This window comes from Zosterops lateralis, assembly GCF_965231275.1.
Source record: "Zosterops lateralis genome assembly, chromosome: 5".
NCBI lineage: Eukaryota > Metazoa > Chordata > Aves > Passeriformes > Zosteropidae > Zosterops > Zosterops lateralis.
The window spans coordinates 12172552-12243585 of record NC_139766.1 but is presented as its reverse complement, the minus strand read 5'-3'; the positions used below and the strand labels follow the sequence as shown (position 1 = coordinate 12243585).

Sequence of the window (71034 nt, the reverse complement as noted above, 5' to 3'; positions counted from 1 at the left end):
AGTTTTGAGTTTGTTATTCTCTGCAAATTACAACCAGAGAAACACAGACTGTCTCATCAATCAAACCAAAACTGAAGAGACATGTTTCCAGTAGATTTTAACTGCTCATAAGTGCTGATAATTTTATCCTGTTGGACTCCTACTGCCCTACATCGGTGCTGTGAAGGACAGTCAAGCAAACTAGAGAAAACTGGGGAAACAAAGTGGATACCACTGTTCCCTTAATCTGTACAGATCATCTACCCTCCCCACCAAAGCATCTGAAACACCTCTCTCTAGTGTGTTTCTAGATCCTTTGTCATGTCAGGTGATGTTTGCTCTCTTATTCTCTCCCCTGGGTAAGCAATGTTTCAGGAGAAAATTGTTTTTAACACTTAGGCAGTTGTCTGTGACTATACGTATTCTTTATGTAAGGAAAAACAAGCAAAAATATTTTAAGAATAAAAGGTACTTTTATTGTGTTTAGAGGGAATAATAACAATAACAATAATTTTTCCTCTTTTTTTTAAGCGAGAAATCATAAAACATTTTCATGCTACAGAAAACATGAGATTACCTAAAATTATCTTTTTAACTCCTCATGGTTGCCAAGATATCACATGTATAAGAACTTATGTACAATATACTTACTTGTCTCTGTTATCACCTAAACTGAACCCTGGAAAAGGCCTCATCCCTTCCCCCAAAATAGTCCTGCAACAGTTATTTCACATGATCCTGAACAGAATGGTGAGCACCACAGCTGACAACACTGTTCCTTTAGCTTGACAGTTACTTTCTAAAATTAACCTTTCATACTTAGTTACTTAGTCTTCCTACAGTCCAATTATGAAAGCATTTCTTATTGAGCACAGTATTAACCTATAAATATTAATAAAATCATAAGCCTTTTCTATTGAGCATGGTATTGATCTATGGTTCTTCTGATAATCATTTAAATCCATATAAAGAAAATATAAACTCTCAATTAAACAGTCAAAATCATGCAAAAACTCCTGCACCTCTTTTAGAAACCAGGGAACATAGCACGAGAGAATAAGTAATACAGAATTATATTGGGAAAAATTTCTTCACCAAAAGAGTTGTTGACTGGAGCAGGCTGGTTGAGTCACCATCTCTGGAAGTATTTAAAAGATGAGAAGATGTGGTGCTTGGGACATGGTTTAGTGGTGGACTTGGCAGTGTTAATATTCAGACTCTATGATCTTAAGGCTCTTTTCTATCCTAGATGATTATATAATATTTTTTAATTCACCTTCAAGGCAAAATATATATCTGCTATAGCTCAGAATGAAATTCTATAAAGCAGCTATTTTGGAGATGGAACTTATTTTTCCACTTGGATTTAGAGTTTTATTTAATATTTCTTGCTACTTTGTATTTCTTTCAGTTACTAAGCTGGATAAAGTTCTTAACACTGTAATAGTAATTGCTATATTTTTAGTTTCTTAAAGAAATATACATATTTAGAATATCACATTGGACTAAATAAATAAAAGCAAGCAAACATACATAGTTATATCTGTGAATAAATCAAATAAACACAGACAACAGTGAAAACATCTGTTGCCAAATAGCCAAAATGATTGGTATCCAAATAAAGATGAGATTTCTGTTTCTATGAACATTATACAAACTCTAAGGCAGCTGTGAAAAATAGTCCTACAGAAACCTACATTCAAACTGGCTAAAAATATACCTTTTTCCCTTCAGATTAAAAAGAATAAATCAACCCTTCATGACCCACAACCCAAGTCTTGGTTGTAAAACCTTGTGCTCTGTGAATCCCAGCATTGACCAGGCAGACAGACCATTAAGGTCCCAGCTTCCTCTGAACTTTACCATGTAACACTGTGAACACAGCAGTACAGCAAACACTGCAAACTGCCAAGGCACACTGTGGAGTAATGAAAATCACATCCTACAATACCAAGAACAGTAACATCTGATGATTTAGTAGTCAAAGGGATACCGCTGTTAATGTGGAATTCTTTTTACTTTTTTGAACTTTGGTGTCAAAAAGACAGAGATGGATCTTTCAAGGGCTTAAAAAAAAATTACATCTCATTACATTCTAATTTCCCATGAAATTGCAAAAGTGCAAAAATCGCTGCAGATACAGCTTTTAAGAATGCCTGCAGCAAAATATAGTTATGACCAAAGCATAGATATAAATCAGAGGCAAAGCGAGAATAGAGGAGTCTCGTCCTCTTTTCCTAATCCAGCTCCCCAGTACGGCCACACAGCACTAGAGCACCTGAGTAAAAGCCACAAGGACTGATTCACATGACAGAGGGCTGAGCTGATGCAAAAACCTTCTTATGTGGTACCTCATTTCAGAGCCTCTATGTGGAAGAAGGCTTCATAACCCCAGAGATCAAATCAGGGACCAACTCAAACAAAAGAAGAGAAACAACTAACAGCGTATTTTCAACAGGCTTTGTTTTTCTCATCCATTGAATTATCTTTAATTAGTTTTGATGCTTAAAAGCCATGAGGCTCTCCGTACAGTGGCTCAAAGTGAACAGCCAAGAAGCAGCCAAGAGCTCCATGGTCACTGAAGGGCACAGAAACAGTCACCACTCCAAAGACTGGAAGCAGAACTACGCAAAGCTATGCAAGATTAACAGGATTTTTTCCACAATTAATTAGAAAACATCTAGGACTTCCAGCAACATGAATGTCTTTCCTTAATAAATACTTAGAGAAGACTTAGGATATGAGGGGACTTTGTGGTGTGCACAGTCTGAGACAGAAGGGCAAAGGGAAGATCATAGTGAGATCATTCCCCTCACTGACAGCACAGCTGATAGTGCCAGCTTCCCCCAGTACCCTGGAATGGAAGGAGCACAGCATTTGTAGCCAACAAAACTATTTTATGGTGTTACACTGCAAGAGTCACAGACAGAACCTGATCAGCACAGTTCTTCCTCTGGCTATCAGTTCATGAGCCCAGCACAGAAATATCTTCTAAAGACATTCAGAGTGCAGTACCAACCCTCTAAAATCAACTACATCTCCTCCTTCTGCTGATAAGGTGATACACAGTCACTCACTACCTAGTTGGGCATAAAGGGTCCTTACATAGGGCATCACTCACCAATGAATTCTCTCGCTACCTGTTTAAATATTAGAAGCCACAGGAAATGTCAGGGCCTTTTCCCTCCTTCCTAGTTCTAAATCCTCGTCTTTACAAAACATTCATGACAGTATTTCATTTTGATTAAACAGAGAGTTCCTGCAGAATGAAGAATTACTGATTATATTTAAATGACATACAATTGAACAGAGGAATACCAAATAAACACATTAAAAAAAAACATTTCTACTTCAGCAAAATATTTGCTACCAAATTAGATTTTATTTACAGCTACCAGACTTTCTTTGATTATTAATAGAATTATAACCATAATGCCACCAGCTGCCAAACTGAAACAGAAATCATAGTGTCCCTCTATGTCATGCCACTTCATGACTGTGATAGTGGATTGCTTTATTCTTTTGACTTGATAAAAAAAATTTAGTTTCCCATAATTGTTTCAAAACCTATTCTTTTATGTTCAAACACACAGGGGCATTTTATCTTACCATGAAGAATTACTGATAGTTCCTTTAAAACCTTAAATGTATTTCCAAAAAACAGCAGTATCTATGAGAGGACAGACATAGCTAGAAAGTGATTTTTCATATGTAATTTAAAACAACTTTCACTTGTGATAAATGCAGTATATCAACCAAAATATTAATGACCATATTTTTATATAAATCATCTAAATGAAACAGTAAATTTACTTACCATATGTGGCACACAGAGATTTCATTTTCCTTCATAAATAGCTCACAATCTAAATCCTGAAATAAGAAAAAAAGCCTAGCCAAAACACCAAAATCTTTACTTTTTATGTGAAAGAAATGACCAATACAAACATTTCCTAATGCGAAACAACAAGTGCTCTATATATCTAAATTTGTTCATGATCTAATGGAGAATAACTGAGACTTTCCTTAATACCTATTAGTTCAATTCTTTAACAACTAAAGATTCAACTCAGATAACAAAGGTCTTGAGAATTCAGTGAAGCCACACCCTTAGATGGGAGACCTTAATATTTTTATTTAATACTTGTTCTGAGAGAATAACTCACAGCTTCAACTTGACAACTTAACTAGGCATTGCAGAACATTTTAAGACATATGCTTTCTCCAAAGGGATCATGGTACAAGTTAATTTTAAACTAGTTTAAAAGCTAAATTAGGGCTTCAGAAAAAGCAGAGGTTTGATGTATTGTATCAATACACTTATCACAAGTCTAAATCTCATGCTGTATTTAAAAAGACATCATTTGGACACTTAGCTAAATGGAAAGAACTCGAATTATGAGATACAGCTATAAAAATAACACCTGCTCTACTCATTCTTCCTTGAGGATCTGGTTAGATTAACACATATGTAATACTTATGATTTATTCATTGCTTTCTGAGTAGAAACGTAAAGTAGCTAGACTGAACTATAAAAAACAGGTTAGTATAATTTCTCCTTTTATCACACTTGAGGAATAGCAATATGAGCCCTGTCAAATTGTACATGGCTTTTTTTTTCCCTTGTTTTAGAACAGCTAATTTAAGCACATGATTCAGTTATCACAGCACTGATACATTAGGCCGGGAAAATACAGCCAACACTACTTTACGAAATCTTGATTCACAGATTCCAAAATTCAAATACAAACTCTAAATACAACCTAACAAACAGTTATAGAAACAACAGGAAACTTGGTCTTCTCTAAGCACACATCCTTTAAACATTTAATTAAAAAACAACATTTAGGAGTCTGATGAATAACACCTAATGCACTGAAGCAGTTACTATGAGGAAAACAGCACAGTTCTCTCTTAATATACCCTACTGGCCCACTGTAGCTTTAATATCAGCTAGACCAACTTTGATAAATCCTGACAGATGTTTCATTCATATGGTATTTCTAAAATTTTTATACTATAATGCATGGAATTGGAACCTTAAGTGAAAGGCTTCTGCAATAGAAATGAGACTGGTAAAGGCATTTTCCATGAAATAAGAATCACCCCATACCTCAGTAAGTTGCTTTAAGGCAAGGGCAGAGGGCTTCAGTGCGCAGCAATTAAATATCTCATTGATTTAATGATCATTTGGCAAGGAAAAAAAAGGAGTAAATCAGTACTCATTTGTGGAAGCACTCAGGTTGTGGGCAAAAGCCTCCAAGGACTTTTATGACCTTCCTTGCCAAAACATTATGGTTTCAGCTGATAATCAGAGACACCTAGCAGAAGCACCAGGGTTGTTTGAGCTTTTTTTTGGAAGATGATAATTCATAGTTCCATGCTCTCTTGACTGAGATCTGACAGATTTTCCAAATAAACATGTATGATCTATAGCCTAGGTTATTTTACAAATTGGCCTCAAACATATTCAAAAATCACATGGAATTTTCCCAGTCTTCAACATGAACCTATTTTGTATATGTGTTCCAGATTTCAACTCAATCCCCATGGAACTAAAAAAACATTTATATTAGGTTTTACTAGAATAACATTTCAAATAAACTTCATGATCACGATACAGTTGTTTGAATTACATTTTTAACTTATCAAGCACATAAGAGCAGAGCAATGGGATGAAGAAGAGTAGGCAATCATAATGCAGCCAGGCTGTGTCCACAAGGATGTGGTGTGCAATAAATAGAAACTGAGTGTGGCATATGGGGACTGTCCATCACTGTTTACACACTGTACCAGTTGGCATTACAGCAGAAGAAATTTTTAAGAACGGATTTTAAATTCTGTGGTATTCCTAAATTATGAAGCAGAGAACTGAATTTCTCCTTTTACGGATGAAAACCGTTAATTCAAGTAAAACATCACTGAATGTTAACAACAGGTGTTGAATCAGGCTCAGCCATCCAGGATGTGCAATTATACCGAACAGATGTGCATGAAATAAAAAGAAAAGATAAAAGCATCTTAATACATAAAAAATCATGTCTTTACATCAAGGTATTGAAAATAAATGAGCCAAATCCTTTAAAATTTGACTCAAGCAGTTTACCAGTATAGCTAACAACAGTTTGCTCATCAAGGTCCTTAGTTACAGGAAGACTACTGTACCCCACAGAGGTCCCCATCATAAAATTAAGATCCCTATTTCTTACTGAAAGTAGAAAGAATAAAGGAGTTGGAGGCTTAAAAGCTATCTTCACAAAGAGATAATTATTCCCCAGTTCTGTCAAAAATTATTCGTTTAATGCTGCAATCACTGTGAGGAAATCCACAGTTTAAGTTATGAAGCAGGCCTGACTAAACTGTTAAAATCACATCCTTTTCTTGATCACCAGTGTCAGAGTGCTTGATCCTGTGACATCAAAGCAACAAGTGACATTTGCCAATACAAGCTTTCATAAAAGAAATAATGAAACAAAATGAATAAACATTTCAAATATTAGCTGTTTTTAAACTATCTTAGCATAGTCTTAATGTTAGAGATCAAATAGATCAATTGCACACCACCTTTCATCAAAATCAGCTATAGTCTCTAATTTATCAAAATTACTCACTGCATATACTCTAAAAATCTCAGCAAGACTTTATATAGAAGAATCAGAGTAACTGGTATTTCCTAAATATGTGTTTTCCGTAGAACAAAATGGCAACAACAGTCTGTGGGGTTTTTTTAATTTTTCTGAAAGTTAGCAAATATCTCAGTGGAACAGTGAGTTACTATCATTTCATGCTGTTTTTTCAACTTGTCTAACAAAAAATATTAACTTTCAAGCAGTGACAATTTTCAGTTACTCTCAGTATAATATTTCCAACACTTTAATTTTATATGCATCTCCCCTAGGTAGACTAACAATTATTTTCCTAAATTATATATATGAAACCTAAATTAGACAAAACGAAAATTGTAAAATATGTTTCTCTTCTTCTCATACTCTACATTTGATCTACAGTTATAGCATATTTTCTAAATTTTCCCCATGAATATCCCTATGGAAAAACTGTAATCAATGCAGTAAAATACTTCATGTCTAGTCAAGCTACAAGAGACAGAACTAAGAGAAAAAAGTAGAAGACAGTACAATTAAATATATATTCAGAAGATTACTATGCTGTATAAAAGGAATGATAAAAAGCAACAAAAAAGCATTTCACAAATGAGTGTAAGATTGGGTAATGTCTACAGACAGAGTATATTGCTATAGTTATACTGTTAGCCCTGAGAGAGGAAGTGCTTTGTTTTTTACATGGGGAAAAATGTATATATCCACAAAGGGCTGGGGTTTTGTCAACATCTTCATCTGCCTGATCTCTGATGATTCTGTCAGACATTTCAGTACCAAGGCAAGGCACGGTGAGCACAATAAATAAGCAGACCTAAAAGACTCTTCAAGCTAGACATAGCTAGAGTTTTCCCTAAAGAATAAAGGGTTCACCTTCTTCTTCTTACCAGCATAAAAGGCAAACCCTTTTATTCTGTGTAAAACCAAGGAAAGCTGAAGGCAAATGCCACTTCTTTAAACAAACAAAAACACTGTACAGTTGCAGAGGTGTACAGTATACATAAAAAAGCTGTAGAATAAGGGCTGTGTTATTTCTTTTTAAAATCAGTTCCTGTTTTGAATCTACTCAAGGTTACTCCTGATATTTAAAACACCATGATAGTGAATGCAGAGAATTGCCCTTAAAATCCAGTGTACTCAGAAATGCTGTGAGACTTAAGCCCTGAGTTTTTGTATAAAATCTAATGTATTTACGTACTGTATTTATATGTCTATATGCACTACTATATTTACACAGTATCATGTTGAAAGGAAAATTTTAAATAATGTCAGAAGAGTGCTCATTAAAGTTACAATTAGGCTAGACTTTGCTGCACATGGTTCCATCAGGAATTCGAATCACCCTGAACAGCTGGAGGTGATTGGTGGTGGGTTAGCACAACTGCTTCACATCTTTGCAGGTCCATGTGCACAAAGCCCACCTCACCTGGCCACAGCTATCACTGACTGACAAGAACTAAACTCTGCCTCTGACTAGATCCGAAGACTGACAGGACTTCACAGAGCTGGATGAATTTTTGTGGGTGCTACCTGCATTTATTAAATATGTTTTTAATCACCCTATCTTCTTGCCAAGAAGTCCTGTCTTCAAGAAAAGTTTAAATATTATTATCGTGAGTTAAAATATATAGTAATTGCAGCCTTAGGTCAGCAGTTTCCATCTTCTGTAAGACCTGTAGCACTGAAAATGTACTTCCATAGCTCTTGGAATAAAGAAAAGAAACCATGTTGATTGTTTAGCAGAATCAGGCACTCAAGAAAATATAACATACTCTACATAACAAGATGGAAAAAAGAAGCGGCTATAGGCACAGTTCTAACCATCTTAAATAAATAATTAAGAAGATGGAGAAATCAAAAAAAAAAAAAAGAGGTAAGATTCTAGAAAAATATTTACATAATTCAGAAGAGAAATGCCTTGAGGAATGCTAAAATGTAACATATGTGAACAAAAAACCAAATGCTGTATCAAAAGGTATTTGTAGAAGATCAAATTTTTTGCTGATGAAGACATTGTAAAAATGACATTTTAGTTATCTGTTTATATCTACAGGACTGGAATAATAACCAGTTCAAATCCTGCACATCTCTTGCTGTATTTTCTCAGTATTTCAAGGACATGGACTTTAACCTTACCCCATACTGGCCACCTACTTAGATTTTCCTTCTATACATGACATATTGTTACTTTGCTAAAAGCCAAATTACTGGACCTCATCTAAGAAAAACAATCCCACACAAGCCGAGCAACTGCATCAGAATGGGGAGGCAAAGGGGGCCAGCAAAACAACAACATAGTTTGTCCAAGCAAGCATGGCCTGCACTGCAGAACTGCTGGTGCCACATCACACTCCAGCCATCCCAGCCCTTTTCCCATCAGCACATCTCACAATTAAACACATGATATGCCTGTCACGTTAGAAATCACCAGAGCTGCAGCAGTCAGAATTCCCGTTCGAGTAACGTAAATCATCATAATGCAGCCTAAGCCCCTCTCTGCAATCAGCAGCACAAACAGCCCCTCTGCAGTGTTCATACACTGACCTCTGAGACTTCAGCTGGTGCTGACGGTCCACTGACAGCTCTGCAAATATGATATGACAGACTCAACCATAAAAATACAACAAATAACCCTTCTGATTTTATTACTTGTCATCTACTTCATGTATTAAAAAAAAAAAAAAATCCTGAGCAAATCTCCTCTGGGAGGATTTGAAAAGCTGTGATTTAACAGGCATTTCAGGATTTTCAGAAAAGAGAGGTATCTATGTTCTATATCCCCAAATCCCATCTGAAAGAGGGGAACAAAGCCAGCAGCTACAACTTCATGGTTTCAAGCAATACTTTACAACTGCTCCCTGTAGAAAAACAGCTATCACCGCGTCAGCAAAAATTGATATGAAGTCAGGTTTCTGCTCCTCCTGAAGTCAATGACAGTTTTCCTGTAGTGTTCAGTAGGTTCTAAATTGAGTCCCATTAGGATAGAATTCATTTTTTAATGATTTTCTCCCTTTTTTAAAAAGAGCAAAGTAACTGCATTTTAAAATATTAATTGTTGTCACCTGCAGACAATTACAGTAGAACCTTGTGACTTTGTAACAATGACAGAGATACTTCATGAGATTTTCTGAATTTTGCAAATTAACCAGCTGAAAAACACAACAGGAAAGCAACACAAATTTACTAAGTTTAGTTAAAATTGTTTATACCACTTCATAATGTATTAGTCAATCTGATACATTGCATCTTAGTTTTCAGATCCTTCACTTGCATTCCAGGATGTATTAAGCATCATTACTGCAAAATGATAGTTAATGCTAGGAATGCAAAGGAAGTATGACAACCTCCTGAACCTGGTAATAAGTTTTTATTTCTCATCTAAATCCACAGATTCATTGCTCACATAATTTTAATTTTGCAGTCAGCTAGAACTCCAAAGCCACAAGACTGTCGCAGTAGCTAAACTTTCGCAAATTTGATTTTTTAAACTTAGAGTATTACACATAATTATTTTATATAGATATATTTATTATCAAATATAGTTTACTAGTGAAATATGGTTTCTGAATTTGACTTTATTTTCCACAACTTTATTTTCCTTACTACTATAAGGCTAATATCCTATAAAATTATGATATAACATAATTATATTTAAAATCTGTGAAAATTATATCCCTTTCATTTACTTTTGTCTTTTTACAGTAACTTGTAAGTATTTATCCAAAACCTCCAGTCATTTTCATTTTCTATGTTCACACAGTTGTTTTTCTTCATTTGTACATACCCTTGAAGTAACTAAAGGCAATTGAAATAAAAGTTAAGATGCTAAAACAGTATTTTTTTTAATTAGCAAGAGACTTTGTGAGAAGATAACTGTAATTACTTCAACTTATTTCCTTAACGTACTCTTTTTCATGCTAAATATTTCTGTAAAGTAAGCCATTTTCATCCAAAATTATTTTTATTTCTGTAGTTATGTGAAGTCTCTCCTTCTCCCTCATACACACAATTCTTAAAAAGTTATTTGCCAGCAGTGAAATCCAAACAACCAGAAACTAAAAACTGCAGTGTATTGATGATGCAGTATGATGACTGCTACATGCTGAGCTCATCAAAATTTTAACCTTAGTTTATGCAAGACACAAAAAGGATATAACTCAGTTAATGTCATACCTGTAGCTGCCTTGTTTTCTCCATACTACTCATTATGTGGCCCAATCCTCTATATTTTCTATAGTTTATACCTTTCTATACGCGATTTCCACTGACTGAGTGTAAGAATGCCAACTCAGCAATTCAGCCTCCCAACCTAGATACCTAAAAACGAAAACCACATGATTAGGGACAACACATTTTAAAATGCACTGCTTCCCACCTTGCACAGACAGCTCACTACAGGGAAAGAGATTCCAGCTCTCCAGAATGTTAACAACATGTCTTCCAATTCTTGCAATAGATCAGGCATGGTTTATAGAAGAGTATTCTGCATTTCACTACCCTGATTCATCTGCTCAACTGGGTGAAAATTAAACCAGCTTCATAATATAATTATTATACCACAATGCATACATGTCAGGCATTTAAATTAGGCTGTATGGGCAATTGCACACTTGATATGGCAATTCTGAAGTGTTTCTGAGAGGGTTTTCAAGGGTAAAAGAATTTCCATGTTCTTAAAAAAAGGAAACATATTTCATTAGATGACAGGAAACCTTCAGAGATCTTCTGTAACTTTGCAGTCATAAGGTCTACTGGAAAATTACCTATTTCTTGAACCAAGCAGGTCACTGTTCACTATAGAAACTTATCAGTCTGTGCTTCTAATAAAGAGCTGGTCCAAAAGTACATACCAAGAACTCACTTGGTGGAGTACAGCTTCACTCCCAGTGCAGCAAAGATGCCATGCAGACTTCTAGCACCAGAAGTGAAGCAGTTTTCAAGTAAGCTGTGTTCCTCTCTAGGCCCTGCAGGAGACTCATCTCCACATCTCTCCTCCCCTCCTCACAATGCCTCTTCCCATGTTTTCACCTCATTCCCAGTCTCTGTTCAGGCAGCCTCATCATGTAACTGTGATGACCAAGTACTACCAGTGTCCTCCACACACCTAGAGTTCTAATTTATTTTACAACTGAGCTCCACAGTGCCAGTCCATTCCTTCAACCCCAGTATCCTTTTCCAAGGTACTCTTGATGGCCAGAACCTGCTCTGTGTCAAATCAAACACTGATTCTTCCTCTACTCAGCCCCTTTCCAACAGAGAGAATGCAATCCAAAGAAGAGAACAAAAAGTCGTAAAACTTCAATACCGAAAAACATCTGATACCAATCAGACCAGAACTGCAGTTACAGAAAGGTCAATTCAGCTCTGCATCAGGGAACATACCCTGTATGCTGAGCTGACAGAAAAGTGGGGGGCGAATTCAATTTACCTACTTCTACCAACACTTACATGAGATTTAAACAATAATTTTTAAGGGGTTTATAAACTGGTCAAAGAAAAGTGGTTATTCACAGGGACAGTCAAAGACACTCATAGTCAAATTGATTATATCCACCTTGTTAATTTGAAGTTCCTTGTTCAAAGCATGCAAGTACTAGATCTTTTTCAAGGAGAGATTGATGGAATTTGTTCTTTTTTTTAATGGGTAAAAGTATACCAGGAATTTTCTTGCGAGGCTTAGGGTAAAAGCTAAGTTGGCAATCTTAACTAGATTTTTCTGATAAAAATCAGCCTGTAGCCAATCCAGGGGAAAAAAATATCATTAGCCTTAATGCTTAGGAGCTGGTCAAAGTTGAAAACTGGAAATACAATCCTGCAAAAGGAACTGTATTACCTTCAATAACAGAGAATAGTCAACTTCTATCAGAGTTAACAAATTTAATTCAAACATCTTTTTGGTAAGTTTGACAGGATGTCAAAAGAAACATTTGCAGATAAATGTAAAATACTGAAAATTCTTTAAAAATTAAACTGAATTTTTTTTTAAATTATCTCTTTTCAGCTCATTTTAATTGACAAAAATACCTATTTTCAAATGAAGAGATAGGACAAAAATGTTTAACATATGAGGCTGTATATTCTACATACCAAATCTCCATCTACTAAGAGTGACTAGCATACTTAACATCAACTCCTATCTCATACCTAAAAGCCTATGATACATGCAGATGGTTTTAATCCCACCAAGGAAATTTTCTCCTCCATTGAGAACTGTGAGGTGACATGGCTATCCACTTTCATCAAAGTCCTGTGTTCCATTAGGAAATCCATGTCTCTGGGGACACATGCACACAGAGGAAGTTACATACTGGAGGAAAAACACATAAGTCTGCATAAGCAGACTTACACCAACTTTCTCCTCTGATGGCAGTAAGTGTTGAAACTATGACCTTGTTCCCAACACCAGGCACTTTTGCCACTACAAAGAAAGCAGTTTCCCATGTAGGCATTTTCATCCCACAGGACCCCCATCACCTAAAAACAAAATAAGCTTGTCATGATTAACAGCAATCCCTAGCAGTATTGACCGTACATTTCTCTTCCTTGGGCCTGTGCACACAATGATTAATTGTATAAAATAACTACATCAATTCAGCCAGCAACAGTTATTGATCAACTTGTAATGAACACAAATGTAAGCTTAGCGTTTTCTAGATGCTGTCTATTTATGTATTTCTATTTACGACAAACAGATCAATTTCAAGTGGAATATTTTGCTGTTTTCCAGTTATCGCAAATCATCCCTTTGCAGTTCTTAGTTTCCACTGAAGTTTGCCATTATTTATTTCACTTCAAATACTAAAACACAACTACTACATGTAAGAGGACAGGAAGAAGAAAACAAAACCATCCCTGTAACTATTCATTCTTCAGGGAAGGCCCAAAACATTAGCTATATACACTGGAAAAAGAAGTGTTGAAAGGGTGTTGATGGAAGCTAATGACCACAACACAGTTCTTACTCAAAACCTACATCCAAAATATTTGCACCTTGTTTCAGCAGGACATAGAGCCTTAATAACCAAGTTTTACCCAGGACTCCACTCAAACATCAGGACACTACCTGCCCCTTGAAGAATTGCCATGATTCACAATTCCCAGTCCCCTTTCTCATTTCACAGAATTCAGACACAGTGAAGTCACTGTGGAAAGACTAGATCAGCTCTTGATTAGATAGCAGCCAGAATTTAATTAATCTTCATGTGTTTACCTAGTAAGAAACTGTTGAGCCAATGTGAATCTTTTAACTTTCAGATGGAGTTCAAATTTCAGGTTATAAATTCTTATACAAGGAAACATGCACTTTATATACACTAACAACTTTATTTTAGACATATGTACAGTAATATGTGTGCAGTTCCTAACCAGCTTTTGAACACAATGAAATGGAACAATAAAGCTTTGGGGAGGCAGTGGGCTGCAGAGTGAATTCCTCTAACCCTGACTTTGAGGTAGGCAGTGATGGTCCCTACAGGACTCTGTCGAGCAGAGATAACAGGCACTGTCAAAACAGGTTTCCTAGAGCAGATTGCCTAACAATCTGGGAAGGGCAGGATCCAAAGATTTCCCAAGGAGAACATTTTCACATCCAATCAGTCTTTCAGCTCTGCCCAGCCTGTCCATAAAAAGGCTCATATAGCAGGCTAAGATGTGATGGAGGGATGAGAAAAATCAGTCTGGTAGAAACTAGATGAAGTCTAAATTAATTTTTTTGTAGTTTACTGAAGAGAAACTCCTATCGTGAACCTTCCTTATCTTTCATTTCCCTTTTTTTTCTTTTATTTTAAACGACTGTTTTAAATTTTAAATACAGTTATGCTGTGATTTTTTTTCCAAATAAATTATGAGGTATTAGCATATGCCACAGTCAAAGGGAATTTTTTTTTTAAATAATCATGAATACTCAATCCAGCCTACAGATATAATAATCACCCATGGGAATGAGACTTAATATACCAATCTTCAAACATCATGGTCTCTCTCTCCACTGAGGCCATATCTGAAAGGCTAAGAAAGTTCATATAGATATTTCAGCCAACCAACTTCTGGAAATCCTGTAGATATTTACAAACATTTGCTGTGCTCATTAAGCACTATAATTGAAATGTTTATATTTTTCTAAATAAAAATATAAATTCAAAACAAGGACACTTCCACCTCTTCACTAACCATGATTAACATGTTTAAGATGACCAAATCAGCAGACACAGCTGGCAAACAAAAAAACCAAAAGTACCCTATGAGGCATTGAAAAGAAATATATTCAATATGCTTTGGGATATTTTATAATGGAACCTTAAATGACCGAGGAAGTAGAATAACAAGAAGCATGGCTACATGCAGATAAATATCTGATTTATTTATCCTCGGTAGGCAAACAAGTAGACCCCATTAACTGCAGGTTTAGTAATAGGGGTAAACAAAGAGAAAAAATAGAGTTAGATAAGGAAATAGATCAGAATATATTTCATATTCAATATTATTCCCTTAAAAATAAAAGTCAACAGAAAGACAGAGATAGTAATACAATCAATTGTACATTACAAGAAAGCAAAAAGATACACTAATCTAAATGGCCTCTTTTCCATTTTTTCATTCCTGCACTGATTCTAATACTAAGAGATATAAAATGTGAATGTAAATACCTCTAGAAATTTAAATTTATGGCTGTCCTAGCAACTGTGTCTCATAAACTTGCATGCATGCAGTATTCTGCATGGTATTTGGTGCGAGCTTTTGTGCTTTCACAGCAACAAGGTTGAATTATGGTTGCTGTGGGAACTATATCTTTGAATTTTTTTGACTTGTGCTCTCATACCAACTCAAATGTTACATTTACATAGGTAAGCATTTGCTGGTTTTTTTCCACGGAAAGGAGCCTAGGTGGATGGTTATATACTTAAGTATTCTTACCAAAGAAACAACACAGCTCCATGTCTGGGGAAGTACAGAGCTCCAATCACTGTCAGATTGCATACACAAGAAATAAAACAGAGACACGTAAAACCTGGGAGTCAAATGTGGCAGAGTACCTACAGAAACAGTAATATGGGATCATGTCGCTGAGAGTTGGGGTTTGCAATTCTCCTTTATTAGTTCAGCTTTTTAACCTTGGGGTTTGAATACATGCTTTCTTTCCACCATTTGATTACATAGAGAGAAGAGAAAGAGAAAGAGAAAGAGAAAGAGAAAGAGAAAGAGAAAGAGAAAGAGAGAAAGAGAAAGAGAGAAAGAGAAAGAGAAAGAGAAAGAGAAAGAGAAAGAGAAAGAGAAAGAGAAAGAGAAAGAGAAAGAGAGATACTCACACAGCTGTCAGATGCTTTGGAGCCTCTTTGTGAGCAAGTGACCTTATCACGTGTGAGGGGGTCAGAATTGCCCAGGTCAGCATTGCCCAGCCCCAGTCAGCACAGGCATTGCTCTGGGTACTTTCTGAACTTGCAGCAAAAGCAGGCAGTGACTACACAGGGCACACTTGACATGTAATATAGGTCACAAGCTGCTCTAGAGACTCACCTCAGCATAGGGGGGGGGGGGCGGGGAGAGAGGGAGAGACAGATCTTCTTACTGCTTCTAGAGATGTTCTCTAGCAGAGATGATTTGTCTCATAGTAGAATCAAGAAGCCTAAGCTTTGAGATCCGTTTTCTTGATGCAAAATATTCTATTTACTATTTTCCCATGGATACATTTTATGATTTGACATCATCAAGAAAAGGGGAGTCAAGTCCTTCAACAAAACTCTGTGTATTTTGGGAATTATCACTGAACAAATATGCCTCTAAAACCATCAGACTAGGAATCAGAAATACCAATTTAATATTACAATATTCTTAAATTAAAATAAATTTCAATGCACACTTGTACTTCCAGAAGTCAACACAGGTATCATGATTTAAGGAAGATTTTTGATTAATACACAGGAGCATGAGGAGAGGGAGAAATCAAAAAGCAACATAAAGTCACAGATCCTGAGGCACAATGGCACCTTTATGAAAGAAAACACAGCTACACTCTCAATGCACTCAGCAGACTCTCAAGGTCTCTTCTAGCTTTCACTTGGGAAAGGTGGATGTTCCACTAGGGGAACTATCCTTGGGGAGAAAAAACTCAACACAGAAAAAGCAATCCAAGTGAAACATGGCTGTGACGCCCTGGTTTAGAATAGAGGAATCAGCACACACTGAAAGTAACAGCCTGCCAAGATCAAAGAAAAAAAAAGAAAAAAAAAAAAAAAAAAAAAAAGGCAAACAAAAACTACATGAAAAAATCCTCAAGGGAAAAAAAAATCCACAATTTTAAGATGTAGTGCATGAAAAGTAAGAATTCTTCTTACTTTAAATTTATTATATCTACTTTGTATATCATTACAAAGGACACCAAGTAAGTGCTTCTTGCAAATAAATGAAATTTGAAGCATGGGTTATTTCCACAACAAACAATCCCTTTCAAAGCAGAGTTTACAATGTTACCACAAGAACTTATTAGAGAAACTTCAAAAATAAGAGTTATCTGACAAACAAAACCACATACTGAGGAAAACTAGTCTGCATTAAAAATTTCAAACATCACGAAGATTACCCAGTAAGTCAGATTTAACAAGAAACTATCAAGTCTTGCACGGATAACAATTCTACTTTGCATCTTTGAGTCTAGTCACAACACAGAAGTTTATTTTGGATATAAAGAGAAGGACTAATAATATAACTTGTATCTCCCAAAGAAATTGTGGGTTGTTTTAATTTCAGGATCTCAAGATCACTAAATATGGTAATTAGTTATAGTAGTTGTATGAAAAGGCACATCATTAACAATGCAACCATGCTGAATAGTTTATAACTCACTTTTGAATGACACATGGCCTCTCTATGAATAGAATGTCAAATCAACAGCCTCTGTTAGTGTCTAGACATAATTGTCTCAGAATTGAACACATCAGTGTTAACTGCAATACCAAAATGGTCCCAACTAAAATAATGGAACTGTCTCTTGCACCGTACTTCTGCATATTTTGTAAAAATTACACAATACAATAGGTGGAGAAAGATTTATGAGGTTAACATTTTGCATATTCCTGCAATCAGCCCAACTGTCAACTCTATTCACTGTGACATGAGCCACTATAAAATGTGCTTGCAAATAAACGTAACCAGAACATCTGAGGAATGGATGCATTCTGAGAAGAAACTGTATTTGATGGAAAACTTAAAAACTCACAAATAGGCCATCAGTTTTTAAAACATGCAAATATTTTTAAATATTGTATATTTCAATTGGTATAGCCATGTGCAAAATACTAGGTATAAAGAAACCCAGTATTTATTTTTGTACTTATTCTGAAGCCTCTTGGAGGAAAAGTCAAACACATCTACACTGATCTCATATAATTTTCTTTTGATTTTTATTTGAACCTTGCATAGACATAAGAAAAAAGTGTGTGTGTGTACATTTGTAAGCATGTAAAAAAAATAGAAATTTCAAAACTAATTCACAAAATAACTAAAAATAAGCCACGGAGTTCTTCATATTGGCACATGCAGATATTAGAATGTGCACAACTTCACAATGTAATGTCTAAATTGTTTAACAGAGCAACTTTCATACATAATCTGAAGGCCACATGATGTTACCATGTAGAGGTATGAACAGAATCCAGTGGTACCTTCTACAAAAGCAGTCGTATTTATAGATTTACTAATTGAAAATATGAAGTAAATCAACAGCAGGATCCTACCATGTGCAGGAATATTCAAGGTCAATAACAAATTAAATGCTCCATTCTCACCCTTCACTGGAACCACAAGGTCTTTTACTATCCTATACTTATCTCCAGAAAGAGAATCACAGGATCATTTAGGTAGGAAGACACCCATGGGCCTGAGAGATTTTAGCCTGCTAGCAGCTGCTAACTTTTTCCCAAGGAAAAATTTCTCAAGAAAGTTTTTTCTCAAAACAATCTTGGTAAACAACTACCTTTTCTCAAAATAATCTTTGTCCAGCTGGTGTTTGCTGTTTCTCTAGTTTAACCAATGAGGTGTCATTCCCATTCACCAATCACGTTATGTCTGTATCGGAACACCTTATAAAAGGTAGTAAGAATTTAGACAATAAAGCCTCCTTTCCCATGCTCTTTGCCTTCTGAAATATTTGGAGTCTATTGTTTAGCCAATGAGGTGTCATTCCCATTCACCAATCACGTTATGTCTGTATCGGAACACCTTATAAAAGGTAGTAAGAATTTAGACAATAAAGCCTCCTTTCCCATGCTCTTTGCCTTCTGAAATATTTGGAGTCTATTGTATCCTACAGTGACAGACACCCTTAAGATCATCCATTCCCACTACTAACACTGCACTGCCAATTCCCCCACTAAACCACATCCTGATGTGGCACATCAAGATACCTTTCAGACATCTTCAGAGATGGTGACTCCATCACTTCTCCTACAGCCTGTCCCAATGCCTGAACACCCTTTCAGTGAAGAAATTTTTCCTAATATCCAATCTAAACCTCCTCTGGTGCAACTTGAGGCTATTTTACTTGTCCCATTACTTGGCAGAAGAGACCAACCCCTGCCTCTCTACAACCTCCTATCAGATGGTTGTAGAGAGCAATAAGGTCCACCCTGATCCTCCTTTTCTCCAGGCTAAACAACCCCTGTTCCCTCAGCCACCCTCCATAAGACTTGTGCTCCAGACCCTTCATTAGCTTCATTGACCTTCTCTGGACATGTTCCAGCACCTCAAAATTTGCAAAAAATATGTAAGGTGATCACTCACAAACATATAATCAACACAGTGTGCTGCATTCACTCTTCTTCATGAGAAACAAATATAAGCTTTTTAATACTGAGTAACCTCTTAAGCTTTTAATGACAAAAAGACACAAGGAATATATTAGGCAGCTGAAAAAAAGTCTCATGTTCTTCTCAGTACTCGTTACCTCATGAAACAAGGTCACATCACTGTATCAGTTTTTAACACAAAATGACTAACAATGAATCTGAAGGTATGATAGCTCTGATAAGATCTATCATTACAGCAAGTAGCAATCTAGGGTTCTAGAACCAATATCAGAGCCTAGGTTAAATCATGCACTTAAATATGCTCAGGATGCTCAGGAAGTCTGGTCTCCTTCCTGACTATAAGTACAAGCTTTAACAAGTATGTGTTTTAATGACTTCTCCCAGTACCTCATTGTTCTTTAGTTTTTTAGCCCACAAATTATAGATGGACTCACTATAAATTGCTCTGCAGTGCTAAAGAAAAAAGGAATGAGAAAGCACATTAGAAGCACATTGTAGCATAATGTGCATACATAAAATAGCACTGGTTTTGCTGTTTTACATATATATTGCTATTTTCAAAACAGCAGCTGTATGTTCTTACATACAGTGATGGAAGAGCCACTCCTTACACAGAAAAAAATACTAAAATGACTCAGAAGCCATCTCTGTCGCACATGAAGTTGCACTGAGGAAGGCCAGCCACCAGAATGTTCTTCCTGCAGGCTACAGAAAACATCTATTAAAAATCCATGGTGAGCTAGTCAAAAACATCTACATTTAAAAAGACTCTGCAGATTCAGCAAAAGCGATTGCATTCATCATGTCAACCAAAGGTTTTAGCATGGAATTTAGGCAGACTATTCAAAAACACACACTGAACTGATAGCAAAAACTGAAGGTAATTAAAGCTCTAAGTCTCTAATGCTGTCCTTAGAAATTAGCAAACTATGAACTGAGTGACCAAAAAAGCATCACAGAAACCCCTGGAGTCAGTCTTAAAATTTAAAAAAAAAAAAAAAAAAAAAAAAAAAAAAATCGATTGTGTGGAGTTAAAAGAGACTTTGCTAAGTTCAAAACTGCTAGAAATTTATGTGGCAGCTCCCTCTTCTGGATCACCAAACCCTGACAATTCAGCTGAGATGGCAAGATGTAGAATCTGACTAGTAAATAAAACCTTTTCACTGTTGTTGGGCTTGTCATGTACCATTAGGCAATCATACAGAGACTTGTGAGCTATTGCCCATTATTTTGAATGAGTTTATATTCAAGTAGCATACTTATGAAGGAAAGGAAGTTGAAAATACCTGAATAGTTTGAAATATTTTTGGAATTTTCTCATCAGACACTAAAAACATGAAAGAAAAAAACTATATTGACTTCTGCTTTCAAGCTCTCAGCATTTTACTAAAAAAAAAAATGCATTTTACAGAAAAGAACTGATCAACTAGAATATTACAATTAAACCTGTGTGGCGTGCAATATGATTTCTGAATCCATATTTCCACAAGTAAAACTTCTGGGTTGAAACAGAAGAATCTGATTTTGAATTTTCTTTCAGCTGTGACAGGTTCATACATAAAAATCCTTACACAGTAGGAAAAAACTTCTCTGTGCATCAGTTCTCCAGACACTCTGCAAGACACTTGGGCAATCTCTACACACATTTCTACACTGGAATTGGAAAAATCAGAAAATTGGTACTCTCTGTCCCTATAAAAAATTCATCTCCATAAAGGAACCCTGTCTTTCTGACTTGACCTATAATTGAAGAGAAGGCTTTGTGAAGACCTGGTGATTTTTCTGTATCTCAGCTGGAACCACAGGCAAATCTATACTCTCTAAATTGTCCATCGCTATCCAAGCTGAATGACAATGTTTGGCTTAAATATAAAAATTACTCTAAAATGGCAAATTTATTTACTTTAAATGGCAAAACATTGTTTACTTCATCAGTGCAAATATTGATAACAAAATCATTACCTGAATTAAATTACTGAGTTTTTTATGAGGAAGAGGGTGCATAAAAGATGCCCCTGTTAAATTCTGAACCAGGTAACTCAAAAGCACAATGTTTGACTTGCTAATAATTGCATAATCAGGCCCACAACAGTGTGATTTGATCCTTCATAGCATACATATACTGAGCTTCATAAAGTATACAGCAAACTGAAATACAAAGGAAATTTTGATCATTCAAGCTTGGATAGAACTAAAATTGCCAGGAGTTATTTGGATGGAACTGAAAGGATCATATAAAATGGAAAGCCTTATGGGCCTGGAGAGAGTGAGAGAGAGTGAAAAGAGCTAAGATTTGCTATACAGGCACCTGCTGCAAACGGCAGGCTTTCAATGACACAGAGGAGAGACATCTTTGTCAAACTGTACAACAGTCAGTGGACTGAGGCCACCCACAATACTCTCTGTGGAGGGAAGAGTTACAGAAAACAAAGGAAAAGTAAAACCAACAGAAACTAGAAAATCCAACCAAGTATGTAAAGGGGCAGACTAGAAAGCAGAGCTGCTGTTTACAAGCAGAGAAGGTTGGTGAGAGATTTGGTGGTCAGAGGCCATCTTGGGTACAGTGACCATGAAATGATAAAAAATTTTTTGATTCTTGGTGAAATAAGGAAGATGATCACCAAACCTCTGGCCAGCAGGACCAGAGCAGTGACTGACTCCCTGTACTCAGGCTGTACCCCTGTACTGGTGAGGTCAGACCTCAAGTTCTGTCTCCCATTCTGGGCCCTCACTGCAAGAAAGACATTGAGGTGCTGAAGTGAGTCCAGAGAAGAGCAACAGAGCTGGTAAAGCATCTGGAGAATAAATCTTAGGAGGAGTGGCTGGGGGAGCTGAGTGTGTTTAGTCTGGAGAAAAGGAAGCTCAGAAGAGACCTCACCACCCTCTAAAACTACCTGAAAGGAGGTTGCAGCCAGGTGGGGTCAGTTTCTTCCCCTGGGTAACAAGTGACAGGACAAGAGGAAATGGCCTCAAGACACACCAGGGGAGGTGCAGGCTGGACATTAAAAAGAATTTCTTCACTGAAAGAGTGATTAAGCGTTGATATGGGTTGCTCAGAGAAGTGGTGGCATCACCATCACTGCCAGTACTCAAGAAAGGACTGGATGTGGAATTTAGTGATATGGTTTAGCTAACATGGTTATGTTTGGTCAAAGGTTGGACTCCATGACCACAGAGGTCATTTTTAACCTAAATGAGTCTGCAACTCTGTGAATCGAAAGCAAAAAAGAAAATGGCTGAAGACCACATTCTGGAAACTGAGATGATGAAGGCTGCAATTTACGGCATTTAGGATCCAGAGAATTAAAGAAATACAGAATGTTAGAGCAGCATGTGAAGTCCTTGAAAAAGGAAAATCTGAAAACCTGGCAAAAAAGAAAAGCTTAGTCTGTTTTTCAAGCTTAATTCAAACAGCAATACCACTTTTCAGGTTACTGAAAAGGAGCTAATGTCTTCAGTCATACATTTGCAAAATAAAATAATTAGCAAGTATTTATTTTATGGTCAAGTGACATTTAATTACTCTTACGAGAAAACACACTCTAGCACTCATATTAAGTTCCAATGGAAACACTATGTAGACAAGGATTTTATGTATCATTGTAATGAAATCATCTTAATGTACCTTAAAAATTAATTTATTTCATAAATTCAAACCAGATCTTAATCCAAACACCAAAATAGGAAACAACAAATAAAAAATGCAAATAAGTCACTCACCTGTTCCTCTTCATAACAAGTACATGTACTTTCCAGTATTTTATTGTCAGGTTTTTTATAATAATCTACAGAAATATCTGAATTAATGATTTTTATAAAACCCATGCCATGTATAAACCATATATAAAAATATCACAAATGGACTAGGTATCACTAGAAGAATCACTAGAAGTAAAGCTATCATAAATACAATTTCAATATATCCTAACCCTTCCTCTTTGCCTATCATGTTGAACTTTTCATGTTGAAATTTAATGTCAGATTGTGCAGCAACAACTAGAAGTAGAATCAAATACCCACATTTTCTTGGAATGAGTCATCTACTGGGTCTGGTTTTACACAAGCACATTCAATGTTATAATGGGAGTAAATTATGATGACACCACTTCAAAAAGAAGCCCTTTCCCTGTACTGCAGCAGCTCTCCAACATCAGTGATAGTTAACCAACTAAATACCAATATAAGTCAGTGCAAAATAAAGGATGGATGAAATACAGGGATTTGCAGAATGTATAAACAGGGATGTGTGAGGTTGGACTGGAAAAACTGTATTATTCACATACATGGCATCAGAGGGGCTTTCAGGGTACACACAAAGCCCTGTGACACACCTTACAGGACTGTATGCAAGCTGGCAGCATCCCAAGCTGTTTAAGACTGCACGTGGCACTTTGTGCCATGTTCTGCTTGACATGGGGATGTTTAGTTCATAGGTTGGACTCAATTTCAGAGGTCTTTTCCAACCTAATCGAGACTGTGATTCTGTAAATGTGCACTGGGGTGAGGAAAGGGGAGTATCAACCCCTTCCAAGCATTTTTATTTCCTTTAGATAAAACCAGAATTGTGATCTGCAGAAAAATCACAGTTCAGCTCACTATATCTCACAGTGATCAGTCACAGCCAGCATGGCTTCATGAGAGGAAAGTCCTGCTTAGCAAACCTGATTTCCTTTTATGATAAAGTAATCCACTTAGCTGACCAAGGGAAGGCAGTTGATGTCTTCTTTTTGGATTTCAGTAAAGCTTTCAATACTGTCTCTCACAGGGTCCTTCTGCACAAAACCTCCAGCACACAGCTGGATAAACACATCATGGGAGGCTGAGCAACCGGCTCATGGGTGGGGCATGATGGGGGGACACCAGACTGGGGACCTGCCACTAGTGGGGCTCCACAGGGCTCCTGTGCTCTTCAACATCTTCATAAATGACTTGGACATGGGACTGGAAGCAATACTGAGCAAGTTTGCAGACGATACAAAACTGGGAAGAGCTGCTGACTCTGTTGAAGGCAGGGAGGCCCTGTGGAGACACCTCAACAAATGAGAGGGCTGGGAAATCACCAACCATGTGAAGGGAACATGGGAAAGTTGTGAATTCTGCACAATCCAGGGGCAATCCTGAATGTATGGACAGATTGAGATGCTGGCGAGCAGCGCCATGGAAAGGGACCTGGGGGTCCTGGTCAAGAGAATGCTGGATATGAATCAACCCTGCCCTGGCAGCCAGGAGGGCCAGCCCTGTCCTGGGGGCATCAGGCACAGCATGGCCAGGCCAGGGAGGGGATTGTCCCCTCTGCTCTGCTCTGGGGAGGCCTCACCTCCAGTGCTGGGGGCAGTGTGGGGCACTGCAATGTAAGAAAGATACAAAGCTATTAGAAAGTATCCAAAGTAGGGCAATGAAGATGGTGAAGGGCCATGAGGGGAAGCCATGTGAGGAACAGCTGAGGTCACTCAGTCTGTTCGGCCTGGGGAAAAGCAGACTGAGGGGAGACCTCATTGTAGTTACAACTTCTTTGTGAAGGGAGGAGGAGGGGCAGACAGTGATGTCTTCTCTGTGGTGACAGTGATGGGAGCCAAGGCAACGGCCTGAAGTTGTGTCAGAAGAGGTTTAAGCTGGATATTAGAAAAAGGTTCTTCATCCAGGTGGTGTTTGGGCACTCGAACAGGCTCTCCAGGGCAGTGCTCCAAGCCTGACAGAGCTCAAGAAGAGTTTCGCCAATGCTTTCAAGCACAAGGTGTGATTCTTGGGGATGTTGCTGTGCAGGGCCAGGAGTTCAACTCAGTGATCCTTGCGAGTCCCTTCCTTCCAACCTGGCATATTCTGTGATTCTGTGGTCTCCAAACTGGACAACTGGAAGGCCAGTTCTGTAAAGTACATCATCCAACTAAGATGAAATACAACATCCATTCACAGTGACGATCCTTTGAAAGAAAACTTGGCAAACAGTGAAGTGCTAAGAAAAGGACTGCTACCATGCCTTTTTGTAAAAGACTAAGGAAAAATCACTTATTTGGTTCTGCCACAAAAGGACTGGGGTGTGAAAGCATCTACAGATGAGACTTCCTATTTAATTAGACCTTGCTAATGAACACAACTCACAAGAACATTACTTTAGTTGTAAGCTTGTGTAATCACATTGCTTTGTATGGAATTGGTGAAATAATGGAAAAGACAGTATTGAACCAAATCCAGACTTACTGTCTTTGATTGAAAACTACAGTAAACAAAAAGCTATTGGAGCTAAACCTGACAGTGATTAAACTCATTATCAATCAGTTCACAAGTCTTCTAGTTCCTTCAAATGGTACACTGTTGAATTGTACTTTCACAACAAAAGAGTAGATTACCCATCTTCTCAATAAATCTCACTTCAAATTACTCATGAATGAAAGAGAATGTTACAGCAGCATAAGGTAAGTAATAGGAAGGTTCACATTGCAATTCACAAGGCTGACGGATGCTAATACTGCTTTCAACCACTCAAGAGCATAAAGTTACAAAATAGATGAAAATCTACACTGTAAACCAATCTCAAGTCTTTGATGAGGTAACTTTGAGAGTGAAACCTAAAAATACAATTTTTGACTGAAACTTTTCATCAAAGATATATAATCATTCATATCTAGAATAACATAATGCCAGCTTAGATTCACAGCCTAAAATATTTCAAACACGCTTTAACTTACACAGTTTGCAAGAAGTTAATGTGATTTAGAATGTAAAGCAAAGGTTCTAGATTAAGCAATCCTATAAACAGTCCAATAGATCATTGGACCCAGAGCAAATGATTTAACTTTTCAGAAGTCCCATGTGGCTATCGGCTTAATAGTTGATATTCACCTTCTAAAAAGTCACATCCTTAACTTCTATATTTCATTCTTGAAGCCTGTAAATGGATACACTAATATTGTTCTTCATACAGCTTTTGTGAGGCTGCATTTACTGTACGCAAAGTGCTTTGAGATCTTTAGCATGAATAAAATATATTTTGCACTTAGACGTTAATTATAGAAGTAGCAATATTTGAAATAGGATTTTGTTTCAAGGCAGCAAGACTAAATCAAACATGATTATCTTGGCTTTGATTGTGATAGTTCACTTACTATGCTCTATTTTCCTCGCATTTGAAATATGCAATTTTGCTTTTCTGTTATGTAAATGAATGTTTTTCATCTAAAATATCTATTTTTGGAAAAAGAATAATTTCTTCCTAGGTTAAGACAGAAATGTTGCAGAACACATTTCTGAAGTCTAACTGACAGAGTACTGCAAGGTCAACGCAAGCATTCAATAGCAAAAGTAGCAAGAGGTGCCCAGAAGACTAACCAAACTTATACAATAATATGCAAATGTTTATACACACAGATATCTATCTAGATATATAAACCACACTATAATATTTACTATAGATAAAGTAGTCCTTTTGTCCATCAGTTAGGTGATCCTAATCAATACAGCTGCAATTAAAAGTCATGGCCTTTCTGAAAAGTAAAAAGAACTGGGGTAAAAAGAGAAAAGAAAGTCTGTGATGTAAGTCATAGGAAGAATCCATTTTAAACTAAAGATTCTGTCTAGCTCTGTGTAATTTATTTTAGAGGCATACTTCAGCAAAGGAAAAGGTTTGGACTTTATCCAAAAACACTGTCAAGGAAAAGAGGCCAAATCACCATGGACTGCCACCATGGACTTTTCTTTGAACTATTTTTTTCACTTCTGCAAAGTGTGCTGAATATATTGCTGTGTGTGTTCCTAGATATAAGTGGCATTAATAGCCAGCATGTACTCTGGAAAATGCGTATCATATTCATATATACAATACTATTAACATAAACAGGGTTTACGACCTGCAAATGACTGATTCTACAGTTTGTGTGATCAAATTACATTGCTTCAGCTTGTTTCCTGGTCTCTGAATTTCACATATTTCAATGCTGAGTAAAGAGAAAACATATAGGATTCCTATTTAAGTTGTGGAATAAAATTGGCAGCATTAAAGAGAACTGAAGTCAGGGGTTAGCAAGGTAATTTAAAAGAACATGCCCTGTAAAAAGAGATGACCCAATAAATCAAAGGAGTAAAACACCTGTTGACAAAAAAAACATTATCATCTCAAAGCAGTGCTGAAACACTGGTATTTACCCAGACAAATGAGGTTAAGAAGCATATTCTACTCATTCAAATCTTTAAATGAAAGTAAATGCCAACCTAAAGCTCATTTTCAGCATTCTGTGATGCCTAAGGAATGCTGTCAGTCACTCATTACACTCCCTCACACGGATATAATTTCCACCCCCATCTATCGTCATCACATCTGGTTTGGTATGCAGTTTCACCAAAAAAAATCACGTAGGCAAAAAAATCAAAACATCTTTTGATAAATGCTTTAGTATGAAATTGTCTGCAATTACACACGCTATTATGTACACCTTGAAATATAAACCACCATAGAATAACTGGAAAGAAAAACTTAGTCCAAGACCTTGATGAAGCTATAGCTTATTATTAGTACACTGGGTTTAAATGATTTCTCCAAACAGCAAAAAACAAGACATAACACAAAACTTCAAATCCCAAAGGATTGTGGATAATAGCTGAAGAGACACCAAACAGGTAATCTTTCTGCCTGCCCCAAGGCAAGATCTGCAGCTTTATCTCTTCAATGTATATTTGTGAAACAAACACTAAATATCTCAAATGAGTGAGTTTTCATTATCTACATTATTCCTATATTCCAGTGCTCCCCTGTTGAAAACCTTTCCTTAAAGTCGAATCTGAAGCCCACCTATTTAGTGTGCCACCTTCTTCAGTCTTGGAAAGTTTTTCAGTCTAACTCAACTTCTGATGCATTTTAAACCTTTACAAGAGTAAATACACTCTTCTTAGAAATACAAAACCCCAGCAGACCGAAAACATCGAGAGTCTTAATTCCACTTAACTCACTGACAACAGATACTGGAAGATGCTCGTGGGCACTGCACACTACACATCTGGTATCCTGGAAAACACAGGTCCACACCTAAGTTTGAATACTCTGCATGTTCAAAACCATACAGCGTTTGGATACAGTGGAGAGACTTTCCTGCCCTGACACACGAAGACTGTTCTTCTTCTGATCACAGAACATTAATAAATAAAACTTTCCAGGTGACTTCCTTCTTCAAAGTTACGGAGTGAGAAAAGGCCAGAAAACTTTCCAGCCCACCTGGCACCAGCACCCACCGACCCACAGGCCAAAAGGACTCATGCCGTCTAAGCTGCTACAGGCAAAACAAACTTTTCCTAAAAAAAAAAAAAAGTCAAAACAAAAGCAGCCAAGACACTTTCACAAGGCCTGGAACATGCAAACCACCGGTAGATACCCCTTTGCCAGCCCACTCCACACCTGCCCCTGAGCACACGCTGGGGCGGCTGCCGCGGTCTCTCTGCCACCAGCGAGCCCCGTTAACCCACACGCTCCCGGCCGGGACAGCGGGCGAGGGGACGCGCCCCCTCAGCATCCCTTACTCACCTTCAGAGACCTCGAACTCGGCCGCTCCATTGAGCTGGTAGAGGCACCAGTCAGCCGCGCTCTCGCCCGGGGGGCCGCCGGCTGGGCAGGAGAAAGGCACAGTCAGGCGGGCAGGGGCCAGCGGGGGCACAGGGCTGGGGAAGGGACAAGGGAAAGTGGGGAGAGACAGAGAGTGGGGAGGAAAGATGGAGGGGGCTGAGAAGGGAACGGAGGGATGACAGGAAACGGCGAGCGCCGCGGGAAGGAGCGCGTTTCCAGATACCCTGTTTTTGGGACATGGGTGTTGCCCTCCGGAACGCGCCCGCTGCTCTGAACCGGTCTTTGCTTTGCTCCCAGCGCCCGTGGCTCGGGGCGCCTCCTCCTTCTCCCGGCGGAGCGGGCGCCGGCAGCCGCCGCTGCCTGGGGGTGCTCGGGGAGACGGGGGAGGGAGGACGGGGAGGAGGGAAGGCTCCGCCCGGAGCTCCCGGCGGAGGCGGCGCAGCCTCGGCAGGACCCGCCGCGCCCGCAGCGCCGGCCCCGCCGGGTGCGAGGGAGCCTGGGCACCCCAGCGGCTTTGGCGGGATGCTGTGCCCCGTCCTGGCCGTGCCCCGGCCAGGAGAGGCCTCCTGCTGCCCGTGCCGTGTCCGTGTGAGCTCCCCGTCAGTGCCGCTGTGCCTGCGGTGCGGGCTCCCATCCCGGCTGCCCCTGAAGCCTGGACGCGCATCCCTGGGGGGCACCGCACAGAAGGCACCCCCTGCCAGCGGCACCCCCTGCCTCACCACGGCTGCATTTGCCCCATAGCATTCACCTCAGTTCTCTTACCGCCCCTAGGCCACTCGGGCTATCTTACTGATTGAGGCTATAAATGCCACATAAACTGTCGGGATATATATGCAATGCAAGGCTGGAGGGTGGTTTTCATCTGGTCCACAACTCCCTATGGATACACAAACCGTCTTTACAGCATCACAGAGAGGTTAGTGAGAAAGCAAACCTGTTACCAAGTCTAAAGGGCTCTGTGGAGTAACCTTTGCCTTCAGTTGGAAATGGTTAGGGAAATGGCAAATTGTAAAGCACTGAAACAGTCAGCTAGAGCAAATATATGTTAATAAGTGCCTTTATTCTTAGAGACTTCCACTCAAAAAAACATGTCAGGAGAGAAATGTAAAGGTACATTAATTGTTCTGTTCACCAGGTGACTTTCTTGAAACCTAAATTAAGACAATTGTGACTGCTTAGTTTGGGGTTGGCAGCATCCTGCCTACGGCTTCTGTCTTATCAAGGTAACAGTGTCAGAGGCCCACGTATGGCACAGTTTGTGTCAAAAAGAGCAGCCACACTTTGTATAGGCAAATGAGAAAAGATTAAGAAAGAACAGAAGAAGACTATAATCAAATCATACTATGAGATTAAGAGCCAACAAGAGGATAAAGTATTGACATAGGCAGCTGTCATGGCACAATTACACCAGGTCCTCCATCTATCTTTTTGCTAATTGTGAAACGGTATGTAAATGGCAAGGAAGAATGGGTTTTGGCATAAATTCCCCCTGACATACCTACATTTACCTGTTCTTTCAACAAGTAGAGACCCTCCTGATACCCTCAGGTGTGTAAACAGTGGGCAGTTTGATTAACTTTTTTCCTAATAAAACTATTCTGTTTAAATATTTACATTCTTCATTGCATCCAAGACAGTGGTGCATTGTGGCATTTGTGAAAGAATAAGAACAATTACAGTTTCTGAAGGAAATAGGTTTAAAATGGGAGTAACATTCAGCAAATGTTCCCAGTTACTTTTAGAAACAAAGCAAAACACCGATACTTGAGCTTTCCTGGGAACTTCACCTAAATTAAAGATAATAATGCCTTCTGAGGTAAAAACACCAGTTTGTTTAGACAGTGTGTATATATATATCCCCAAGCCATATGTTTGCTGAATGTATACTAGCATTCTTGGAACTGAAAAGGTTTATGCTGATGATTTGAGAGAGAGAAAAAAGCTATTATAGAGCTGTATTAAAGTAAAGCTTCATCCAGCTGCTTACAGTGGTACTAACTTCCCATAAAAATTATCTATAGACCTTGATTGCTCTTCATGACAATGTATTATCAAAAATAAAACTAATCTTAGCATTCCAGGGTTAGCCTCTTCTTTTGCAGAAAACTAAACCATATGAGTTAGCAAACAAAGGCCCTGTTCTGGGAGAATCTATTCATATTAGATTTAAATTTTATGGAATGTGGCCATGTTATTATGTTCAACTCATTATTGTTGATTTACATATAGTACTTCTTCATTCTGGACTTCCATCATTTACAAACTTCATATGTTAAAAAAATCACCAGTTTTGGTATATAAAGCAGCACTTTTTTTTCTTTCTAAAATGAGAAGATCAATACAAACTGTGTTTATGGTGTGTGGTCCTTTTTTACAGGTGTCTTGAATATTGAGATGGGTTAATTTGCACCCAAGAGCCAGCTAGTCCAGAATGAATTAATCTTTCATGAAAATCTGCAGACAGACACTACTGAGCTATTTGTGATTGTTTCCTTCAATCACAGAGTGTGACTGGTTTAACTAGGTTTGGGATCTAGTAATGCTAAATCCACACCAAACTTGAAGGTGGGAGCAGTTACCCTCCTTCATGTTCTTTACTTTTGCACTGTTGGAAATGAGAGAGGACTTTGATACGATGTTTTGTGTCATTTCGGAATTATAATGTTGTTAAAAGCATGTGATTTAGTCAAACGAAAACCTAAGGAAAGTACTTGATTTATACTATAATGTATGTATTTTAAAGAATCAAAGTTTTTTAAAATAGTTTCATCTGCTTTGGCTTTCAATATCACAATGATTTAATAGGCAGAAACTGGTGCAACTTCTGCAAGTTTTTGGAGACTGGACTATATTATACGACAATGTTTTTTCGTTTGGGGTTCGATTTTTTCCATTTTCATTTGGACTTTATTCAGACAGAAGTGTTTACCTTTTCAGTTCTCAGCACAGAGAACTGTGCCCAGCAGCGCTAAAACAAGTGACAAAACCAATTCCAATGGGATCAGAATGTCCCCATTAAATTTTATGTCGACCACATAAAATTTAATCCTTCAATTCCAAAACTTCGGGGACGCAGACAATAATCCGTAATGAACTAGTACACAAGTATACCAGAAAATAAACTACTCGAGCTCAATTCAAAGGAATTTTCTAAAACCAAAAACGATTTATAGGTGTCCAAGAGGCAGAACTCAGCCTCTCCCTGAGCAGCCCGGTGTTATCGGGAAAGCAGCTCCGGGAGCCACTCAGGGCCGCGGTTCCCGTCCCCCCGCCCGCTGTGGCGATCCCCCGCCCCGCTGTGGCGATCCCGGCCCCGCTGTGGCGATCCCCCGCCCCGCTGTGGCGATCCCCGGCCCCGCTGTGGCGATCCCCGGCCCCGCTGTGGTGATCCCGGCCCCGCTGTGGCGATCCCCCGCCCCGCTGTGGCGATCCCGCCCCCGCTGTGGCGATCCCCGGCCCCGCTGTGGCGATCCCCCGCCCCGCTGTGGCGATCCCGGCCCCGCTGTGGCGATCCCGGCCCCGCTGTGGCGATCCCCGGCCCCGCCGTGGCGATCCCCCGCCCCGCTGTGGCGATCCCCGGCCCCGCTGTGGCGATCCCCGGCCCCGCTGTGGCGATCCCGCCCCCGCTGTGGCGATCCCCGGCCCCGCTGTGGCGATCCCCGCCCCGCTGTGGCGATCCCGGCCCCGCTGTGGCGACCCCGGCCCCGCTGTGGCGACCCCGGCCCCGCTGTGGCGATCCCGGCCCCGCAGCGCCGCCCGGGGCTGGGGCGGAGTCACCCCCGGGCCCGGAGCCCTCCCGCCTGAAGGGAACCTCCTTCGCCTGTGCCATTCGTTGTTTGGCTCCGCGCGGGGAGGCGGCGCCGCGGGACGGGAAGTGCGGCGGGAGCGCCGGGCCCGCCATGGCTCCGCCGGGCACCGTGTTCCTGCTGCTGCTCGCCCTCCTCCCGCGGGCCGGCGGCGAGCTGCGGGCTTTCGTGGTGGCCCACAGCCACATGGACGTCGGCTGGGTGTACACGGTGCAGGTCGGCGGGGGCGCCGCGCGGGCGGGGGGGGTTCGGAGCGGCCGGGCTGAGCCGCAGGCAGCGCTGCCCGGAGCCGCGGGACGGGCCGGGCACTGCGGGGCTGTGGCGCCTCTCGGCCCAACTCCCTGCGGAGAAACGCGCAGATCCTTGGCCGGTGCAACTCCTGACCCTAGTCCGGCCTGGTGTGTCTCCCATGCCCCGCTGTGTCGGGATGCTCCTTTGGAGGAGGCAGGGTCAGCCCAGGAGCCGTGCCCTTGAGCTGTGCGCCTCTGTTCTGCAGGATGCTCCTGATGGACGCTCCTGATGGATTTTTTTTTTTTTTTTTTTTTTTTTTTAAGGAAGGTCTTAATTCTATTTGATGGGGTTTTGATTATGTTGCAGATTTTCATGGTCTTTATGTTCATCTTGTTGCAAAGGCAAAAGCCCAGGAAAACCTGTCATTTCGTAAGAGAGGAGAGCAGAGCAGGATCCCAGGTCCTCAGTGCTGGAGTGGGGTTGGAGCCTGGTGCCTCTGGAGTATAGTAGCAAACTAATTTTTGCTAAATACATGAGATGCAGAGCAAAATAAATCAGGTGGGGCCTGATACCTTTTACATTTGTTAGTCAAAATCCTAAATTCTGAATTCTTCATTAGTATGAATTATTTTCATTTATGTGTGAATGATGCTGTGGATGCTTCACTCACTAGAGTGGGATGGCATGAGGCCTAACCAATAAAAAAGAGCTAGTGGCTCACCCACTATCTCTGCTGTGCATCTATTTTGTCTCCCCTTTTTAGGAAAGATTAATTAATTTCTCCTTTAATACTTCAAACTCATATTCAGAAATTGCGTAAGAGAACACAAAACTAAAACTTCAAATCCTTAGTTAAAATTTCACATTGTTTTAAGTATCTAATAATCTTGGTTTCAAAAAAACCCTTATGAACCAATGGGAAAATAATTGAGGAAGAAATTATTTAGGTAAACCCAGCAGTATTTTAAGCCATTCCTCCTACACTCAAATGTTTTCATTTTTCTAGTGGCATGAGCATTTTTACAATGGTGGTTGGATTTCTGTTGTGGAAAGGAAGGGGCTAGGAAAAGTTAATTTCTGATTTGGATTATCTCATCTCCTTATTTCAAATGGCAATTTTCATGTAGGAAATCTACCTAAACTGGAACTCCGCATTCATGTTTTACATATCATGCCCATAAGTTTTTCAATGGGGAAAGATCTTTGTGTCAACCCCTTTAAAGTGTACATTTTGTGGTGTGTGTTCTTAAGTACCAGTAGTTTAGGTAGGTAAGTGTTATGGTTAGTGTAGAATAACTGTCCAATAACATGCAGATAACTTTGTTGCAAGGAAAGACAGACATCTTAGGAAATCCTAGGATGTTGTCTTTAGACATTCTCTATCACTTTAAGTAAAAGATGGAAGACTGGATCTAGTCAACAAAAGTAGTTCGGGTCGAGGTAAGTGTACACAACTTCAAAATTAACATGGTGTTGTTAATTTGGTACCATATCATAGGCTATAACAGCGTGGTAGATTATTTGATCTAAAAGCTGTAAAGTTGTAATATTTGCATTGCAATAGAAGTCCACAGGCCTCATTCTGGAATAGAGGTGTTTTTAGGAGCAAGAAGGGGTAGATGCACAAAATCTCACGCTTACACTGATGTTTCTGTGTCAACAGAAGAACTCATTGTAAGATTCTTTTACCAGCTTCATTTTACTCTATCCTAAAACAGCAAGCAAAATAGAGTTATTTATCATAATAGTATAATTTACAGTAGATGTATCACTGCATTGTACTGGTAATGCACAGCACAGAGTCATACTCACTCTGAACAAGCAATTCTGGTAATTCAGGCCATCAAAAAAGAAGAGCTGGAATGAGAGAATGAAGGAGAATGGGAGAATGCATGCAGGGTCTTTAACTATGTTGTTGCAAAATATTATCATTCATGGCATCAGCGATTTAAGGTGAGCAATGAGGAACCGGTTGTTCCCAGTGTGTCTAAAAGAAAGCCTGTATTGGTGCTGGTCTTGTGAGGAGCTACAGCTTGATCTAGTCAGGTCCCCAGGCAGGAGGATGTTTTCTGAAGCAGAAGGGCCAAAGGTTATATGTAGTCAGGACCTGATCTTTCTGAGAGTACAAAAGGAAGTGGGCAACAAATGTAAAGTTTTTAATATCTCTCTTTTCAAGCCCAATGAGTGTTTAAAACAGCCCTTTTAATTTAGGTAAAACAGAGTTTATTTACTTTTTTTCCTTTCTTTCAGGAAAGTATGCACGCTTACGCAGCAAACGTCTACACTACTGTTATAGAAGAGCTAATGAAAGGAAAACAGCGCAAGTTTATTGCAGTGGAGCAGGAATTCTTTCGGCTCTGGTGGGATACGGTAGCCACAGATACACAGAAGCAGCAGGTAAATTGCACTAGATCCATGTTTCCTGCTAACAAAGAATTCACAGTATTTTTGGGGGACAAATAGGGGCGAAGTACTTCACTATTCACTTTTTACCCAGGTCTAGTATAAGCTGCCTCTGAATCTAGTACTTAAAGAACTTTAAAGGCAATTGCCAGAGGTTAAACCCCAGCTATAGATTAGAGCAGTAGGAGGTAGTAACCTTTGCACTGAAGATTTTTTACACTTTACAGTTCTTGTTTCATTGGTAACTTGCTTATCTGGGGAAACGCTATTTTAAGATGTGGGTGAACCTGACACAGGCCACACCAGTATCTGTTAAAACATCTGACACCTAACACTGCTCACAAGAAGGAACTTTTGGTTCTTTCCAGTTAAGTACTGCTCAAACTCCTGCCATTTTTAAACAAAGATAGCGCAGCAAAGCAGTGATTATATATTGAATGGCAGTGGTTTTTTGTTCTAGTAATGTCAATGTTGAGTTTTATTTGTCACTTCTTTCCTCTGAAACACACTGAATCAAATACTGGAGTGATAGGCTAGCAGCTGGTTGTTTATTTTGGATCCTAATACCAAAGGGTGTACAGGTGCAGCTTCCCATGGTCTCAGAACTCCGTGGTCTGTTTTATTACCAGGGTCCAGACAACATTTCTTTACATTTCAGTTTGTTGAAAGTTCTAGATGTTTGAAGCATCATGTAGAAAACACACATCTTGTCTGGTTTTTGGTTTTCTTAATATAGTCCTTCACTGAATTCTGAATCTTTCATGATGTTCCATATTCAAATAACAGCCTATGCACAGCTGATTTTTGCATGAAAGATTTTGCTGGTTTTAGGCAGTTTGCAGTTTTTGTGGGGGCACTCTGCCCATACTTGCCTGTTGTAGGACAATTTTCTTGTAAATTTGTTAAATTAGAAAACTGTACTGTAAGTGAGGAAGAAAATAGCATAGGAACTGTTTTTTAGAAGGACAGGAAAGTCCTTCAACTTTCAAAAGTGAGTTGATCTTATTTCAAGTATGTTTTGCTGCTATAACCCAAACATAAAGTCAAGGCCCATGTTTTTCATATCTATTCCTGCTATTATGTGGAATCCAGAAGAATGTGTATCACATTTGACCTTGGTAGTGCAAAATTTAGTACCTGTGATTCAGGCTTTAGCTTCCTAGCCTAATTATTTGTAATTGTTGCTTTTATAATTAGTTGCACATGTAGTTAGTTCTCTAGTTGCTTTATAGTTTCTTCTCTCAAAATTAAAACGGTTAAAACTAAATTCCTCTTAAATCTGTGTGTCTAACTTTGAAACTAATTTGCAGATAAATGATATGTTTTTAACATTAGCAAATTTCAAATATTGGTCCCTGAAATTAGGTCACTCTGGTTACTGTCCTGCTTTTTCCACTTGAACTCCAGCATTAATGATTTTCTGTGGTATAGGCACTCTGGTTTTAATTTTCCTTTTTTTTTCTTTCTTTTTTTTTTTTTTTGATTTAGTGGTTTACTTGGAATACAGGATTTAATTATTTAATTCTAGTTTTTGTTTTGAAGTGTCTTCTTTTATTGGAACTATAGCATGAAAAATTAGTTAAAGGTACAGCCTGGGTACAGAAGCTGGTCTTTCAATTCTGACAAGAAAATATGTAAGAGTGAAATGTACTGCAACAGTATTTGGCCAGTTGGGAACCTTGTAGTTCTTAGTTCTGTGTTACTTACACAGAATTTTCTTGTGTGAACCGTTTCTACCTCCTTAGCATGGGTTGATGTTTGGATGCTTTAACTGGAGGGAAAAAAAGATGTGTAGCCACTTCTGTCTTGTTTGTAGGCGTGAGTTGATGGTAGTATGGCCCCAAAGATCACAGATATGTTCTAACACCACAGTGTCCAGCTGCTTATAGTACTACTGCATCTGTTTCCTCCATTCCTCCTTCCTTTGCCCCCTTCTGATCAGAAAAAGTGCTTGTCTTTACAGATACTGTTTTCTTTTCTTTTTCTGGGAGGAGGAAGATTGGATGTTACTTAAATTACTTGAATTATTTTTCTTGTGTTTCCAGCCTCGCAGTGGTTCCACAAAACTTACATTAAAAAAAAAATAATTTCTGAGGCTCAAGTTTGGATCAGAGGTATATTTTGGACGTCCATCCAAATGGAGAATAATAATCACAGATTCTTTTCATGTAGGTCAGGGCCAGTTCTGTGCTGACACCAGATATCAGTTATCTGGTCTCCCAGCATGCTAATCAGTCACCACAGTCGGCTGGAACTAATTTAGGAATGCTGAGCCCTGAAGCGTTTTCGCAACATTGTGAAGGAGAGAAATGATTATAATCAAAATTGACAATCTGGCATCCTATCTGAGTAGACACTGAAGGTTCCTGGGAAAATAAACATAATAGCTCTAAAAATGGCATCCTACATGACAGATTTAAAAAAAAAAAAAGTTGAGGATTAAAACACATATTTGCATAAACTTTACTTATTGGAAGTTTGAGATATCTCTGAATTTCTAAAGTAACTAAAATAAAACCAGAAGGCTCCTAACACTTTTGGAAAGGGACATAGACTATTCCTTCCTCCCTCCAAACACCACCCCCCACTTCATCCAGCATTTGCTGAAGGCTGTACTTGTCAGCGTACCTGTTGTTTCTAGAAGATGAAATTAAACTCCTCCCCCACCCCAAAGGAAAAAACCCGAAACAACCTAACCCTCCCCCCAAAAAAAGCCACCAACAAAGGTTGAGCAGGTTGTAATATATTGACATTTCTTGGACAAGGAAAAAGACCAGAAATTAAGGTTAGCAGTGGGTTATTCAGGCAGTCAAACCTGTGGAATAACTATTTCTTAATAAAGCATTCTGTCAGTAGCAAGTTGAGCAACTTGTCTGTGCCCCAAAGGCAAGATAGATGCATACAGAGTAGAGGAAGATGTTTGTGGCCACGATGTGATGGTACAGTCTGTCTCTCTCCTGGATCCCACAGATCTAGTTTTCAGCTAAAACCTTGGGAGCCTGAATATTACTGCTTGCCTGGGGCTCCATTGCTGCTTGCAAGGAATTGCATATTGCTCCCTCATCCAGCCACCAAATGCCTTCCCTAAGCCAAGCTGGATGCAGCAGAAGGAAGATTTGGGGAGAAGCATTAGTATCTCCTGTTTTAATCCTCCAGTTCTAGCTGCCTTGAGGCAGGATTACAGGCTGCTGCCAGTGCAGTGTCTGGTGTTCAGACAGTTTAAAAAGGCACATTAACAGCAGTACTGAGGAACATAAAAAGGTCAATGTCTCAATGTCTACCTGGTAGTTCATCCTTTGTTCCTGTTACCTGGTTTCAGTGTAAGCTGGATAAATCAGTGCACTGTGCAGCACATTGAAATACCTTTTTTCCCTGTTATTCTCCTTCAGATAACCTTGATACAGACAGCCTTTCACCTCACTTTTATCTCACTTTTTTGTCTTAGATGCTTTCTTGATAAATGTTGTGTCTGGGTAGTGTGCTGTGATATCAAATGAATTTGCAGCCTTTTGGGATGAGACTGAAATGATGCTTATGTTCTGTGTCTTAATTTCAATATCATAGGTCCATCAGTTGCTTCAGGAGGGACGACTGGAATTTGTCATTGGAGGGCAAGTGATGCATGATGAAGCTGTGACACTAATTGATGATCAGATTTTACAGTTGACGGGTATGCATATCTGCATTTAACTTTTATTTTTCATTGTTATGACCTTGGAGGTTTTGTTTGGTTTTCATTTTTCCACTCCAAAATTGCTATTATTTTCTGACTTCTTAAGAAATAATTAAAGCATTTCTTATTTTTTACTGCTGGTGTGTTATTCGTATAAAAGTCGTTGCTTAAAAAAACCCATTAGTTTTGACATGACAGTTCTGCAGCAGGCACAAAGGTTACCAAAAGCTGGTTTGTCAGGTGTAAGCTTGTTTGGAGCAGAGGCATTTTGTGCATGTGTGTTTGAGAACTTAAGCTCCTGGGAAGATAGCTATGGTGATACTGAGGGTATGAAACACTCTTCAAGAAAACACCTGGTAGCAATTCAGAGTTTGAGGAAGTTGTATTGTTTAGGCAAGGTCTTCTGCTGAATGGCGGCCACAGAATGTCACTGATGTCAACCAAAATTAGTTGAAAGACTTCCTTGATGAAGAAACCCCCATTTGTAGTCATTATCATCTTCTGTTAGAAAGAGGTGCATATTTGCTACTTGCTATTTTAATCTTCTAATTTTGCATCTAACATTTGTATGTTGCACCTTCCTTCTGGTGGTTTAAAGACTCTTGGTACATAGGTTTGTTTGCATTGGTTAATGCAGACAGTAGCAGGATAACTGGTGCCACCACTGTGCTAGAGATGTTTTATGCCACGAGGGCACAGCAGGGAGGGGATGGATGTGTCAGCACCAGCTGCCATGGCTGATGGAAACTCTGCCTGTTCCAGGGCTATGCTCTGAGCAACTTTCTACATGGGACAGAAAGGGACAGAAAACACTTCTATTATTTTCTGCATCTGACTGCACAGCACCACTGGCTTTGTTCCTTGCTTGTTAGTGTTTATCAGGAGCACAGGATTAGCAGCTGCTTCTGTACCTCAGTACACTCTGGCCAAGAGAAGGAGACGACATGAACTTTTTTCTTCTCTCATCCAACTCCTGTGTTTAAAGGTTGCCTTGTGGGCTTGGAACACTGAGCCTAGGACTTCTCCAAATAAAATACTAAAATGATTGAGGAGTCCCTTTGTTAAACACAAATACAGCTTTTCTATTCATTGGAGTTAGCTGAAAAAGACATTATTTCTAATTTTACATTTCATTCCATGTAAACATAATCTTTATTAAAAAAAAAAAAAAAGGAATTTCAAGTTTGTTAATTTATTCATCAGAAACAAAAGTATTAATGTATTTTAAAATTCTCTTTTGTTTTTCCTGAAAGCACACTGCTCAGTTTGAGTACATAAAAGGAAAATGGGTTGTGTGGCGTTCAAGTTGAGAAGACAAAGCCAGTGCAGATATTTGTGGTCTAGATTTCATGTCTTCTCTTGTCTGTCCAGAATCCCAGTGTTTTGGAGGAGCCTAGAAAACTCTGCTTCAAATATGCCTCCGTCAGAATACTTAAACATGTTGTGAATATTTTAGCTAGGGAAGACTTTCACCATGGGAAAGATGGAGTGAAAAGAGATATTGCAATCTCACTTACTTAAATGTGATATTAAAATTTGAAATGCAGTTATTCCAAACCAGGAATGATTGTATTTTCAAATAGTTTGAGCATAATTCTGTAACTATGAAATAATGATCTGCAATTTTTTTTCCCTTTTTTCTTTTTTTCCCTTTTCCTTTTTTTTTTTTTTTAATGATGACTATCCTAGTGCATAATACCTGATTTCCACGTAAAATCTACTGCTTTCCTGATTGTTTTACTTCCATTCAAATGATTTTTCTGGGTCCATCTATTGTCTGGGCTTTCCTAGTTTGGGGGTTTCTTTTTTCAAAGCTCATTTCTGTATTATTAACATTAGTAACTACATTAGTAACATTAGTGGTAAATAACATCTTGTATCAAGCTCACTATTAACCTCTGTCTTTTTTCTTTTCATATGACTGGTAATCATATTCATGCTAGTTTTGTTTAGTGGATGACTTGCTTCCCTGTCCCTTTGTCATTAATATGAGACTGAAATTTTCTGAGAATGGGTTTTATGGTTTGAGCAAACTTAAACTAAACCCCAGGTTGTTGTTTTGATGAAGACTCCAATTTGGCTATTGACCTTAACCTAATCTCTATCTATATAGTTTTTCTGAGATCTATTTCTAATCATAATTCCTTTTTGTTATTCATCTTTTATGACGTTAATAAGTTGTAGTTGGCATAACAATATTAGCATTGTCAGTATGAAACTTTTTGCTGTGGATGATTAAATTCCTGAAACTTTGAATGCTTTGGGAAACAGTAACAAGAAGCTATCCTTCAAGTGCTTGCCTGTAACACAATATGCCTATTAAACTTGTAAAAATAACTTTTAGAAGTGTTCCTAAACTAAACTAATTTTGCTTTGCAGAAGGTCATGGGTTTTTGTATGAAACCTTTGGCTTCAGGCCTCAGTTTTCATGGCATGTTGATCCTTTTGGAGCTTCAGCTACAACACCAACTCTTTTTGCTCTGGCTGGTTTCAATGCTCATCTCATTTCTCGTATTGACTATGATCTGAAGGCTGACATGCAGAAAAACAAGGTAAAAAAGCCCTTTAAGAATGAAACCATTGCTGGCCACTACTTACAGTCATCTAAACCATGACATTAAAATAAGAATCTCTGTCATCTTTGCAAGAAAATGTAGGTATTGTTTAAATGGGACATGCTGCTTTCATGTGGTAATGCTGAAACATATTAAATCTGGGTTATGTGGTCAATTAATGTCTTCATGATTTCTGGTCAATGACAAAATGTAGCCCAGCCTGAAGAAGACACAAAATGTGGGCAAATGGGCAAGTCTAAATGGACACTGAATTAGGAGTGTTTGAAGCAGAGATGCCTAGGGAGTAGCTTTCCCCGAGAAAATCTTGTATCTGTTGTGTTTCATGTGAGTGGTTATAAAGTGTAACCTTTGGGCACAGTGTTGTCAGGCTTGGAACATTTATTTGTGCCTGTAAAATTAATGACACTAGGTCACTGGGCAGCTAGTCATGGTTTTGCTGAATTCAGGCTTTTTTTCATGTTCTGCCTTCTCTTGCACAGTGTTCCATACACAGTAAATGCACTTCATATCACTGTGTTGGACCCTGACCTGTCATCAGTTTTACTCACTACATTATGTGAAAATAAGGGGCTTTCACCATGTATTCTGGTCACTAGACAGTTTTTGTGAATCTTTTGTAAAACTCAAGTGTCCTTGAAGACAACAGAATTCATGTTGAATTTAGTGAAGCCTGGACCTACCACCTTGTGTTTGCAGTGATTTGCAGTACTTCCTTTCTGTTGAAATCTTTTATGAGCTTTTGACAATCTTTGCCCAGATAGTTTTTTTTTGTTTTTTTTTTTTTTTCTGGCCCTTAACAGTTTCAAGGTTTCCAAAACAGTAAAATTCTACTTCAATAAGATTTAAACATTAACATCAGTTAAACATTGATTCCCACTGACGACAGTGTAGTCAGACTACATCTGGATCTTTTCTAGCTTACAGGTGTTCAGCTTCCATTGAAACAACTGAGGTATAGTGGCTGTGATAAGCCAGGCTCATCTCTGGGTTTTAGTATGCTGGCAGTGTGCTGCCCCCTCTCCTTCTGCATCAATTCTAATGGAAAGAGGCCCTGATGTGGCCTCCTGTGTATAGTGTGTGACCTTCCCTGGGGTACCATTGGATCTTCAGAAAAAGCACTTAAAAGTATTGAAAGTGGTGGAAGGGAAGATGGGAACTCTTAAGTTGTTAATGATGTATTTCTGTGAATGTCATCGAGGCTAATGGTTTCTTACCTTTTTTTTTTGTTTTCCAGAAGCTTCAGTTCGTATGGCAGGGCTCTCCTTCCTTATCTGAAAGACAGGAGATCTTCACCCATGTTATGGATCAGTACAGCTACTGTACTCCATCACAATTACCTTTTTCAAACAGGTCCAAAGATTTCCCAATTATGCAGAAATGTTCACTTCTGAGAGTTTATATTATTGGGGTTTAAGCATTTTCTTTGACTGTTTTCTTTCCAAAGTATCCTACTGCATTTTCCTGACCTGTGGTAGCTCAAGGAGATGTCTAGACTCAGTAGATCTGAGTAAGGATTATTAAGCATCCCCAGCTTCCCACCGTAATAAATGAAGTTTGCTCACTACCTAACAACTGAATTCTCAAAAGTGACACTTAGTACTGACAATCATTAAAAATACCTCTAAATATTGAGACTTGTTTTCTTACACCAGGAGGCTTGAAACATAGGTGTGGCTTTCATCTACTTATAATAGAGTGACCAAGTTACAATGTCAATCCTTAAAAAAAAAACCTAATAAAAATGTGAAACAAATTAATTACTGTAAACAGAAAATGTCCAAAGCAGGACTGGGGTCGTTTTTCTGCCTGAAAGTAAAGATTCAAAAGCTCCAGGAAGCTCAGTAGGGGCTTGACTATTGCTAATTGATTTTCTATGGGAGATTTTCAGCATTATCTTGAGCTGAGATAGTGTATATTGTCCACGTATAAACTAAAGCAACCAAAAATTGCCATTTATTCTGTGAAGAAATTTGACAACTTTGGAAAATTTTATTTTACTTACTGGCTTATCCAGTAAAATGCTCTTTGAAAATCAAGTCTACTTGGGGGAACATCCTCATTGTTACAAAGCCTGCTGGTTTATCCTATCGTTTCTTTGTTCTATGCCAGCAAGCAGCAGGGACTTGAAAACTTGCACAATTGAAAGTGCACAGTTGAAAAGTGTTGAAAGAAAACTGAAGATTCTTCCCCCTACCTACACCCCCAAATAAATACTTAAACCTAAATACTAGCAATGAATATAAACAGAATTTTTTTGCCTCTTATTCCCTGGGTATATACATTTTATACCAGCACTTTTTGATGTGTTTTTTCCTAGTTGAGTGAATCCTGCTTACAGCTTACTGCTTTCTGCTTCTACATAGGTCAGGATTTTTTTGGAATGGATTTGCAACTTTCCCAGATCCACCAAAAGATGGTGTTTATCCAAACATGAGTCTCCCTGTTACAGATGCTAACCTCCACCTGTATGCACAAACCATGGTGGCAAACATTAAGGAGAGAGCAGCCTGGTTCCAGACAGGGGAAGTGTTGTGGCCATGGGTAAGTGCCTGGTCAGTGTTTGCTTTAGAAGAGACAGAGAGTGTAAGTGGATGGTACTTGCTGCAGTAGGTACTGCAGAAATGCTGGTACAAACCATGTGACATGAAGTGTTTCTCTAATAATTGTGGTCCAAATGACTGATTAGCAATGATATTTAAAATTTCCTTGTATAGCCTACCAGTTGTCTATCAAGTTTTCTACCCTACTCAGTATAGAAAAAGAAGTGACAAAACTTTAAAGATAACTCTTGCATAACTATATATTGCAGTATTGCTTCCTTTTTTCACCCCTTGCTTATGTCTATTTAAATTATCTCCTTTTTTAACTGCCTAGCCCAATATAACTCTGCATTAACAAAAATTACAGCATTATAGGAAAATGTATGGCACTTAGGTAGACATGGTCTTACACTGTCTCTGTATTTTAGCTAGAACCATAAGCAAGCATTTTCCATTTTGGTCATCCAAAGACACTCTTCATCAGCATACTGTGTTAATTACATCCTACATGTACATATAGCACTGAGTGCTCTTGCTGTTTCCAAGTCCTTCGGAAAGAGTAACTTTGCCTAAACTGAATGTACAGTCTGGTTTCTACTTTTGATGGATGCTGTAGGTCTTATAATTACAATATTTAAGGATTATGTGTGTTCTTTATGGGCTATTTCACCACAATTTTTTGTTGTTACAAAGAAAAACTTTTTCTGACGGGTGCAGCTTTGAGTCACTGATTTGTTTTTCTCCTGTGTTTATGACACTGTTGCTTATATTGAATTTATTATTTTTGTAGAGAGTGAGAAGTAGAATGTAACACTCTGTAGTTGTGCTACAGTCAAAATTGTGCTGGAATGGAGGAGAAGTTTTGAATAGTATGGATAAATCTCTAACATCTAGATCCAAACCCACAATTTTGCAGTAATGTAAGAAAACTTCTGGGTTTCTGTGCTTGTGATGATGCTATGTAAAGAAGTAGAGAGAATATGTGGTTCTAAAACTCTGTGATTTTTTTCATGATTACAGACAATCTGTGCAAGTAACCCTGCCCAGTCTTGATAGTTTTGTAACTAATGTCAGTTATATGAGCAGTCACAATCAAAAGAAATACCCCTGGAACACAGACTAGTGTTAAAAATGTTCCTCCTTATTTATGTGACCCAAAGTCATTTGGCTGCTCTGTGTTTGGAATTTCAGGGCTGTGACAAGCAGTTCTTTAATGCGTCTGTTCAGTACTCTAACATGGACCTGTTGGTGGATTATATTAACAAGCATTCTACTGAGTTTGGAGTGACTGTCCAGTATGCCACTGTCAGTGATTACTTCCAAGCAGTTTATAGCAGGAATCTTACATGGCAAATTCGGGACTCTGAAGACTTTCTTCCATATTCATCAGGTAATTAAGTTCACAGCTGCCTAATGTCTGCCTCAAATGTATATATGTAGAATTTTAATAAGAGAAACTGAGTAATAAAAAAGAAAAATGCCTTTCTCTAAAATTTGTTCACTCTATGAGGTGTCATCAACAGGCAAGTTGATCCCAACTTAGTTGAGTGAAAAAGATGGGGGTGTGGCCAAATTGAACAATGTCCAAATTATACTGTTTAAAAGAACTGGGTTATGCATAGCTTAAACCAGAGGTGGAAAATGTGATGTGAAGTGATATGTGAATGTCTGGAGAAGCTACAGGTTAGCGAGGGACCAAGGCAATCTGAAAGCCCTTGGGGTAGTTCTGTGTTACTACAGTGGGATGGGGGTTCCCAAAGGGAAACAGTCCATACTGAGGATTTGGTGTCCACACTCTAAGTAATTGCAGGAAATTTGTAATCTGGTCATGTAGACTTGAATGCCCGTTAATGCTTATTGCATCCATCAGGAATCCAGTTTGTGAGCTCCAAATCCAATCTTTTATATAAAGCAAAGCATACTAGGTAAGGATGATCTGATCCAAACAAAATACTAATGTAGATTAACTCCTAGAGTCTCCTGTGAGAGAAAGCCTTGCCTTTTTCATTAAAGAAAACAGTTTGAAATTCTGGGGTGGGAAAGAATTCTCTTACAGCTGAAGTCTAAACAAGTAAAAATACCATCTGTAGTTCTGAAATTTTGTGATACAGTGTTACAAAAATTCTTTGCAGCTTCTTGTTGCTTGCTTGCATCTTATGTGCTGCACTAACTTAGCTTTTTAAGAGAGCTGAAAAGTCATGCCATACCCAACTTTAATTCTTTTCCCCGATAAATTTACTCTTTTAGACCTCATATCAAAGTATGCAGAGAGAAGACACAGCCAACTTCTCAATTTCTAAACTCATTAATTTATTTTATTGCCTGATTTATTAATAAAATAACATTGATTTCAATAAAACAGCTTTCTGTATAATTGTAGCTACCAGTGCTTCATCACATTTTTTGGCTGTGTATGTATATTTCAGACTGTTCTGTAGTGTGTCTGTTAACTTTTCAATGAATAAAAATAACCATTGCTTCCTGTGAATCATGGCATGGACTGATCCCTGCCTCCTTCACCTCCCCCTAGGGATCATGTCATACCTAGCAACTTGCTGATAAAAGCATTGCCAGTTCTAACTGCTAATATCCTTTTACATCTGGGCTCTTTCCTTTATCTTTTGGCATAATTTACCTGCAGGATTCAATTGCTGTTAGCTTGCATAATAGCAGCACCTTCAGTGTTCCAGGTGGGTGCCCACACAGAGATGTAGCTTTTTTCCCCAAATGACTTTCTGTGCCTTGCAATTGCAGTATAGATTTGAGTGCACTTTCTCCCACATGCTGTTTTCCTTCTTGATGATTAATCCCTCTTATTCTTCCTATGCCCTTTTTTTGTGAGTCACTTATTGGGCTCAGTGTCACTTATGACATATGGAAACTGAAGTTTTAAGTCCCAGATAACTATTTCCTTCTACTCTGCATTCATTGTTCTGTGCTGATATGGATGTGTGGTTCTTCTGCTTGTAAACACAATGGAATTCTATTGTAAAATTGAATTAATTCTGTTGTAACTTCTAGCACCTTTCAGGCCAAAAATAATTTGTCCTGAAGTTTATTGAGCAAAAGATCCTACTTTCTAATCGTTGCCTTTGATCTTGGGCTGATAGCAGATTATTACAGTTGCATACATGGTCTTTGGAAAACACTTTCTGCAGCTTCTTTCTGGAAAATCTATTTATCACTAGTGTATTTTAAAAGAAATTGCCCCCAAACAAAGAGATACTCACATCCCTAAGGAGAGATTTGAAGGTTTTAAAAACAAATAATTGTTTTCCTAGTTCACTCTATGGGAGGATACAGAAACATTAACACAAACGGAATGTTGAAATACTTTCCAGTAACCACTTGAGGGCATCTTTTGATATAGTTTGTGCTGCAGTAGTTGGGAGTCATCACATCACTGTTTGTACTCCATTTTGAAGAAATTAAATTTAAGCTAAATCCCTTTGACTAAAAGGTGGAAGTGTAGAGTGCGTGTATCAAGCAATTACCAAAGATTATAATCTATTTTATTAACAACTAACAATAATATATGCTTCAGTCAAACTTGGAAAATTCTTTTGTGCAGATCCACAAGGAGAAAATTTCCATAAATACAGGTTAACTTGGTTGGTACTGCCTTTATATTGAACCTGCATGTTACTAGGCCTGTAGGAGAGATGATAAGTTTTTCAAAATGCATGTTCCTGGCTGAGTTTCTTTGTAGGCTTTATGACATTTCTACTTGATGGCTGCTGTGTAAATCCCCAGTAGGACTCATGTAAGAAGCTGAACAGTAGTAGTAGAATAGTAGTAGAATAAATGAAGTGGTACTTTGATTTTGTTTTAATCTGTTCCACTCTAAACAGAGCCATTCCAAGCGTGGACTGGGTTTTATACTTCTCGGAGCACATTAAAAGGAATTGCAAGGAGAGCAAGTTCACTGCTTTATGCTGGAGAATCCTTTTTCACACAGTATGTCTGGAAACACCCAGAAGGTTCTGTTTGCAAATATAAAGCCTTAAAGCAACTTCAGAGTCTAAGATGGGCAGTTTCAGAGGTAAAGATTGATTTATTTTTTACTTTGAATGATAATGTTTATTTTCAAAACGAAAAGTTTGCATAAGCATTTCAGATGAAGCATCTCAGAGTTGCTTTTATATTTTTGGAAATATCTTTCCCCCTTTACCAAGTCATAATTAAAAATAAAGCAATTTTCCAAAAAACTGTCCTGAAACTTGACTTCAGCCCCTTAATTATGCATTCAAGACATGGTTACTGCCAAGTGTTTTCTTCAACCAGTGAAAGAGTATGTAGTTTCAAACTTTGCATATGAAATTCCTTTTCTTAGCATTAATTTTGTTATTTACAAAATTGTTCTTAAAAATAAATAAAAACCAAAGAAAAATTGAAGTAATTGAAAACTACTGATAATCTCTACTTCTGCAAGTTAGAAGAGGAAGGACAGATTAGTTTCTTCAAAGTTCAGCAGCTAAGCTATTAGCCTTGTATCATTAACCATTTGCAGTCCTCAGTGCTTTTGCAATTATTTTGTTTGCTAAGGTAATGGCCAGATCTAATTACGAAATGGAAATCCTGTCTTGTTGCAGTATATTTGCTGCATTCTTGGTTTTGGCAACTTGTTTGGTTTTTTCCTCTAAGGATGCAACTTTAGTATATTAGAAGAGGAATATGTACAGAGGAAAATCTGTATGCGTCTTGTCTTTGACCACTTCATGCAGTATGTAGGATTTCAGAGTAGGCAAAATGTGATTCTGAATATAGCTGTCATCCCATATTGTTTTAATTTGTGTGTCAGAAGTTTAGTTGACTATTGTGTTAATACAAATGGAAACCTGAAGTTGTCATCCTGTTGCACCTTTCAAATTATTTTTAATTATAAGGTCCAGCACCATGATGGTATAACAGGCACAGAGTCTCCCAAGGTGAAGGACATGTACCTGAATAACTTGATGTATGGAATGCTCAACGTAAAGAAGCTAATGGCTTCCATAATCTTTGATATCAACAATGCAAAGAAGAATGGAGAGGTCTATTCTTCTGTTTACACTAAAGGCTCAGGAAATCCAGGTACTTTTTGCACAACTTTTCCAATTTTCAAGCTACCTTATGAAAGCTATCATGTTTTCCTCCAAAACAATCAATGTATTATGTACATCTAAGTTCTGTGAACCATAGCTAGAAAATCCTGTTTGCCTTATGACACCCTGAATTTCTCAGCTGCTGTTAGACAGAGCTCTGATTCAGTGCATATATTAGACCTGGCTCTCAGATTCAGACCTCAAATGTAAAACAAGAGGAGGTGCTGATCGGAGTAGTCACTAAACTAACTTTACTCTGCTACAGAGCATTACATGATATGGAGCACAGTCAGAGTCAAGAAATGTTCTTGCTAAAATGTACTGCCAGCTTCTGTAAAAAATGTTAAAGGATTTTTAAGAAGTCTCTTCTAAAGACTGTACACTCCCTTTTATCTTTACTTTGGAAACTTTTTAAACTGTCAGATGTAAGCAGTGCCGTGGGCTGTGCAACAGACCGATTTGGATGTTCACAGGGCTGTTTTTAAATTAGGCTTCTCATTTCATCTTCTGTATAACTCTGATAAAGTTAATACTGCATGACAATGAGTTGCAAGCAGCTTATCTTCACTAAATGCATTCACATTCAACTCAGGTGTCATTTTCTGAATACATGGTCTTTTTTGATGGCACAGAGAATAGAAGAATAAAGCAGAAGAGGTTTTTATGAAGGACTATAAAATGGTTTTCTTTTTTCAATCATGAAGTTTTACTGCAGGGATTTTTGTTAAAATTTTGTAAGACCTAGACATTTCTTTTTAGATACTTTTTAATACCACATTTTAAAAATACATTATGTAGTGACTGGCAGTTTTGTTTGTTTGCATACACAAAGGTGCTACAGATGTTGACCTGTACGTTGTTGTCTATAACCCGCTGGCATGGAACATCACTACCTTTGTCACTGTTTCTGTCAGCAGTGAGGAAATGAGTGTATATGATGAACTGGGATATTCTGTGCCAGCACAGGTACTTCAACTTTGTTTCTTTCTGTTACTTTTCTATCACTTATCAGTTTTCACTGACTGGATTCTCACTCCTGTTGAAGTGGGATTTTCCTATTCGTCCTTCAAGGATTGTTTTTGCTTGCCTGTTATCTCAACAGAGAAGCTTTTTTTACTGTCCAAAAGGACTTGCTGCTCTGGTAGTGTGTTTGGTTTGTCCTTTGCATGTCCTCTGTGTGCAACCTGATACTTCTTACCTTATTTTTCTTTCTCTAAAAAACATGTTTCGAGTAAGTCCTTTAATGTTGAAGCACTGCCTTACAATTGACAGCCCTGTTTGTACAATTGACAGATTGCCTTGGGGAGGGAGAAGAAGAGAATTAAGAAATGTGGGTCTTAGAAACTGATGTCAGTCAGCTGCCATTTGATGGCTCGTTCTGTCATAGCCAAGCTCCAAGACACAGCCAGCTGTTCCCTGGGAGGGAAGAAAGTGGCCTCAAGTGAAAGCTAGCACTAGCCTTTCTCAGGAGCATCTGCTGTACAGAATGCATCATCAGTGGCTTGATAAACCTCCAGAATGCTTCTGCACATAAGGCCTGAAGAAGCCCAATGCAATTGCAGATACTCCCCTTTGCCCCTGAGATGCCAGATAGCTCAGCCAGTTCTGCCAGATGCACAGTTTCTGTGACCTGTGGCTTATGACTGTGACCACCGTGCATGAAGGCACATTGTAGTCAGGTAGTGATGGACAGCAGCTATTCCTTGTTCCTGTCTATGTGATGGCATAAGATTTATGCCTTTATCTGGAAACCATCAGCCTCTTTGTGTTGGCTCGTGGTCATGCTTGCCTGTCAGTCACTTACCTCCCAGAAGTCATTCTGTCTGAATTACTTCAGTTGTGTAAGATACAAAGATGAGATTGACATTTATTCAAGGCATTTATTCAGGATTTAGGATGCCCTAAAGGCAAGTTGCCCTTATTTTAAAAGGCAAAACTCTCTATACCAAGTTGATCTGTATTCTCTGTTGCTAGAAGTTATTCTTATTTGGATGTGGATAGTCACTTGAGGCTAAGTAAAATCTCTTTAGTAATTATGACAAGGTGGTTTGGGGTCGTTTAATTCCAGTATGTGCAATTCAAAAGTGCATTCACATTACACACTTCTTCCTTTTGTGAGATATAAAACTTTAGCTCAGGACATTGGTGTGAATATGTGGCTGAGAGGGATTGAAGCTTTGGCAAGTGCTCTGCTGCCTTCTGCACCACATGCCACAAGTATTGTGAAGGGAGAGAGTGGGAGCAGGTCCTGTTGATGTCACTATTGTTAGGTTGTCTGTGGTGTAACTGGACATATATCAGTCCACAGTGTGAAGGTGCAGACAGCTTGCTTGAATTGCTTGTTAGTAATAACTAGCCTCTTTGTCCATAGAATCTGTTCAGTATTTATCTAGTCCCATTTTTTTTCTCCAGATCAAAAGTAGTACTGAAGTATATAACATTGATGGGCAGGATACATGTAATTGAAAGATGATTAAGCTATTGTTTAAGGTATTTCAGTATTACATAACACTGGTGTTCTGTTTACTGTTCAAAAGGATGTTACATGCTTCTACCTCCTTTCCATGTGCTTTCCCTAAGGTGAGGGTGCATGTTGATGTTTCCTCCTCTTGTCGTGAGTTTTCTTTTTTTGCACTTGTCATGTCTCCTGTGTTTCAGTCTCTTTTCTGTCATTTGGTTGGTCAATTTAATATATGATTATATCTGCACATACTGGTGTTTTGCAGTGTGATCTTAAATCTGTGATTCCATGTTCATATTAAAATAATCCTTTTAATTTGCTTAGTGACTTTCCTTCACTAGAAAGGCTCAACTTAATCCAAGTTCACCAGGCTCCCAATTAAAAGCAGCATGGATCTACATTATAATTCAGAATTATAAGAATGGCATGTTTAGAAACTTATTATTAAAGTAGAAGCTAATTTTTATAATTTAGGGCTTACAATACATGAAGGTAATTGCCTTGTTAATTAATTTTCTGTAATGAAGCATTTTTGTGTATGCTAATGTACAGGTTCAAAGCTCTCTGGAATCCCAGTCTACCTATGATCTATATATTCTAGTTTCAATAAGTGGTCTGAGCTACAGAAAATACAGTATTAAACCTGTGGATGGTAAACAGTCTGCATTTATTGGGAGCTCAGTCAAGTACAAGCGGAGAGACTTAACTCGTGCAGGTCAGCAAAGTCAACAGTTGTTTCCTGTGGTTAACAACTGCTACCAGATCGTGTTTGACCAAAACACAAACCTGATGCACAGCATTACAGACAGGTGAGATTGCCTGCTTGTTTCAATGTTTCAGCTTTTGTAAAACACTTCATAAAAATGAGTCCTGTATGAGGACTGTATTATGGGTCTTAATTCCAAGACTCAACAAAATATTCTTCACGGTCTTTAAAATTCTTTTTTATCTCCACTACACATGCTCTCCTTTTTACAGGACACTTCAACACTAGCACAGGCATGATTCTAGTTCTGTAATGTCACCCTGTTTAACTTTGCAGTTGGTCTGAGATGACATATCACAGTAATAATTAGAATATCAGCAGAGTTTTAGTGTACTTTAGAACAAAAGAGAGTTATGAAAGTAATTTTTAATAAAAATGCACAAAGTAAGCACATACACTGTGGCTACACAATGAGCCTTAAGTGATAAAGTAAGAGCTTATTTATACTAAGTGGTGTTTTGCAAGTCCTGTATCACTCTTTCTGTGGTATAAAGCTACAAAACTGTTTGAAAGGAAACTTTTAACTAAAGAATTTCCTTTTAATCAGGTACATAAAATGCAAGAACTATCAAGATTTAGGTGAGATTTGAGGTTTTCAGATGGTCTTTCTCAGCCAATGCGAATTGGCCCAATTTCTTCAGCTTCAGTGCAGTTGTGCTGCATTTTGCCTGCTCAAGGTTAGGATTGTGACCTATTATATACTGGTGGAATATTTGACCGCTTTGACACTGACATGGTGATGACTAGATCTCTTTCACCTTTGAGATTTTGTTCAATATTCTGCCTCCTAGAGCACGAACTTGCTGTGTAGTATTGTTAAAATCAGCTTTAAAAGTATAGCTGGACCTTAACTAAGAGCCCTGGAGTAAGTATTTTCTCAGAGTTCCTCCAGATCATAACTGTCTCCAGATTCTATGAGAAATATAGTGCCGAGGAACAAAAATCTAAATTGAGATTCCAGTTTTCGCCATCCTGTTCCGGCCAGCAGGAAGAGCTGGAATTCAGCATGTTGGGGAAATGAGATACTTTCTTTGCAAGCCTTCAGACAAGCTCAAAATGCTTGAGTTTCAGAAAGTTTGCAATGGGATAATGGGAAAGAGTGAGGCCTCATATATCTCATTCCTGTCTCATTCCTTTCCTCATGGGAGGAAAAGTTGAAAAAAATTGGGATCTTCAATTGGAAAGCTTTTTACATTCAACTGCAACAGTTAGAAGTTCTAGATCTTGCCCCTGCACTAGAAGTGCCTCATAAGGGAAGTAATAGAAAATACTTGGATATTCACCTCAATTATTACAAATTGTGGGTAGCTGTATTAACACGAGATAAAATGTTTAGCAGTATAAATTTATATGTGAGATGAAGTGATCTTTCCTGTTTTCACAGCAAGTTGCCAAAGGCAGAGAAGGTAACTGAGAGCAGCATCTTAAATTACCTTTATATGACTTCCTAAAAATTGTGATAATAAGTCATGAATAGCTAAACTGTAAGCTTCAGTGGGGAGAGGAGAAGATTGTAAGTGTTGCTACCCTGTTGATTTTAGTGCTGCTGGTGTTAAACATGGAGACTTGCATCATGCTGATTTTACCTCGCTACAAAGTTAAATTAACCTAATTCATTAGCAGAATGCAGCGTACATCATTATTGTGAAATGAGTGGTTTTAATTCTGTAGCAACTCTGGCATCAAAACAATGAGGTGTATATATATATATATATATGTATATATATAAATGATGTTTAATCTTAAGATGTTTCTCATCTACAAAAAACTACTACATAGAAACTGCATTTGCTTACAAATTGATGTGTATCTTAATTGGAAGCACTTTAATTCTTTGCTGTGCTCATTTACTCAGTCTCACAAAATCAGTCCACTGTGAAGAAAGTTTTTTGTCCTTACATTTCCAGCCTCATTCCTGTTGCTTTCAGCTTTGCATTTATCATGTATAAAATGTGTTTGTAAGTTATATAAATTTGACTTTTCTGTGGATTCCCAGGGAGACTAACCAGACTGTCCAGTTCACCCAGGAGTTCCTGGAGTACCACGTAAATGGAGACACAAAGAAAGGTCCCATTTCAGATAACTACTTATTTGCTCCAAATGCTTCAGCTGTTCCAGTATCAAAAGCAGTGGGGTTGGAAGTGATGTCTGGAAGCTTGGTGACTGAGATACGGCAGTATTTCTACAGGTACAGCACCATTACAGCTTCACTTCACTGGAATGTTTAGATATGTATGAGGTTCCTTCTGTACAGTTACTCCTAAGCTCTGTGTATTTGTACTGTTTAGGATTTAGACAAAAGAAGTACCATAATCTGCTGAATGTACTGCTTGAGAAAGCACCTCCTGTAAATCACAGAATCATGTGGAGATTGTTTAGGGTGATCCTCTGTGGTACATTTTTTAATGCAACTTCTGTTGAGAAACTGGTTCTGTACAACTCAATGAATATTGCTGCTAGTATCTTACATGGATGGAAGTTGCACATAAAGGTACATTTTCATAACTTTGAATATCTATCTTGAAAGCAAATTAGAGAAAGGGGAAATGAATCCTTTATAAGGTCACTCTGACCTCTGATGAACTAGCTACTTTACTGTGTTAAAGTCTATATAAACACTTCACTCTTTTAAATCTGATTGTTTGGTTGAAGTCTTTTGCTTTACATGGCATTGCTCAAGGATTGTAGTTGAGAAGGACCTTTGAAAAGTGGTGTAGAATTCTTGCATTAAAGTTCATGTCACCCAGATTGATAAAAACACATGTATTCTGTATAGTGTAAATATGTTGCATAGGGAGTCATAATAATTTTTGTATTTGTTGTTAACTTTGAGAAAAACAGAGCCTTTGTAATCAAATGAAGAATCCTCCTGACACTTGTGATGTGAATGAAACTTACAGGATATCACTTACTCTGGTTGAATATCTGTATATTTGAAAGTTAAATTGAAATTTAAAATATTGTACATGGAATAAACAGAAAACGGGCAAGAAAACTGTCTGTGTAGGACGACATCGTGAGTGCCTTGCAGGTTTTGTCATAACCAGTTGAGTCCTCCACTTTATAAACTCTGCATCCTTCCTCTCATTTTTATAGCAATGTTACTTCTCAGGACTATATATATGCAGTGTACACCAGGCTATATTCAGTACCAGAAGGCTACAATGGGGAGCTCCTTTGCCATAGGATAGAGCAAGAATACAGTGTTGGGCCTTTGGAATTAAATCGTGAAGCAATTCTAAGAACAAGCACAAGTTTGAACACCAAACAACTTCTGTACACTGACAACAATGGATATCAGATGCAGAAAAGACCCTTCAAGGCGTATGTGAATAACACAGTGGCTCGGGTAGGCACAGAGCTGTAATCTGAAGACAGTTGTGTCTTACCTTTGTTCCCTGTTACTGTTCCCTGGATTAATATTCTCTGGATGATTTGCTGTGTTTTTACAGAACTATTACCCCATGGTGCAGACTGCCTACATTGAAGATGATACCACACGGTTGATGTTGCTTGCAGAAAGAGCTCATGGTGTATCAAGTCAAGGGAATGGACAAGTCGAGGTAAAGTATAAATTTTTATTTCTTTTTCTAGGTGAGCATAATTTCACAGCTGCTGATAATATAAGTAAAGCCTGATGGCTAATTCCTGTTGTGACATTTACCTTCCCAATACAGGTGATGCTACACAGGAGACTATGGAACAATTTTCAGTGGAACCTGAATAACAATCTCACTTTGAATGACTCTTCAGTGGTTCGCCCTGTAATTTGGCTTATTTTAGGAACCAAGGCTGTCACCAATACTTTGTATCGAGCAAGTGGACTGGCATTAGAACATAGGCCAGTAGTGATGTTTGGAGCATTTTCAGGTAATCATTCATCTATCTTTAGCATCTGAATGGCTTGTTTATATTACTTTGATTTATGCTGTTGAGTTTTTAAATGCCGACTTCAAGCCTCCTGCGGGGCAAAGTTAGTATATGGTGAGTTAGGAGGCAGATTTAGAGCCTGCTAATTACTTTGCATTAATTTCAAACATGGATGTTGTCCAAGTATGTTAAATGTTTCTCTTGTTACATAATTACCTCAACTTCCAGAGAAAAATAAATTTTAAAGCATCTAATGAGAAAAAAATCTTCAAACAGGGAATTAGTGCAAAATAGGTAGTCCACCATATATCAGCTTCCTAGATGCTGAGTCTTTAATAGCCCTTTTTGAGTCATCCTTTTAATAATATTTGTTCACCCTATCAACTATAACTGAAGCCTGGTAGTGAAATAGCAAATTCAAAGTGCAATGAAATTTGTTTTATGGAAAGCTCTGATACACTTTTCTAGCAGTTAAAATCATGCTGCTTTCTGCTTTCTATCTTGGAAGGCCTTGGAGGAGAAAGCATGACATCTGCTTTGCCTCTGCCTTGGCAGAGTAAGCAGAAAGCCTTTGCCCCTGCCTTGGCAGAGTAAGCAGAAAGCCTTTGCCCTTCCACAGTACCCTAGCCAGGCTTGTGTGTGATGGATGTTTAGTGTTTGTTTTGTTGTATTTTGCATGGAGGAGATAAACCAAAGCTACCCAGACGACCTCAGCAGGATTCAGTCCGTGATTTGCCTGTAACTGTGCCACCTAATCTTCATCTCCAGACTCTGAGCATTCCAGGGTGGAGGTACAGCTCTGATCATGCAGAGCAGGTCCGCAGCATCCGCATGGGTAGGTACCTTCAAAAAGGTGGCTGGATGTTACACTTGAATAAGCTGGTTTTCTTCTCTCTTCTGTGGCTAGTACTTTTTATTCAAATAATTAAATACCTCAATCAAGAAAGCTAATTGTGCTGTAATATTTCTCTGCCCAACTAGTAAAATATTTCTACTGCATGACTTTGTCATGCTTGTTAGTGACATTCCTGTCGAAGTGGGAGCTGGATGTTTTCTGATATCAGTCCTCTTGCTAACTTTAAAAAATAGGAACTAAGTTCAAATGATGAGAGTTAAAAGTTTAAAAAAATTAAATCTTGGGTTTAATTTTAAAATAAGAAAATATATGCATTTTGATTTTGTTTTTTTGAAGGTAAACAGAAGCAAGGTGATGCAGATTTCAGTCGTGTCCTGCTAAGAATTAGACACTTGTATGAAGTGGGAGAGGATCCTGTGCTGTCTCAGCCTGTGATGGTAGATCTACAGGTAAAGCTAACCCTTCAAGACAGAATTCCAAGTGAAGTATTTTTTCTCCAGAGAGAAATGGTTCTGGAATGACACATCCTGTGTACTATAAAGTACACAGAAGGTGGATACAAAAGTATTAGTAGAACTTCAACTTCAGAGGGAACTGAACTTTTTTTTTTTTTTTTACTTGGCTTTGCAACACAGAAGCCATTTCTTCAGATGAAGTGCCATAGGCATAGCATGAAGATCTGCTAAATATGGGTAGGACTGGTTCTGCTGAGCTCTTGGTAGTGTAACACTTCCTGCAGTACCTTAACCAGTGCAGAGAGTAGGATTCTGTTTTGTTGTTTCTTTAGTTAGTGAAAATTGTACCTGTACTTAATGAAAAATGCACAGGATTAAAAGAAAACTTTGTTTTCTCTCCAGTTTATTTCTGTGAGTTGCTCAAACTTTGTCACTTCCATCATGTACTTGCTTTTTTTCAGTTTCATGTTTACTTGATCTTTCCTATGGAAGTAGATTACTTTATATCCATGGCAGGGGGTTGTTATTTTGATTGTCATGACAGAAACATGGGGAACAATGTGTAGGATTCTCTGTTTCAGTAAAAAGGGGAGTGTGAGTTTCAGCCCTCTCAATAGACTCTGTACAACAATGCAGAGGAAGCTTTCAGCACCTCAGCTTCTTAGTTTGAAGCCTGGTGAATCTGTATTTGTCCTTGCGTGACCTTGCAGATTTTTCAAGTCTCTCTGCTCTAATTCACAGGCTAGAGTTGAAAATTCAATCTGGTCTTACTGTGTACTAGGCTGGTAAGTTGATACTATTGTATATGAACTCTTGTTTGATTCCTGGTGTTTTCTTTACTCACAGTCTTTGCTGAAGGGATTGGGATCAGTGATGGCAGTGGAAGAGCGATCCCTCACAGGCACCTGGGATGTGAACACTTTACAGAGGTGGAAATGGAAGACTGCACAATATCCAGGCAAAAGTAGGTGGAATAAGGTGGTTGGTGTCCATGTTGTTGTTGAGTGTTGAAGCTTGATGATTAGTCTAGTTAAAATATTTTTTAAAATTTCAAGATTAGAAATATGTTATTGTTTTGTATGACAGACCTGGCACCTGTCACAGCCGACAGGCAGGAATATTTAGCTAAGATTCCCTGCAAGTACCAGGCTGTTGTATTTATCTTATAGCTTGTTTTGCCTAGAAGTGCTAAAAAGCTTGGAATCTTTCTGGAGTTTTCTTTGGCTGGATAGAAGTGGCTACTTTATGAATTCACACTTGTGAATTCCAATTGATTTTTGTCAGATGCTGATGAGTTGTGTTTATCTAAGTTTAAGCCTATGCTGCAGAAAAACACACAGCTGCAGTTAAAATTCTCTGCTGTAATCAGTTTAAAGGGCTCTGTGGATATGATTCAAGTTAGGGCTGACACTCAGATCCAGTGCTGTGGGTGACCTCATTTTATTTGATTCCATTTAGTTGCTTGGACAATGTCCTTACTGTCACTTACATTCATATTGTGCCTTGTAAAAAGCTTGCAGAGGTTTTGGAACGGGCTAGGTAAGAGTTTAGAGCTCTATTTGACCTGCAGCTCAGAGCTTGCTTGCTCTTTATTCATGATGAAGAAAAGGTGCATGGCTGAGGAGTCGTTGCACATTTTATGTGTGAGTCAGTGTGTGAAAAGATGAGAAATTGGTGTATATTTTAATATTATGAATGGGTGCATCTTAGGCTCTATACTGCTTAGAGTTTTAGGAGGAGAATCTGCTCAAACACTAGCTTTTAGGGAAGGGATGAGTAAAAACTGATGTGATAGAATAACATGTCCATCTGAGTAGAGATGCTTTAATAAATTACCAATGCTTTTGTGTTTTACAGGATTCTTCAACAGCACAGACACCTCAGAAGACTTTATAGTAACTGTTCACCCAAAAGAAATAAGGACTTTCTTTGTATACTTTCAAGTTCCATAATGTTTGATGATATATTTCAGGTCAATATGTGATATCTTTGAAGTTTTGTTTCAATATACAGGTGATGATCTTGAAAAATATCCTACTGCTGTTAATGAAAGAAAAATTAATTTTGCAATAAACTTTGAATTTAATTGAGTTGTTGGTTAATTATTTACAACTTTTCTTCTCTGAAACTTGTTCAATGCAAAAAAGGCCTTTGTTGCAGAGTGAGCATATTGAACATTTTTTTGCTTGCTATTGATGGTTTTAAAGTGATTGCTTCTATAATGCTTCACTGTGGATCACTAACATAATCATATTAATCCTACAGTCTTGAATTGTCTTTCTAATTAATAATGCTGCTAAGAATCTTTCTCTTATGGTTCTTATTGTTAGAGGAGATGAGTTCCACATCACAGAACAGTGATTGGTCTAGTGCTGGTCTGTTCCTACATACAAAGAGAGAAATGCCTGCTGTATTTTAGCTACTTTGTCTTCTGATTAACAACTGCAAGGTTTCTGCTTTGCTATAAACTGAAATGGAATGTACTGTTTGTATTCCTTTGCCCCTAGTTCATTTAAATTGTGTCTCTTTAAGGTTCAGAACTGATGAACCTTGCCTGACAGAATCCTGCTCCTGGATGTGTGTCTTGTGGTCAGGGTGAACTGAAGCCAGTTTGACAACAGGTGTCTCGTCCCATGGCCAGTAACTGACTCATCACATAACCTGAAGGAGGAACACTGTTCTTGTGATGCTGTGACCTTTCTTACTTAGGCTCAGAGAATGTGCACAGTGGTTGCAGGAAATATTCCAATAGCAGCAAGTCAAAGTTAACTATGGAGTACTGTGTGGAGAGGTTAAACTGGCAGTGTGGACAAATTCTAAGCAGATCTGCAGAAGGAAACTTGGACAGTGACTAATTTTCCCAAGTGCTGGAATGGATTTTTGACAAAAATAAAGGCTGTATTTTTTCTATTTTTGTTTTTAGCTCTAAATAACATGGGTGTGAAGAATCTTACTCTGTTCTCATGCCATTGGGCATCTCTACTTATTTTTTTTATTCACCAGGAAAATGCCCATAGCTGAGATGAGAATCGAGTCAGTCACTTCACTGCAGTAGTAATAATGCATTACACTTCATGTAAAAAGCTGTATTTCTGATGAGTGAAACATAAAACTGAAAGAGGAAATAGAGAGGTTTAAAAGACAATAGGTGTATTTTCTGCCAGTTAATAGTCACAGATCTAGAATCATGTAAAAATGACATTTTACTGTGGTAATTGTTCTAATTTACTTCGGCTATTTAGCAATATTTTTCTCCAGCTGGAGATACTGCTCAAGAACAAAGAGTGAAAAGGCCCTTCCAGAACACCTACTGGGACATGGTTATGCTGAAGACCTGCACTGGTGGTCAACTTTTCTGTGCAGACAGCCTGTTTTGCATCTCATTGAAATCACTGCAGAAACTTGTCACATTCAGTTATTGGATGAAGAAACGATGTTTCTTATTTCGTGATGGTTTTTTTCATCCTTGGCTGTAAATATTTAGTGATGTGCCAATCAAACCTGTCCTACCACTTAAAGCCATTTTCCTGCAATGTTAAGGCAGAAGGGGAAGCACATAAACACAGTTACTGTGATGTAGTCAAGTGTGATGACAGCTGGTTTTCATTTTGTTTTGTGTATGTATGTAGGAAATGAAATGTGTTCAACTATGAAATTTTCCTTGCTTCTACATCTTCCTTCATTCCCTGCTTGGTTCTGCCATGGAATATAATGCATGGGTTTCACAGGGATATGATTGCTATTCATGTTTTTGTGACTGAAGTGCTTTTTGCTAATACAAGTGATGCTAACAGCAAGTCATGTTGATAGATTATAAAATTTGAACTGTCCCTTCAGTGAGCAATTGTGTAGTCAGTCCTGGCCAAGCAGCAAAGGATCCTACAGCTGCTACCTCTGGGCACTGCTTTCCCAGGTGGCAGATTGAACTAGGCCTACAAAAACCTTCTTACACAGGATAATATAAGCAGGAATACCTCATTACCAGCTGATTTATCTGTTTGAGGGAATTTCTGTTTTGATTAGTGGAAGCTTTCTGATTTAAAGGAAAAAAATAACATGAAAAGGAATATTTTATCCTGGAGTTATTTCAATGCAATTGGCCATCAGGGAATAATTTGCCAGAGTCAAATCTTGTATTGCACCAGAGGCATCCCAGACTGTGGTCTGTAAAAAGCATGGCATTCCTGCTAGAAGAAAATGTCATTCCATATTTTGTATGTTCTTTTTCCTGAGAAGTCTCAGCCTAAGCAAACGGAAGCCTCTAGGCATTGAAATCTCAGTAGAGGGACCTGTTTACTAATGATCCTTTTTCTTCCCTCACATACATGAATCCAGTGAGGAGGACTACTGCAGTACTACATAAAAAATTGATAGAAATCAAGCCACTCAAACACTGCTTTCAAACCATACATCAGATAGGACCTGCAAAAGAAAGAGAGTTGATGTAATGTTATAACCAGGGGACAAAGTCACATGTGGACAACACGTTTGTGCTATGGTAAGCCTTGGTGTTAATTTCAGTTCCACACACATTCTCCTCAGTGTTGCTATCTATTTATAAATTTTCCCAGCTGCCAGTTACACCTCAAAAAAGCTGCTGTCTCATTATTTGCATTACAAGCTCTCAAATAAGTCTGACATATAGGTAAGGAGAAGGAAGAGGGTTTAGATCCTCTTTGGTTAAAAGTTTCAGGTAATTTTCAGTATACCTCACCTGGTGTTCTTTGAAAGTGACAGAGAAAAGTTTTGGGAAGAGAGATTTGTGGAAAGTGTTTGGAAGAGACTGACTGACTGCACTGAACAGCAGCTCTGCAATCTCCAGCACACGGGTGAGTAAGTTTACACACTTAGAGAATCCAAATTCATCAGTGCAGTTTCCAGGGTTAAATATGATTGAGTTGCAGAAAGATCCCATTAATATTTGTTTTCTTTCTGTTGTAGATGCTTTCCTGACCCACATAGTTATTTTGTGTGCTACACCTCTCCTGGCAGCAAAGGTCACTTAAGAAATTTTGACACCATATTTTTCCACCCACTCAGTAGTGCTGTGATGAGAGTTTGTGTTGTAAAATAGTACAGAGAAGTTACCAGGGCTAAAAATAAACCTTTCAGCTAACCCCTTTTTTTTGTGTGTTAGTTCATTTCATCTCTGACAGTAGATGATTTGGACTAGAACCAAAGTATCTCTTTGAGTAAATACAAGCTGCTATGAGCACTATGGAAAAAGCTTCACCTAGTTTCTAGACAAATTATTCTGCATATTGGAGCTGCCAGCTGCACAACTCCAATAAATTCACAAATGCAGTTATTTAGATGCAAAATAAAATACTTTTTCCTTTGGATTTACACAGGCATCTTTGCATATGTAAATTTTTAGTGCAATCTACATCTTTGATCAGTATTACCAAAGCATGAATATGAGCAGAATTATTTACATAATGAAATAATATCCTTAAATATAAATTATTTGCCTTAATAAATCCTTCTATTTATTTGAATTTAAAGGTATTTGTTATGTCCTCACTACCTCAAAAAGATGATAAACAAGTTAGCTGGATACCATCAGAAATGGAGCTAGCCTGCAGCACTTTGTGACATTTATCTTTGCTATCTTCTTCCTTTTAATTTTACATGGTGTCAGGGTCCGCAAACATATGCGGGGAACCTGATGGTTCGTTTTGGAGATCTCAAAGTGCAAAAGACACAACAGGGGACAAACCAATTTGCTTAAACAAGAAATGCACTTTTATTTAGTGCCCACAATGCGATAGTAGGGAAAGAAAATAGAGAATAGTAAGAAAGATAGAGAAAGAGGGGAAGGGGGATTATAGCTACCACGTGGAGAGTCGGAGGTCCTCAAGACATAGAGATGCCCATAGTCGCGATCTTCTCCAGTGGGGTGATCACAAAGGGTGCACGGGATCTGCAGAGTCTTTATAGGCTGGTCAGGAAGAGGACCAAGGCGAGTGGAATGGAGCCAAAGAAGGCACTGGGCCAGTGCAGGCACCTGCGTCAAAGTTGGGTGCTCAGGAACAAGCAGCAAGCTGTACCCTTCTAGCACGGTCAGTATAACCAGCTCAGTCCATTGTAACGAGCTACTATTGTTCTTGCATTCCATTCTCGTGGAGATGCGTATCAGTCCTCGGCAGGTGGCCCACCTCAGCCAGGCCAGGGGCTCTCCCCAGTCTCTTCGGGGGTCTTGGTCTTCAACCATCGGAGGCAGTTGTGAGGCATAACACATCCTCGGACAGACTCTGACACATGGCAATCCAAATAACACTGAAACTATGTAAGGTAGATACAGAGAAGTAGATGAGCTGGTTCACTGTGCTTTTGTTGCTGATAACTGGAAAGGAACAGTGCCTTAGGCTCTAAATGTGACTGTGTCATCATTACAAAATGTTGTTCAGTTGTTTCTGGGCACCTGCCCAGTGCTGCTAAAACCTGATGTTAGTTCTAGGAAATTAGTGGCTGACAGATTCTTAATCAAGTTCTTAATGTGACTGAGTGATAGTCTCAGCGTGTTCTATTTGATTTTTTTTTTTTTAATTCTGTCCTTGCAGTTTTGACATTATCCAACTGAACATGTTTGTGGGACATTTTTTTCTGGCCTGGTAGCTTTGAATTTGAAACATGGAATAAGATGAGTAAGTTAAGAAACAAATGCAATGTTTTGTCTTCCAGGAAATGTCTCTGGTCAGGCCATATAAGTGTTTCTGGGTTGGAGCCAAAACACAGTGCTAAAGAATATTAAGCAGCATACAGTAATCTACATTTGCAGATTTTTTTTTCTAAATAATTGATAGCAAGTAAGTTTTACCCTTAACTTGATGAGGAAAGTGTAAATTTTCTTCTAAACCATGCTTATAATTTTCCTGAAATAAACTTTAATTAATTTACATGGCACTGATACTGCAGCAATACAGCTGCACCCATACAGGTGATGGTTGATGCATTGCATACAGGGCATGCACAGGTGCCCACTGGTGTTGCAGGATGCTGGGGCCACTTCAAGTGTCATCATGGAACTCAGGTTTGCTCTACAGCTCCTGCCAGTGGAGCTCTGCTGCTGTTAAAGCAAAAGTACAAAAGTACTTCTCACAGGAGGGAAGAATTTAGGCAACATTTCAGCAAGGAGGCAACAAAATGTATGATAAAGAAAGATAAGAGCAGTACTTGACTTCAGTGTAACCCATGTGCAGTCATTGCCTCTGGCTTTGGATACAATCCATCTGGCTGGAAGAGGCTGCTGACAAGCACGTGCAGAGCAGCTGAAGAAACCTCACCTTTATAAAGTGCTTTTAAATGAAGGATTTTAGAAGGACAATGGCAAATGCTCTCACGAAACCACATATGGAAAACCAGTTCTTTATATCATACCAGAAGAGAGGCTGATCTAGGTTGAACAGCACCCAGTTATAACACAGTTTAAATTTTAAAGAAGAAATTATTTAATTTCAAATAGGATGGCTGTGTTCTGAAACAGCAGCTTCAGAGTGTAGGGGAAAATTTGGTTGCATTTAGGTTGTATAGTCATAACCACATGAGGGGAGAGGAAGTTAAGCTGCCAATCTGACATGCTTTCATGTGATGTTTTGCTGATCTTCAACCAAGGCAGCCTGATGCAAATGCCAATAATTCTGCATGATGATAATAATTTCAATGATACTTCTTTTAACAGTGTGTTTTGGCTGCTAAGGTAAGTATTGCTCTTTTGTTTTGTTTCGTTTTGTTTTTAGTTAGTTGCCTGTAATTCTTGGGCTGAATATAAAAAAATAAAAAACAACTTATGGTATATTCATACAAATACACATGTGAGACAAGGAGAATATTAACTAATTTTTCATAATACTGAAAGCAAGATTAAAAAGCATGAGAAATCAAAAAGCATTTTCACAAAGAAATTGTTATAGGCCACGTGTAAAGGAACAAATGGAACATTTCAGCACCCAAAATGATGTTAGGTTAATGTATCCACCATCTTTGTAGGATTTCTGACTTGAATATTTATTTTGACAAATGCTGAATGTAGAATTTTAAAATATTAAGGATTTATTCTAGACCACGTAGGTACTGAAATACAAAGTAGATAAATACTCATGATTCTTATTCAATACAAATTGCAGTGGATAATGCTGAAGGCATTCCATATGAGTTTAAAAACTAGCAAAAGGATTTTTTCAGTGATATTTTTCAGAAAAACAGTAAAGTCACTAGATGGAAATGTACCACAGTACCACAGCACAATTGTGTTTTAAACAACAAACTGAATGAACAGAAAAACTGAAATTAGTGTTTATTTCTTTAACTTGAACAGCTTCTAGGTTCTATTTCCCCTATTTTTTCTGCTGCTTATATTACCCCTGTACTGTCTATATTGTTCTCTACAAGTTCTTAAGTGTTGCACTGTAAAGATGGAGGTGCCTGACTCCTTTACATATGATGAATGTGTGTTTTTTTCTATGGATGAAATAGAAAAATTTATTTGCCTATTTTTGATAAAACAGATCAGATGCCTTTTTAGGGTAAGATATGAAAAAAATTGTCTAATTAGTTATGTCTTGCTGTGAAATGTGCCTGAGTGATAAACAGAATAAAATTTGGAAGACAATCATGCAGTTTGCTCTTATTATTAGTTCTTCAGTTTAATGTTATAGATTACAGAAAAAAGGAAATTATAATTCTTTACACAGAATATGAAAATAATTATCTCAGCAGTCACGGGAATAGATTTTATAGGATTAGCACTTTTGTAATGAGCATCAATGCCATTAAAATGTAAAAAGAGTTATCTGATACCCACACTGTGGTTTCACTAGAAGAAAATACTTTATCCGTGTATTGCACAATGTCTCGTGTATCAATCACTTTGCATGCTGACAGTGAGAGAAAAATGTATTGAGAGTTGGAAGGAATATGAAGTTTGATTTCTTCTGATACTGTCCAAGTCAGCCGTTTCTGAAAAGACAGACAAGAGATCTGATGAGAGAACAGGGATGAATTTGATATTATAAACTACTTGTCAGTGAGTACTTAATGGAAGAAGTTGAAACCAAATGAAAAAAAAAAACACCTTTAAAAAGCTGTACATTTGTCACTCATTAGAAGCAGTGCTGGACAAGAACTCCTACACGAGGACAAAAAATTGCAGCGTCTTTTTCTTTAACCTTGATGAGTTTTTCATTATGGACTAATGAATCATCCTGAGTTACTCCTTTTGATTATTCTTTATCTGGAAGAGAGTGTTTAATATGCTTCAGACTCAATCTCTTTTTATAAAGCTTTTTCTTGAAAATAAAAAATATATTTATCAGCAAGACTGCAGAAAATCTTCTTTTACTGCGCACAAACATTGATGGAGGACTTTAATACACCAGAGCAGAAGTTTACTTTAGCCAGAATGCAACTGCTATCATTCAAGGGAAAAGTGAATAGTAAGTAAGCTTAAAAATAATTGTCATAATGATCTTACAGTATTAATTGTTATTTTAAATATTTATTTTAATATTTAAACACTTATTTAATGTTTAAATTATTTATTCTAAATATAGCTCTTTTTTGCTTTACCTTTTAAATCTATGTGTATTTCTCCTTTAGCTACAGGTCCTAATAATTTATGAGTCATCCAAACACCAACAAATATAAATCTATCAGTTGGAGACTACACTGGAATCACCTGTATTTGGGAAAAGCTATTGAGAGGCGTAGAGAAAGCTGGTATTTTGATAATAAAGTGAACATCACTAAAAGTATATAGTCAAAACATCTTTATTCATCCAACATCACCCATGAAAACAAGGATGTGCTAGTCATCAAATCTGCCAATGTAAATGACACTGGATTTCACTACTGTGAGATAATTATTGAAATGCCTTTCTTTTAGAAACTACATGGAAATGGGACAACAGGGATTGTTGAAGAGAAAGGTAGGCTAGCAAGAATGTGTGTATGCCATTTCACTTGTCATCATAAAGGTTCTTCAGTTTGAACTATGTTATGCATTTCCTGCTTCTCCCACCTTCCTCCCTCAACACTTTGGATCTCAGGATGAAGGAGACAAACACAGAGGGCCTGAAACACTTTTAATGACAATTGACTTAAACTCTCTGCCTTAATATCTCCTGTGTAGTGTTTGTTTTCCTCCATAAGGATTTGCTAATAGGAATTATTACCTAAGGTTTACAAAAATACTGTGCATGGACTGTGTGTTTCATACAAGACCTAACACAGTTCCTCCTCAGAGTAGGGTGGATGTGAGACACAGTGAATCTGCTGTGTGGTTACAGGAGGCTGCAGTAATGGTTACTCTGCAGTAATCTGTAACCTTTACTAACCGTTTTATTTTTTTATTACATGTTCTTAATAAAAAGTGAGAAATAAATCAATATGTATGATAGAGCAGTATGGGCCTTATATGGATTTGTGTCAATAAAATTATTGTGACTAATTGTTTTATATGTGCTGTGTCTCCCTGTTTTACCAAAGTCATATGCTAATTTTTACAGGGGATCAAGTTAAGTGCGAAGAAAAAGGGCTACTTCTTCATGGCTTCCACCCATTTATTCATTTATGCCATCTCAGCCTGAGAAATTGATTTTTTACATCTGTGGGAACAGGTCTTTGTGTACATTTCAGGCAGATCTTTAATTCTCATGTTTTGCTAAAGGACTCATCCATGTATGTTGAGGAATAGGATGATTTTTGTACTGTCCAGAAGAGTACCTGAATACCACAGCAGTGTGCTAGTTCACTGCATCAAAAGAGCATCCATCCAGAGGGAAGAGAATGATGAAGATTTTTGGAAATATCAGAATTAAAAGATGAGGGGATAAAAATGTTTTCCATTTCAGATTTCATAGAATCTGATCTACACTGCAACTTCACATCTTTAGTATTCTAAAAAAGTATTTTGTGCCTGCTGCCTAAGTAACTAAGAGAATTGAATCCAAACATAGGAAGGCCCTTCAACATTAGTACTGAGACATTCTTTTCCTCTGTAACTTCATGCCCTGTGTTTCTTTGTGTTTCCTGAGGCTGTGCTGGGGTAAATGGGTAAAAGTTCATTTTTTATCTACTTTATGGGTAAAACTCTTGACTGGCATTTTCTTTGCTTTTTAAGGCTGTGTCTACGCTTTATGAATCACTTGAATGTTTTTGCAATGAATCAAGAGGAAAAGATGACAAATCCACTGCAACTATTGTATCCAATAGAGCAGATGAGCAAATCTCACAAACTAGGGCAGCTGAAAAATCTAGAGTGAGACAAGGATCTGCCATCTACTTTGATGTTCAAAACTAAACAAAATATGGCTAAATAACTATGAAACTGAAAAATATGATAATTTGCTGCTGCAAGCGGGATTACGTGTTTCCTGTCAAAAGCTTGTCAGTGGGAAAATATACAAGAAAAACAGTTGGTTCTAAGCAGTTTTTGAATGTTTTATCATTAACAAAGCATTCTAAGGAGTCTCTGAATTTAGAGGATATGTCATATGGAAGACTGTCTTCAGCTCTTCCTCTGGTTTCCAGAAATACTGTGTTACCATTCTTTGAAAAAACCTTCTGGACTGAACAACATTCCCCAACAAAAGCATTCCTTCAGGAAGCCCGTGTGTGAATAGGAGATGGTAGAGAACAAAATGCATGGAGTCTGAAACTGTCATCAGTGCTGACCACATTCAAGACAGAGAGGAATGGCAGAAAGGATTATATTCCTGTGGAAAGGGAATGTTAGTGTTAATTCATTCACAAACTAGGAATAGTCCTCCAGAGAAAGAAGTCTCCTACGAACAATTAAATACTTGGTTTAAATGAAGATATATATGTAGATAGATTTATATAGATATAAAATGTATAATTATTGTCTAACTGGTTGAGGAGGGCTGCTTGGAGAAGACAGGGGTGGTAATGTTTCTTCCACTTTTGCCAGCTTTAAAACTTTTTCAACCGAAGTTGAAAGAATTAAGGAGAACCTGGCTTCCAAGGTCAGAACAGAGGTGAAGAGTTTTCACAGCAAAGCTAATGGAGATTGTTCCAGGGCTGCTGAATGCTAAGAGTGGATATCTGAAATGTGAATATGTTCATGTACCAGAGTTATGTCATCTTCTGTTAATGGTTTTTTTCAGAACTTAGCTGGAGGTTAGAACATGGTTAGAACATCAGTGCAGGTAGAAACAACTTCACTTCTCAAGATTATTGTCCAACTTGTACCTGAGCAGTGCAATAGACAAAAATCAGCTTTCCCAGAGCCCTTAAAAACTGTTTGTGTAGTCTGTGTGACTGGCTTGCTACTGAATAGTGCTAATGAAATCTCTGTGGCCATACAGCATGGCTTGTGGTGTGGCTCTCTCTATGCTATACTGACTGCAGTTCACAAAACTACCTCTCAAATTACTGTAACTCAGCTGAGTCTCACTCTGTGCTGTGGATCCTCTTTCCTGGGTTGTTCTGTAACCTGCCCTGAATTCCCTGCTGCAATAAATATGCTGCTGCCTGAACTAGACTGTAATCAATGCTCTGTGATTATGCCTTGTATGAGAGAAACTGTTATAATACATCTCATAGTATTTATGTGTAAATTGAATAAAGCAAAAGAATATATTTTTTCTCCTTGAAGTTCAGGTATTTTAAAATCCTGGTGGGCTTTGTCCTGAAACTCACTACTACAGATCCATTCCCTTTACTGCATGCTGAAACTCTGTCATCTGCCACATTCCTTTAAGGAATCAGAGATGGGGGTGCTCTGGATTCCCCCAAACCCTGAAACTTTGTTTGCTACACTAGAAAGTCATAATCTGTAAAATGGTGACCTTCAGCCCAAGCCTCTGTTCAAGGAAGCTCTTAGTTATGCACCAGAACTGTAGGTGGGTGCAGTAAAATATGGTCTTTCTATGTACTTCTGCTTATTTCTCTGTTTAATCACAATGAGATGTACAGTGTTCAGGAAAATGTTTAAGAAAACCATAGCTTAATAGTCTCCAAATCCTATTTTGATTAAATGTGGCTCCTAACAGTAAAGAGTGCTGCCTTCTTAACAGCTGCTCACATTTTGTATGTTAACATGGTCATTTCCAACATCTGGCAGTAGAAGACTACACCCAATTTATCATGACCTATTTTTATCTCTGGCTGACAGTGATGGCTATGAGCCAACAGAGTATTTTTAGAGCTCCAGCTTTTGACACCTCTGCCTCAAATATATTAACTTCTCTGTTTCTGTGCCACTTGGGAAGCAATAAATCCTTCTGTGTTTTAATTCTCCTTGGCTGTTTTGTTAGTTTTAAAACAAAAGAGTACTCTGAATTTAACCTCAGGTCATGTTCTGGCATGCAGTATGATCTCAGTTTTAACTGTCTGTTTAACTGATGAG

The 71034-nt window shown here is 38.2% G+C and overlaps 1 protein-coding gene across 3 annotated transcripts; it reads left to right on the top strand.

The window, feature by feature from the left end:
* The first annotated feature begins 32820 nt into the window (after positions 1–32820).
* On the top strand, positions 32821–59755 carry MAN2B2 (mannosidase alpha class 2B member 2). Of its 3 annotated transcripts, none has more exons than XM_083861807.1 (19): positions 32821–32966; positions 35232–35378; positions 38949–39054; positions 41437–41609; positions 42868–42983; positions 43997–44174; positions 45365–45563; positions 48025–48215; positions 49060–49246; positions 50090–50223; positions 52271–52527; positions 54481–54672; positions 55581–55833; positions 55937–56047; positions 56162–56354; positions 57040–57189; positions 57547–57659; positions 58512–58629; positions 59523–59755. In XM_083861807.1, the coding sequence occupies exons 1-19, from the start codon at positions 32844–32846 to the stop codon at positions 59615–59617; spliced, it is 3036 nt and encodes a 1011-aa protein (XP_083717933.1). In that variant the 5' UTR covers positions 32821–32843; the 3' UTR covers positions 59618–59755. The 3 variants fall into 3 exon arrangements, with proteins under 3 accessions (XP_083717933.1, XP_083717932.1, XP_083717934.1); XM_083861806.1 differs by having other exon boundaries at positions 57037–57189; XM_083861808.1 differs by lacking the exon at positions 32821–32966 and adding an exon at positions 35087–35128 and having other exon boundaries at positions 57037–57189.
* Positions 59756–71034: the final 11279 nt, after the last annotated feature.

Excerpts from the sequence above, each read along its gene's own strand:
- MAN2B2 (XM_083861806.1), top strand. The coding sequence starts at position 32,844 with ATGGCTCCGCCGGGCACCGTGTTCCTGCTGCTGCTCGCCCTCCTCCCG. Across the intron at positions 54,673-55,580 it reads ATACGGCAGTATTTCTACAG|CAATGTTACTTCTCAGGACT; the intron begins GTACAGCACCAT and ends TCATTTTTATAG. Across the intron at positions 57,660-58,511 it reads CTGTGATGGTAGATCTACAG|TCTTTGCTGAAGGGATTGGG; the intron begins GTAAAGCTAACC and ends CTTTACTCACAG.